Source organism: Sinohyriopsis cumingii, chromosome 5 (assembly GCF_028554795.1).
Source record: "Sinohyriopsis cumingii isolate HCF-2022 chromosome 5, ASM2855479v2, whole genome shotgun sequence".
Classification (NCBI taxonomy): domain Eukaryota; kingdom Metazoa; phylum Mollusca; class Bivalvia; order Unionida; family Unionidae; genus Sinohyriopsis; species Sinohyriopsis cumingii.
In genome coordinates this window covers 33310864-33382952 of record NC_142965.1, presented here as the reverse complement: position 1 = coordinate 33382952, position 72089 = coordinate 33310864, and the positions used below count along the sequence as shown (strand labels likewise).

General features: G+C 35.7%; 1 protein-coding gene across 2 annotated transcripts; it reads right to left on the bottom strand.

Moving 5' to 3' along the window:
• Positions 1–16273: 16273 nt before the first annotated feature.
• On the bottom strand, positions 16274–57860 carry LOC149798905 (5-hydroxytryptamine receptor 2A-like). 2 transcript variants are annotated; one of them, XM_089957820.1, is made up of 2 exons: positions 56789–57860; positions 16274–17582 (listed from the first exon to the last, which is right to left on the bottom strand). In XM_089957820.1, exons 1-2 carry the CDS (start codon positions 57069–57071, stop codon positions 16372–16374), a joined length of 1494 nt encoding a protein of 497 aa, XP_089813946.1. In that variant the 5' UTR covers positions 57072–57860; the 3' UTR covers positions 16274–16371. The 2 variants fall into 2 exon arrangements, with proteins under 2 accessions (XP_089813946.1, XP_089813947.1); XM_089957821.1 differs by lacking the exon at positions 56789–57860 and adding an exon at positions 34616–35885.
• Positions 57861–72089: the final 14229 nt, after the last annotated feature.

Genomic DNA, 72089 nt, shown 5'->3' with positions numbered 1-72089 from the left:
CGACGCATCGAAATGGCAAATAAGAGTTTATGAAGTTGGATCGGACTTACATGCCAGCATAGACGGTATATACTACAGAAAAATATTGGAGGATTTTTTATGTACACATAGTGCTTTGCCTAAACGAACACTGATAAAAGATATCTGGCAGAAGTATTAAATCATACAGACTTGTCTCTTTCATACCTATGTACCTTCCAGGTTTTTAGTACACTACCATTCTTTTCGAGAAAGAAGAAAAGAATGGGACAGAGGCGGAATATAGACGCATGGAATCAACATAAAGATATTGATGATAGCTCCATATATGTTCTAAATGATTTTTAATGTATAACGTTGATTCAAGGGTACAGTGTCATTTTTAGAGAACATACATATTAACAAAGAGAATCATACCTGAAAACGGTTTCTTAACAATCACAACAGCATGAACTCCAAAATTTGCTGTTCTATTTAGCTTCATTTTATCGTTAAGGAGTATCGCTTTCTGTATCAGATCTGGATATAATGCCATTTCTTGAGTTTGTAGACAGTCTTAAATCTTTGGATGGTTGATATTACGAATAGTGCTCCTACGAGGTTGCTTCTGGTTTGTGGGGTATTACGCCTAGTGCTCCTACCAGGCTGTCTTCAGTCCTGTGTGGTATTACACCAAGTGCTCCCATCGCATCTGGTATGATATCTGTCTGAGAGTTTTCCTAATCGTTTTAAGTTGTCTAACCAGGAAACAGTACTTTATCACTTTCCTTTGTTATGTATATTTGATTTAATTTATATTTGATTTAATTTAATTTCATTTGTTAGTTTTAAAATTTGTTTTTATTCCATTACATGTTATAGTAATGTAATTTTGTTAACTGGAATTTGACATTTTCCAGAAATTAATTTGACCTGACTGATTTGTCATAAACACCTAAAAATAGAACTTTGTATCTAAAAGCTGACTTGGTTCCTAGCCTTGACTGAGAATCAAGCAAATAACATTTTTGTTATTCATTCGTAATGTGGGATTGATAAGAGTGAGATCAAGGCTGACTGGGAGTACGTGATTTAAAGCTTTTTTTTTTTGTTTCTGGACAGTGATCACGTGACCCTCATACGGGTATCTATTTTGAGTCTTACTTAGACTGTATAACCTTTATAATAGAGAATTTAGTCAGTTTGGGCATTTTACCGTTAACACTGAAAGGTGTTTTGTTGTAACCAGTTGAGCTGAAATGTTATTTTATGGAATAATTAATTCTTTTTGCCTGGAAATATTTGACTGCTCATACAGAATTCTTGGACAAAGAGATTCGTTAAACTTTTGTTCAGAATTCAGACACCGGAATATTATTGTTTGTGGATAAACGGGTAAGTGTTGACAGTACTACACTGGCTATAGCATACTTCATCGCGTTCCAATTTGGATTTTCGTCGAGACTCGAACTCAAATTCATTAGAACATTACATTACTGGGACTAATAATTTTTAATTCTCCGAATATTCTTGTATTATTTTCGAATTTAATTCTTAAAACGGTCAGTTCTTTATCCCATTTTTACCTTGTTTTCTCGGGAAATGAATCATTTGTTTAATTTTATAAAGCTTGTGGTCTTCACTATTTTCTTGTTACTGTTTATTAGGTAACAAAAGAAAAGTCGGCTGCTCGTCCGTGGATATTTCAATTGTGGCTTAAATATTTCAGAAAACTTTGTGTTTTAAAGTTCTAATTCCCCTAGGTTTTAAAATGTTTTAAAGCAGAAGTATTATTTTACAATTGTGAAATCCTTAGTGAAATCAGCAAGCCTTTTCTACAATGTCATCCAAAGTGGAAATCTTTCTTTCAAGTCCTAACCAGGAACAATTAGACCATTTGAAAAAAGATGTATTGATTCATCTTGCTAGAAAATATGATCTTTCTGAGGCAAAGGGTTTTTTAAAGAAGCTAGAAATAAAAAATATTATGGTCCAGTATTTAGTAGAAATTTTGTTTGGATAAAAGAGCTTTTGTTTCAATCAGTAAGACTGTATCAGACTCTGACATAAAAGTAAAGGAATTAGAATTAAAATGCAAAATGGAATTAGAGTTAAGGAAGCTGGAAGTTCAGAAAGATAAAGAAGAGAAACAAATGCAAATACAATTAGATAAGGAAGAAAAAGAGAAAGAAAGACGAATGCAGTTACAGGAAAAACAAATGCAGTTACAGTATGAGAAAGAGGACAGAGAGAGAGAGATAGGAAAGAGGAAAAGAAAAGCAAATGCAATTAGATAAGGAAGAAAGAGAGAAATATAGACAAATGCGGTTACAATGCATTTACAATCGGAGAAGAATAAAAGTGAATTTCAAATTCGGATAAAAGAAATGGGGCTGGCAAGTGAAAATCACATTCCTACTTCAAATACAAATTTAAGTTTTGATCTTGCAAAGAATATTAAGTTAGAGCCCCCTTTCAGAGAAAGAGAAGTAGACAAATATTTTACTCGTTTTGAAAAAGTTGCTGAAAATTTGAAATGGCCCAGGGAACATTGGACTCAACTATAACAATGTTTACTTATTGGTAAAGCTAGTGATATTTACCATTCACTGGCAGTTCACCAACAAGGTGACTATGATGTGGTTAAGTAATGCATCGTAAGGGGTTATAAGTTAGTCCCTGTAGCTTATCGGCAAAAATTCAGAAACTATAAAAATAAGAAGCTGGACAAACTCATGTCGAATTCGCTAGAGAACAAAATCAGTTATTTAATACGTGGTGCTTAGCCAAGTAAGTTGCGCAAGATTATGAAAATGTCAAACAACTTGTATTACTTGAAGAGTTCAAGCACTGTGTCCATTGTGGCATTAAGACTTACCTTGACGAGCATAAGATCGAAACCTTGGTAAATGCTGCTCGTGCTGCTGATGAGTATTCTTTAACTCATACAGTTCCTTTTGTAAATAAGACTTCCACTCAACAGTCTTCAAGCAGAACAGTATTTCAGCCTAATACAAGCCCTTCTAAATCTCAAACTGTCTCAACATTTGAAAATCAATCTTCAGATAAGCTTGATCAAAGATCATTGTCTCTTGGGCAAGAAAAGCATGTTTATTTGGACTGAAGAATGTCAGTTGGCTTTTGATAAATTAAAAGACATACTTCAAAGTGAGCCAGTTCTTACAGCTTCATATTTCAGCCAATCGTTTAAACTGTCTGTTGATGCAAGTGATGTTGCGGTTGGAGCAGTATTGTTTGAAGAAGACGAAAGTGGTGTTGTTACAGGAATATAATATTGACATCAGGCACATCAATTTAACAGAAGATGCATTTTCCCGTGTATAAAATGGATTATTTCATGTACACTGTGTATAATTCATAAGAATTCTTCTTATGTTTTATTAACCTTGTGTATTTACCCTATTGTAAAAACAAATCTTTATCATATAAATCTTTCTTTTTTATGGGGGAAAGTGTTATGTGTATTTGATTTAATTTATATTTGATTCAATTGTTTGTTTTTAGTTTTAAAATTATATTTTTTTATTCCATTACATGTTATAGTAATATCATATTGTTTTCTGGAATTTAACATTTTCCAGTAATTAATTTGACCTGACAGCTTTGTCATAAACACCTAAAAATAGACATTTGTATCTAAAAGCTGACCTGGGTCCTGGCCTTGATTGATAATCAAGTAAACAACTATTTTTAATTTATTCATAATGTGGGATTGATAAGAGTGAGATCAAGGCTGACTGAAAGTACGTGATTTGAAACTTCTTTTTGCTTCTAGAAAGTGATCGCGTGACCCTCATACGGGTATATATTTTGCGTCTTACTTAGACTGTTTAACCTTTTCAATAGAGAATTTAGTCAGTTGGGCATTTTACCTTTAACACTGAAAAGTGTTTTTGTTACCAGTTGAGTTTAAATGTTATTTTATGGAATTATGAATTCTTTTTCCTGGAAATATTTGAGTGCTCATACAGAATTCTTGGACAAAGAGATTTATTAAAATTTGGTTCAGAAGTCAGACACCGAAATATTATTTTTTGTGGATCAACGGGAACTGTTGACACATCAGTGCTACACTGGTTATAGCATACGTCATCGCGTTCCATTTTGGATTTTCGTCTGGACTCGAACTCAGATTCATTAGAACATTATATTACATTATATTACTATGACTAATAATGTTTAATTCTTGGATTATTCTTGGGTTATTTTTTAATTTGATTCTTAAAACGGTAAGTTCATTTTTCCATTTTTACCTTGTTTTCTCGGAAAATATATTATTTGTTAAATTTTATAAAGCTTGTTGTCTTCACTATTTTCTTGTTCCGTTTATTAAGGGCCTAAACGTAACACCTTATTTCACTGAGTGCGATATGTGTGAGTCCCATATCATACCTATGTTCTTGACGATTAATCGAGTTCTTCTCCTTGTCTAGGAGTAAGAAGTTGTTGCCTCCATTGATACTTTAAACCAATTTCTTTGCCTTATAATTAAATCAATTGATCGTGCACTCAAGTCCATATTTCTTAGTTTCTGGTCTAAGATTAGAGCTAGTCTGTCGTGTTGCCTTTGTGCCCATGCTGGGCAAGCCTGCTGCATTCATTTATCGGGTGATTGACCGTCTCATCATTGTCTCCGTAGTTACTTCACAATGTTTTCATTTTTACTCTTGATTTCAGCTTTTTGGTGATCACAAATGCCTGGTCCTGCTCTGCCATTATCAATCATTTTCGTTTGTGTGGGTTTGATTTTGATTTGAAGTAATATGTAGGTACTCTGCCCGGTTTGTTATTTTTGTGTACTTCATCAACAGCATTACCTTTTTCACACCATTCTGTTCTTCTTTCATGATATGTTCGTTACTAGTTAAGTTATTTTTTGTTGCATTGCTTTCTGTGAGAAGGATATCTACCACGACTAAGACTAGGGGTTACTTCATTCCTTGACATACTTTTCGGATGTTCCTTCTTCTGCTTGAACACAATCTTCAATGTGATTATATATCTTCCTCCAATCTTGCTGAAAAGATGTCGATGCGTACGCCATCTCTTGGTGCAGTGCGTAATTACTGTATATTAGCTTTTTGGTTGTATTGGTCCAATCCATGATACCATCTGCGTTCCTGACGATGGAGTTTACCCTGGTGTTTGTACTTGCGACTATGCCGGCTCCATTTACATTTTACGTTTGTACTTCTGTTACATTTCAAAAAAGCTCTTTTCTGATGTTACTCTTAATTTCATCGTGTCTAAAATTTATGCATACAAAAATCATAAGCATTTACAGTCTTTATTATTCTCTAGTTGTTTCAGTCTTTAACTGTTTGGAAGCTTGATTCCATCTGTTTTATACAATTTGCCACATCAAAACGTGCGCCTCGTTCTTGCCGATCCCAAATCTCATGTAGATGTCAACTGTTCAAGTGCATATTTTCTAGACAAGGGAGTCTATTTCAGGCACATTTTACATACAGAGCGACAAATCGTTCACGAAAAGAAGGTGACTGATCCTCGGGTTCTACTTTAGTTAGTCTTCTGTCTTGTTCTCTCTCTCTCTCTCTCTCTCTCTCTCTCTCTCTCTTAGATGTCTTGTTAGTAGGATGCCACTCATCACACTGATCATGAAAAACAGCGGTGGTCGTGATCCGTTTGGGATGATATTACATTTTGATTGTGACATACCCAGTATATATTTTCATAAACTGTTCATTGCGTTCTCGAAGACAGTGCTCTATATGCGATGACTGCATGTTTATCATTTCAAAAACATGCCACAGAATACTTAATTATATGCCTCCTTGCAATCGATTTGTTCTGTACACGTTATCTTTTTTCTGCAATTTAATGACAGAGTCTTGGTTATTAGCAGCTTGTTAATTGTCTTTATGGACTTAAGTCATTAGCCCTTCTGCTCTTGTGGGAGATGTTCTTTCTTATGTAGGCGCCCATATAACATGCATGTAATCACTCCAGTAAGTAAATCCTATACCATTGCTAGGCTACTCCAGTAAGTAAATCCTATACCATTGCTAGGCTACTCCAGTAAATAAATCCTATACCATTGCTAGGCTACTCCAGTAAGTAAATCCTATACCGATGCTAGACTACTCAAGTAAGTAAATCCTATACCGATGCTAGACTACTCAAGTAAGTAAATCCTATACCGATGCTACTCCAGTAAGTAAATTCTATACCGATGCTAGACTACTCAAGTAAGTAAATCCTATACCGATGCTAGACTACTCAAGTAAGTAAATCCTATACCGATGCTACTCCAGTAAGTAAATTCTATACCGATGCTAGACTACTCAAGTAAGTAAATCCTATACCGATGCTAGACTACTCAAGTAAGTAAATCCTATACCGATGCTACTCCAGTAAGTAAATCCTATACCGATGCTACTCCAGTAAGTAAATCCTATACCGATGCTAGACTACTCAAGTAAGTAAATCCTATACCGATGCTACTCCAGTAAGTAAATCCTATACCGATGCTAGACTACTCTAGTAAGTAAATCCTATACCGATGCTACTCCAGTAAGTAAATCCTATACCGATGCTACTCTAGTAAGTAAATCCTATACCGATGCTAGACTACTCAAGTAAGTAAATCCTATACCGATGCTACTCCAGTAAGTAAATCCTATACCGATGCTAGACTACTCTAGTAAGTAAATCCTATACCGATGCTAGACTACTCAAGTAAGTAAATCCTATACCGATGCTACTCCAGTAAGTAAATCCTATACCGATGCTACTCCAGTAAGTAAATCCTATACCGATGCTAGACTACTCAAGTAAGTAAATTCTATACCGATGCTAGACTACTCAAGTAAGTAAATCCTATACCGATGCTACTCCAGTAAGTAAATTCTATACCGATGCTAGACTACTCAAGTAAGTAAATCCTATACCGATGCTACTCCAGTAAGTAAATCCTATACCGATGCTAGACTACTCAAGTAAGTAAATCCTATACCGATGCTACTCCAGTAAGTAAATCCTATACCGATGCTAGACTACTCTAGTAAGTAAATCCTATACCGATGCTACTCCAGTAAGTAAATCCTATACCGATGCTACTCTAGTAAGTAAATCCTATACCAATGCTAGACTACTCAAGTAAGTAAATCCTATACCGATGCTACTCCAGTAAGTAAATCCTATACCGATGCTAGACTACTCTAGTAAGTAAATCCTATACCGATGCTACTCCAGTAAGTAAATCCTATACCGATGCTACTCCAGTAAGTAAATCCTATACCGATGCTAGACTACTCAAGTAAGTAAATCCTATACCGATGCTACTCCAGTAAGTAAATCCTATACCGATGCTAGACTACTCAAGTAAGTAAATCCTATATCGATGCTACTCCAGTAAGTAAATCCTATACCGATGCTAGACTACTCAAGTAAGTAAATCCTATACCGATGCTACTCCAGTAAGTAAATCCTATACCGATGCTAGACTACTCTAGTAAGTAAATCCTATACCGATGCTACTCCAGTAAGTAAATCCTATACCGATGCTAGACTACTCAAGTAAGTAAATCCTATACCGATGCTACTCCAGTAAGTAAATCCTATATCGATGCTACTCCAGTAAGTAAATCCTATACCGATGCTAGACTACTCTAGTAAGTAAATCCTATACCGATGCTACTCCAGTAAGTAAATCCTATACCGATGCTAGACTACTCAAGTAAGTAAATCCTATACCGATGCTACTCCAGTAAGTAAATCCTATATCGATGCTACTCCAGTAAGTAAATCCTATACCGATGCTAGACTACTCCAGTAAGTAAATCCTATACCGATGCTACTCCATTAAGTAAATCCTATACCGATGCTAGACTACTCAAGTAAGTAAATCCTATACCGATGCTACTCTAGTAAGTAAATCCTATATCGATGCTACTCTAGTAAGTAAATCCTATACCGATGCTAGACTACTCAAGTAAGTAAATCCTATACCGATGCTAGACTACTCAAGTAAGTAAATCCTATACCGATGCTACTGTAGTAAGTAAATCCTATATCGATGCTACTCTAGTAAGTAAATCCTATACCGATGCTAGACTACTCAAGTAAGTAAATCCTATACCGATGCTACTCCAGTAAGTAAATCCTATACCGATGCTAGGCTACTCCAGTAGCCCATAGTAGTTTACTGCTGGATCTTTCTATGTACCATTCATCTTTAGGAAAGTGCTGTCTTTCTTAAGTTACCCATGTTGGAACTCTGCTTGTGTTTGTGCAGACCTGGAATTTAGCTGGTAATGTTTTATGGTTGTTTGTGAATTTCTTTAGCTAGAATCCATCAGCATTCTCTTGTCGAGTAATTATTTTTTTATTTTAGAACATTTTGGTTGCACAGGGATGCTATTAATAGTATTATCATCACATTGATCGACACATCCTTGAATTCATCTCACATTCTTCCAGTCACTCGCAATTACTCGTTTTATTTCCTCAGATCGCTGTATTGCTCTCCATAGTTTTAAAGATGTCTACTTACTGAGCATGGTGCAATGATATTTCTCATCATCATCATCATTATCATCATCATCATCTTCTTCTTCTTCTTCTTCTTCTTCTTCTTCTTCTTCTTCCAACCGCCCCGGTGGCTTAGTGGTCAGAGCGTCCGCCTCAGATTATGGAGGTCGTGGGTTCGATCTCCGGCCAACTCATACCAAAGACTTATAAAAATGGTACTAACAGCTGCCTCGCTTGGCGTTCAGTATTAAGAGGTTAGTGTTAGGACTGGTCGGCATGGTGTCAAGATAATGTGACTGGGTGGGACATCATGCTACGTGTCTGCGACATGATGTCCCAGTGCTAGACATCACTATAAAGTGCCACACTAGCGATATGACTGAAAAATTGTTAAAGCTATGTTAAAAATCCAATTCACACACACAAACACACACACACACACTTCTTCTTCTTCTTCTTCTTCTTCTTCTTCTTATTATTATTATTATTATTATTATTATTATTATTATTATTTAAAATTATTATTATTATTATTATTATTATTATTATTATTATTATTACGATTTTTTTGCTACATAGTGATTGAATAACACTTTATCATTTTGAGGTCAGTTCTCCATCTTTTTTTGTTTCTGATATTTAATGCAAGTGTATCGTGATTGCAAATTACAATGTAGATGGTGAGTTATTTGATATTCTTGTCCTTGTGCTTTTATGAACAACTGATACGCTTCCTGTCCTTGTGCTATGATGAACAACTGATACGCTTTCTGTCCTTGTGCCATGATGAACAACTGATACGCTTCCTGTCCTTGTGCCAAGATGAACAACTGGTACGCTTCCTGTCCTTGTGTCATGATGAACTAATCAACTGATTTGCTTCTAGTGCTTGACAATAACTTGGCCTAAGTCATTTCCGATGATTATGGATTCGAAAGGAACGTGGGAACATAAACAATAATGCGATTTTTTATGTATGAGAACATGAGAGATTGTTCGTCAAAATGTATTTTCTTATAATTTGTTTTATATCTCGAATTTCTTATTTAAGAGGAATACTAAGTTTACAACAACCAGTAAGTACGCTTTAATTTGTATGAATTAAATCAAAGTTGTAATGATCATCTATCCTAGTTAATGAATTAATCCAACAAAGAAAGAAGACAGTGAGTAGACCTTCCTAACAGGTTATATTGATTTTTATTTTACAGAAAATCATCTTCAGATTATATTTGCAACGATTACATTGATTATAACAATTACATTGATTATAACGATTACATTGATTATAACGATTACATTGATTACAACGATTATATTGATTACAACAATTACATTGATTATAACGATTACATTGATCGTTAATGCTTTTATTTCACAAATCTCAATATATTTTAATACCTAACCTTTAATGACAAAAGGACATAATGAAAAATACAGCCTGAGTTGTTATGTGACAGATTACAATCATTAAGCCACGTTATTTATTAATATCTTCTTTATCTGTTTTGTGTCCATGTTGATTAATTTTGTGAGAAGGTCAAAGCGTCTGTCGGTTTGGTTTAACAAAAAAAATTGATGGCCTCTTAATGCCTGTCATTTATCACTTTCTGAATTCTCATTTGTCACTGCTTAGTTACAATCGATCAAACAACGTGTTCCTCTCCTGTCATATTAATGTCTTCAATGACAGGTTGTGCACGATACGAGGAGACCATGTCAAGCACAGTTTGCCTTTTTCTAAACACTGATGAACGATTCTGAAGCAGTACATTTTACTCAACATCATCTTGTCACTCGGTGCAAACTGCATTACAAATATGACATTATCGAATCCCATAACATTTACTTAACCGTTTAGTTACTACCAAAAGATTATGTTACACACACACACACACACACACACACACACACACACACACACATATATATATATATATATATATATATATATATATATATATATATATATATATATATATATATATATATATATATATATATATTCTCACCACTCATACCGGTATTTAAAAAAGTCTTGTATATTTTAAGTACCGTTAAAATATTTTTTAAATTCCTTTATTTCTGTGTATGATTGATGGGTGTAGCTTGGGTTATAGAGTATACAGCTTGAACTTGCTACAGATGTGTACCCTGATAAGAACAACTGACCCACGGGAAGCAACTGGCAGCTTTATCACATACCCACACTAATAGAGCGGATATATATATATATATATATATATATATATATATATATATATATATATATATATATATATATATATATATATATATATATATATATATATATAAAGCATGTCAGATTTGAAAAGCTTTATTATAGATTAGTAGGGCAAGTACGACGCTTCTATTAATTTTCGAAAGTTAAGCTTTTGCTTGACTCATACAGTTTGCCATACGTACTTTAACTCGTATGAAGTTTGAATCAAAGTTCAATGAAATTTAACACTAGCTAGAATAACAAAGTTTAAATTATTTTATATATCAGGCTTGACGGTCCCAGATTCCTTTAACTGAGTACCATTTGTTTAGCAAGCAAAAGGAATTACGTGGCCTAAAATAAAAACAAAAACAAACATTGTTTCCGGTTTCACGACTTACCTAATTTGTTTTACTTGCCGACCCTAAATTTGTTCTTAACATAATTTTTATATTAGAAACTAATACGAAATTTATAATTTTTGGAATGCTTTTGGTGGCGTTCTACAGTTTTATATTTTCCATAGGATTGTAGTTTTAAAAAGAACTGATTTCCCAGATTTTCATCACCGCTCATCCTTGTATTTATAAAAAGATCTTGCTTATTTTAAGTACCGTTAAAATAATTTTTAAATCCCTTTATTTCTTTGTATGATTGATGGTTGCAGCTTGGGTTATAGAGTATACAGCTTGAACTTACTACAGATGTGTATTGGGGCCCCGAGTGGCCGAGTGGTCTAAAGTGCCCACCGTTCCGGATCACTGCCATCTGACCTCTGTCTGCGTGGGTTCGAGTCCAAGGCTCGACTAGCGTGGGTACGTGGGAAAGCCTGCCAGTAGCTTCTCTTGGGTGGGTGGTTCTTCCCTGGGTTTTCCAGGGTTCTTTCTCCACCAGTTATACTGGCCGCCATGTATAGCCTATCTTGTGCTGAAAAATGGCGTTAAACCCTAGAACAACAACAACAGATGTGTACCCTGCTACAGGCAGCATTATCACATAATCACAGTAATAGAGCCGAGATGTAAACCCACGTGGATAGAGAAAATATGGTAACGATCAGTAAAAGCGAGCGCATTAGACCACTCTGCCGCCCGAGGCCCAGATTATAACTGGGTGTGTTTCCCCATATTGAATAGCCATAATCTATCATTGATAGTATATATCCCGAAAAATATAGTTCAAATAACTGTGGAGGTAAAAATTTCGTCACTGATTTTAAGAGATTTAATCACGTGATTACCATTGGACATACGCGATCGATATGTGTATTACAGCTGAGATGTTGAACGATGTAAATACAATGAAGGTTTTGATTTTTTTACGGAATAAACGTCTGAGCCATTATGAGTTACAAATAAATCAGTGTTAATCGATAGCCACTGTCTTGTATCGGTTGTCCTATATCTCGTTTAAGAGACCTTAATATGCATTATGTTTTGTTGATACCAAACTCATGTATTGATGAGGCCAATTTGAAGTTTCTTTTTTTAAAAGGAGTGACGAGATTTACCAGATGAATGGAACAAAAAGATCTGTGTTAAAATGTACTAGATAGAAGGCTAAATCATTGATAAACAGTCGAAAGAGTGGAGGCCCTATTATGGATCCTTGAGGAACACCACTTAAATATGGCTTAATTCGGAAGTATATTTACCAATGCAAACAACATGGGGTCTGTTAGTAAGATACTAAGTGGACCAAGCAATTGAGTTTGACGAAAACTTGGTGGCTGAAAGGTTTTTTAATGATTACCAAGAGTTTAACAAAATCAAATGCCTTTTTTTAAAAAAATATCAATGAAGATTGCGCTAGTTCGTTCGCCTGATTCGATCTCTAGCAGGCACTGGTCTATAAGTAATTTTGTCAATGCAGTTTGGCATACATTTTTCTGTTCAAAAAAAACTTATAGCGATTTATAGAGGAATTGATACTTCTTAAAATATTCGAAAATATGCTTGCTGACATGTTTTCCAATAATTGTGAAAGTACAGATAGAACAGTGTCGCCATAAACTATAATTTGCAAAATCTTTATATTTATGGTATTAGTTTCATTGCCATTTGCTTAGCGATTTCATTATCATACAGTTCTGACTGTTGTAATCGTTAATTCTTTTGAATTGCATAGTAGCGTATTTATATCGGATAGTAAAAAAACTGGTTCCAGATAAACAAGTCATATTCAGGGTCAGTGTTAGAGAAAAGTTAATCTGCTAATTGTTTATGATAGTTTAGAGAAGATGTAATTTTCAGCAATTATTTTAAAGCATCAGAATTGCATGTAAATTGTTTTCTTTGAGCTCTGTTTCGTACGAGCTGTGCATATGGGATAGTATTCTGTGCAAATTTGGTTCTTTTCCCACCCATTATGAGGTTGCATTGCACCTCTGTGGTTTTTCTGTTGCCTATGATGGTATTGCGTGTTTTTGTAGTGCTTACTCACGTTGGTAGATGTTGATTTTTGTATAGAAGTAGCATTATACATAGTTTTCAATAGGTTTGCTGCGCGGGGGTGTCAGGCGGATCAGGTCAGGGAAAAAGAAAGTATATAGTTGCTGGCCCGACGCTAGCGAAAAAGTGTTGTGGATTTGATTAATATAGATTGTACGATCTGCCAATATTTATTAATGTATCAATATACTGTGTCATATCCACGTCAGGTCTTGTCATCAGGCCCGATAATATGACGTTATCTACCTAGACGAACAACTGGTTAACAGGGGGCATGAACTTGATCACACGACGATTTATTTCCATACTTCTGTTAGCTTCATTTTGTATTACTTGGGGAGTAATTGTATGGTATTATTTTTAGGTCAAATTTGCGAATTTCTATTTTGAGACTATCAGTGGTGGCACACCAGGGGATTTTACATGTACTTCAGTTGAAGGTTGTGATTTTACATGTACTTCGGGTGAAAGCAGTCTGGTGTCGATTCCTTTCAGGAGAGATGGTCATGTAATTAGGGTGTTGGTTGGTGGGAGAAAAGCATGACTAATTTGATTTTGTTCTGTCTAAGGCTGATGGAAACTTTCTTTAGTGTGCATTGGTTTCTCAGTACTTGGTTGACAAGGGGTCTGTCTGACTAGGGCCGTTTCGTTATTCGACTCGGGGTATTTTGTATTAGCTTTTATCAATCGATTACATTTTGTATTTATTTTAGTACTACAAGTGTTTTCTTATTCTTTTCAAAATTGGTATCTAATGTTCGCTCTTTGATTCTTCAGGTTGTATTGACGTTGTTTCGTCATAGATCGCCATGCGTTTGGCCATGCTGGATATATGGTCGTTTATGTTTACAATTGTTGATTCTGTATTGTTTGACAGAGTTTGTGTTTGGTTTCTAATGATCGTTGTAGATGCATATAATTAATTTATCGAAACCTGAACCTTTCTATGATCTTCAGGTATTTTTCTATAAGTTCGTTCGTGATGACGTTACCCGCTTAGCGACCTACCTTATTGCTCGATGAAAACAATCTCTTGGTAACAGTACGTTAGCGTTATATATGTTCAATATTGCAAACCGTTTTATTTTACCTTTATTTTCTTTATTATTTCTCTTTTTTAAATTAAGAACTGCTGCAAAGTTTTCTCTGTAAGCATGATAAGGAATCACCAATTTGTGTCTACTTATTATTGGACGTTGACGGGGTGGCATTGCCGGGGTGGTGTGTATGTGTCGCGCACATGTGTACACGAACATCAATATCCGCGAATTTGTGTCAAGACATTTTGAAGGCTGCATTAGTATATTAGATGATATATTGTACAGCGATCGTAAGATCAGTTAATCATTTTTGCAATGTCTTACGGTTAGAAAAAGACGCTTAAGCACGCTTTTAAAGAAACTTAATGTTGTGGAAATTAAAGAATGTCCTTAGAAATTTTTATCAGAGATTTGAATAAATAATCCAACATGATGGCTTAGCATCACGTGGTCTGTGTCTACAAATACATCACAGATACACTTGCCTTGCGATACGACGCACGAATAATATTACTTCCTACAAGGTAACCTACAATGTAGTTAATTAAGTAATCATTCATACCATATGAGTCAATCTACGCTTATTACATTCTAAGTGCAAATTCACGTCCTAACACAAGCATTCCCCACTTAGCTCCACTGAGCGTTAATGTAAATGTCAGACATGTTTCAACAGATTTATTGGACTGTAGGAATAGCCAATGCCTGTCCTTAAGGTTTTTCTTGATCTTCTCTCCAAGTTGGTGTTAGATTTGACTATAAGGGATGATAGTGAAGTTAAAGAGGGATAGGAGATTTACTTTTTTAATAAGTGGATAATAAGGCTTGAGGAAAGCGTTTTACTTGTAAGTGATTTTAATTCTTTTTATACCTGTTCTTTTACATCTTATAATGCGGTAGGGGAATAAATGGGGTTTGGTCACCCAAAAGACTTGTTGAATATTTAACATGGGGTATTGGTCCCTGGTGATGGATGTTAAATATGGATTGTTGGCTAGTAAATGTGTGAGTAATGGATAGTAAATGTATGGTAATGGTTAGTACACGATTGGGTATTGGTCGCTCCAAACTGCGTGTTAGACAGTCGAATTGTATCTTTAAACCAATGGACGTTTTTTCATATGACGTTTACTCTGGTTCCTTTGCTTCATCGGTCCAATAAATGATATTTTTGGATCATCCCCACTTCGAACCTACCGTTACTGTTAATATGATTGAAACTGAGGCGAACTTACTAAAGGTGGTGGGGTAGGGAAGAAGAGGAAAACGTTTGGTATATGATAAAAAGAATTTCTTTTACTGCGTAAATGTTGGATATTTTGTTGTCCAGAAATGGAATCTTTGACTCTATTATTTGCCACTAGTTCAAATGAAATTTATCGTGCATTGAAGTGGAAAGATAAAATATTATTTATACGTATCAAAGGTATCGGCATTTCCTACGCTTTTAGTGGCTTGACAAAATTGAAGGGCTTTCTTTTAAGTTTGACCCGGAATATTTTTTCTATCATTCCGTTGCTTGTGACTTGAAAACTTATTTAATTATTTGGTGACAATAATTTTGAACTATGCGAAGTAATTTATGACTTCATAATTACAAATTAGAATTAAGAGTGTTTTAAAAGAAATTAAATAGGTCGGATGTAACGTAGCACTTTATTCACTAACTTATGATTTCTAAAAAATTGTTAGAGGTAGTAAAAAACAGAGGTTAGCGTATCTTTTAGTACGTGGTAGGAGTGTGCATGTAAACCAGATAGCGTGGCTAAAAAAAATTAATATCTTTGTTCAAACACGCACATCATATGCAACCCGCTAATTTTTAGACCATGATTTGGCATACAAAGCGTATAACATCTGCTTTCACGGTCAGTGTCAGACTCCGACGAACTGAAGCTTCTGTTCAGCCTAGATTGGGACAAATCAAAACCCAAAACAATTTAAGAAATACGATGCGTATAACGATTTGCTGTGCACGAAATGGATCTGAATTTCCAAACCATAGAGCTTATAAAATAATATTGCTTGATAAAGCAAACTAAAGACTTTTATAGAAATGAAATATTTATTGAACTTCGAGAATAATAAACACTGACTAGGCTTTTATTTCACAACGCAAGGTAATACAAATATCACATTCCTTTCGTATTATACCGTCCCTTGATTAGATTAAAACGCATTTCGATTACAATGGCATCTGAAGAACTGATGTAAACATGTTATCTGTGGAAGGACCAATGCACCATGTTTTAAAGGGGATGGGTTTTTGAATCGTTCTATATTGACATTTAAGCAACTTAATGAAGGTAGTACGGAATGTTCTGTTGAAAGTTGTGTAAATAATAGGATTCAAAGTGCTCGAGACATATCCCAACCACACGAATACAGATATCAACATGTGGTCAAAATGACACCGATTACATAATACGGTCATAATGTTTACGATAAAAAATGGCGCCCAACAAACAACAAACAAGGCAAAAACGATTCCAAGTACCTTTGATGCCTTTTGTTCATTTTTTACTCTATTTTTCACTTGCCTTTGTTTTAGTGAATCGCGTTTAATGCCAAGCTGGGACATGCTGGTGTGCTTCTTTACAAGTTCATGCAGACGTAAAGGCACGCTGTTGTTTTGACGTCGTGGGCTCTGACTTGCTGAAGTTAAGGGTGGGAAACCCGAAGATTGGTCCATTTTTTTTGCTGACGATGGTGCTGTATCACCAATTTCCTCTTCGATAATTGTAGAGTCTTCCGAATGAAAACTACTCTGTTTAGAAAACTCCGAACTTTCTCTAGACCTTCGGTCCAAATACGTGTTAAGAGGCAGAGATCGGCTTGTTTTCATTAAAGTACCTTTTGTAAATGACCTTGAATTTGTGAGGCTACTACACTGGTCATCTTGCATTACAGGACAACTGAGCGACCTCCTAGCGTATTTTTTTATATTTCTGGATGGTTTTCTACAGGTGAACCTCCGCATCATTGGTTCACCCTCTTTGTGTGTCGGATCACACAGTTGTGATTGTTTGTGTAGTATATGAATTGTTAAGCCGAGAAATATCACCATGATCGCTAGAGGTATAAAAAATGCACCTACAGAACCGTACACAATGAAATCTGAATTGCTGAGAATACACTGTTTATCATTCAAGATATTTGACTCGTCTACAAGACCTAAAATCATGATAGGGCTAGAGATTGCTATCGCGACCGCCCACACCAAAATAAGTTTTGCAATGACGGTTGTCTTGGATCTTTTCCTAGACTTCAGAGGAGACCGGATAGCAAGATATCTTTCAAAGGATATAGCACATAGGTGTAAAATTGATGACGTACACATTAAAACATCTGACGTCACATAGAGATCACAGAGCATCGAATCGAAGGGCCAATAACCTGAAATAATAATAATAGTAATAATAATAGTTATGGTTATGATGATAATATTTATGATACTACTGCTGCTATTACTAATAACGGTAATAAAATTATTATTAATAGTATTATTATTATTATTATTATTAGTAGTAGTAGTAGTAGTAGTAGTAACATTATTATTATCGACAGTGCAATGGACAACAACAATAAAAGCAAGCGAAACTGCAACGGTTCGCCGTCGCATATAAAGTTTGTTCGGAGAAATTTGAAAATTTGATTGTAATTCAAATGTTTCTACAACTGACCTTTAACTGCCTTCCAGTCACACCACGTGCAGACAGCAATAAGCAGCCCTCCCCCTTCTTTTAGAGAGTCATCACAGAGGCAATACAAAGGCGAATCCAAAGCACTTTCATAGTTCATCATGGCTTATTATTACATGTCTGCCCACCCCCACCCCCATCCCAACCCAAAACCTTCTAGACTTCTAACTGTGGTCCAGTGTCCGTATCCTAGAATCCATTACATATATTACCTGTCTTCTTTGCAGGAATAGGGTATGGTGAAACAAAATATTAAAAATGTCTTTGTAACTGCAATATTTGGACCTAAACGTATGAATGGCTGAAGACCGCCTTTTGCATGTATTTCCTAGACCAATGCATTTTCGTGCTCTCAAGATGAAAGATTAGCAAATATGAACGAGCTAATAAGGCTTGTGTGAGACTCAAATTGCTGTGTATTCAAAGCTAGCCTTTAAGCAAGCGAATACGTTCGGATACGATCATCGGTACGTGCTTGTTCGAATGTGTATAAGTGTTCTGAGAAATGGACCACGTCATTTCGGTCATCATCTATGTGTCATTTTGGAAACATTTAGTGGAGCTGCTGTTTCATATTTTCATCTGATGCATCTCATTAAAATATATCTCCTTTGATCAACTGGATGCATTCTTTTTACCACAGTCAGGTTAATTATATCTCCTTTGATAGGACCTTTTTATAAAAGCAGCTAAATGATGACTCCTTTGATTGACTGGATATGGCCTTTTTACCAAAGGCAGCTAATGTATATCTCCTTTTTTCGACTAGATAGGGCCTTTGTATCAAAGCAGCCAAATTATATCTAATTTGATCGATTTCATAGGCCAGTTTTTCATATACCCAAATGAGATAAAGTATATCTCTTTTGATCGATTGAATAGAGCCGTTTACAACAATTAGCTAAAGTAATTCTCTGTAGATCGACTGAATATTGCCTTTTTATTAGAATCAGCTAAAAAAAAATCTCCTTAGATCGACTGGATAGGGTCTTTTTATCGAAATCAGCTAACGTATGTTTCTTTAGATCGACTGGATACAGCCATTTTATCAGAATCAGCTAAATCACCTTAGATCGACTGGATAGGACCTTTTTATCGGAATCAGCTAAAGATAATCTCCTTAGATCGACTGGACATGACCTTTTTATCAGGATCAGCGAAAGATAATCTCCTTAGATCGAATGGATAGGACCTTTTAATCGGAATCAGCTAACGATAATCTCCTTAGATCGACTGAACATGACCTTTTTATCGGAATCAGCTAAAGATAATCTCCTTAGATCGACTGGATAGGACCTTTTTATCGGAATCAGCTAAAGATAATCTCCTTAGATCGAATGGATAGGACTTTTTTATCGGAATCAGCTGAAGATAATCTCCTTAGATCGAATGGATAGGACCTTTTATCGGAATCAGCTAAAGATAATCTCCTTAGATCGACTGGATAGGACCTTTTTACCGGAATCAGCTAAAGATAATCTCCTTAGATCGACTGGATAGGACCTTTTTATCGGAATCAGCTAAATATAATTTCCTTAGATCGACTGGATAGGACCTTTTTATCGAAATCAGCTAAAGATAATCTCCTTAGATCGACTGGATAGGACCTTTTTATCGAAATCAGCTAAAGATAATCTCCTTAGATCGACTGAATAGGATCTTTTTATCGGAATCAGCTAAAGAGAATCTCCTTAGATCGAATGGATAGGACCTTTTTATCGGAATCAGCTAAAGCAAATCTCCTTTGATTAACTGGCAAGGGCCTTTGCTAAAAGCAGCTAAAGTATAGTTCCTTTGACCGATTGGATATGGCTTTTTCAAACTCTGCTAAAGTAAATATCCTTTTGATCAACTGGATAGGGCCTTTTTTAACAAAATAAGTTAAGATGTATATTCTTTGATCAACTGGATACAGCTATGTTACCAAAATCAGCGAAATTATATATCTTTAGATGAACTGGATATGGGTATGTGAGTCTTACAATGTTTGACAGTTCTAAGAGTCTTACAATATCTGACGGTTCCATGAGTCTTGCAATGTCTGACGGTTCTGAGTCTTACAGCGTCTGACGGTTATATGAGTTTTACAATGTCTGACGATTCCATGAGTCTTACAATGTCTGACGATTCTATGAGTCTTACAATGTCTGATGATTCTATGAGTCTTACAATGTCTGACGGTTCCATGAGTCTTACAATGTCTGATGATTCTATGAGTCTTACAATGTCTGACGGTTCCATGAGTCTTACAATGTCTGATAGTTTCACTCTAATATTACGGTTGCTTCTTTCTTACTTTTACCATTCACTATTAAATGCTCAGAATTTTCCAAACTTACTTGCAACGGAATTTAACAGAATAAATTCTCTTTGAAAGCTTGAAAAGCATCACACTGTTTCAGTCATCAGTCAAAGATCATACAGGAGTACATATCATAACTAGCAAATGTTTGATCATTTAGTACAATTCCAGAATTTCAGTCTGATTCTTCCGGTTATTAAAGCAGTATTTTTAAGAACTACATGCTATCATCCCCATTAATCTTTACTTACTCAAATTATAAAATATGTCTAACTACAAAATACTAATAAATAATAGAAGCACCATGAATTGGAAACCATTGTCCCAGACAAAATGTGATTTTGACTTTAAATAACTTGCAGTAGGTTTTAGCCTGTGTACGACAAATCAAAAGACCCGGGGATACAATGAAAGATGAATTAGTTGCATTTAACAATATCTTATTCGTCAGGGGGTTGAGTGATGTAATGCGCTCGCCATTACCGATCACTGCCAACTCACATCTGTCCGCGTGGGTTCAAGCCTCAGGCTTGGCCAGTATGGGTATGTGAGAAAACTTGCAAGCAGCTTCTCTTGGGTCGGTGTTTCTTCTCTTCCGTGTTTGTTCCTCCACCAGTTATACTGGCCGCCATGTACAGCCAGCCTATCGTGAGCTAAAAATTAGCGTTAAACTAACAACAGCCACAATACTATAGTATGGTGTCCCATAAGTGTCAAAACTACCAGTACCGTTGCAATGATATCCAGTTATCCTTGCAAAATCAATTTAAGTTTTGATGTAATTATACTTGTTTTCCTTTGCAAAGATACGTTACAACAATATCATTAGCACTTGTGTCGTTCACTGTTGCTATAGTATTTCAAGCATTTGTGTCGTTTGCCTTTGTAACATTATTTTTAACACTGATCCAACGATATTCATGTACAGTTGCTACGATATGCATTGCAGCGATACTCGTATGTATACAAAACTGCAACAATAATTGGATACCACTGGTACGGTGCCAGTCGTTTTGACCATTATGTTACACAATACATTTAGAAAGAAGTAGATGTTGTATGATCGTGTGGTTGTTGAAGGAGAATGAGAAATAAGTGCGCCTATCAGCATCCTGGAAATTTGCCAGAACACGCAATAATCCTCTGTTGTGTTCAAAACCCAGATGGAACAATTCTGGATGATAATGGGCTTTAACGTCCACAGCTAATTTGCAAATATAATAATAATAATAATAATAATAATAATAATAATAATAATAATAACAGCAATAACAGCAACAATAACAACAATAACAGTATCAACAACAACAATAACAACAACAACAATAATAATGATAATAATAATTACAGGAAGAAGAAGAGTTTATGGATCAATTACGGTTCGGATAGTTAATGAGGAGCTTAGACTGTAATTATTTAAAGACATGAAATGTTGTTTTGAGAATTTTAAACCCTGGCTTTCATGCTGACGGCATATTTCATAGAAATAGAAACGAAAATTCAATAAAATAACTGGCCGAAATAAAGAAGAGTATTAACTAACATTTTGCAGGTACTTATTACAATTTTTGTCCAATTGAACATTTGTGACAACAACTTGATGTTTTAGATAACCAGGGTGCTAATAGGTTGAACAGTGGAAAATCCATGTAACGTTCTTTTAAATTGTCAGAGGTTTGTTTTGTTCTCAAACAAACGAAACAGTTTGATTTTGTAATTTGTATGTATTGATATGAGAAAGGAAGTTGTAGATATTGACAAAACTATAGAAATGCTCATTCAAATACAATTTATGAAAAGAGTTGAATAATTTTTTTATCTTTTCACAACCTTGAAGTCATTATTATTTTATGATGCTTTACGGCACAAAACACTAATATGTTGCTTACTGCCAATGCAATTATAGTATATTGCCTTGCCCAATGTTACGGCACATAAACACTAGTAGGTTGTTTAGTGCCATGGCAATTCTAGTATAATGCCTTGCCCAAGGACACGGCACATAAACACTAGTAGGTTATTTAGTGCTATGGCAATTCTAGTATAGTGCCTTGCCCAAGGACACGACACAAGAACACTAGTAGATTGTTTAGTGCCAAGGCAATTCTAGTATAGTGCCTTGCCCAAGGACACGGCACATAAACAATAGTAGGTTGCTTAGTGCCATGGCAATTCTAGTATAGTGCCGTGCCCAAGGACACGGCACAAGAACACTAGTAGGTTGTTTAGTGCCATGGCAATTCTAGCATAGTGCCTTGCCGAAGGACACGGCACAATAATACTAGTAGGTTGTTTAATGCCATGGCAATTCTAGTATAGTACCTTGCCCAAGGACACGGCACATAAACAATAGTAGATTGTTAATGCCATGGTAATTCTAGTATAGTGCAGTGCCCAAGGACACGGTACAAGAACACTAGTAGGTTGTTTAGTGCCATGGTAATTCTAGTATAGTGCCTTGCCCAAGGACACGGCACATAAACAATAGTAGCTTGTTTAGTGCCATGGCAATTCTAGTATAGTGCCTTGCCCAAGCACACGGCACAATAATACTAGTAGGTTGTTTAATGCCATGGCAATTCTAATATATAGTGCCTTGCCCAAGGACACAACACATTAGCCAACTAGAGCTGATCCGATGGTATGATTTAAACCCGCACAATTTCGGTTGTGAGTCCTGCGAGTCACGGAAACATCGCAGCTCTTCGATTTAATACAGAATAATCAGAAAGATAAGATACGATTGATTATAGGACGAAAAATAAACAGATTGAAATACATTCGAATGACTCCTTCTTTACATCTTTGGCTTACACAAAGTTATGATGTTAGTTTTAGCACATGAGGTGTTTTCAAAATCAGTCAGAAAGAACATCCTCGTCTCTTTTCGATGAGAGTGGAATAACTTTATCTACAAGCGGCTTGGACGTTATCATACTAAAACTTCCCAAATAGTTCCCATTTAGCGGAAGGAATATCAGGCTATGGATATGCGAAAAATAAAAGGTCTGGGTGTTGAAAATAACACTCGGTGACTTCAATGACATATTTGTATGTTTTACTGATTTTCCTGCATGGCTTTAATAAAAACTAACTGAAGCAATTGTATTACTAAGTAGAATCTTAATTTTGAGAGTAAAACATGAACAGATTAGATTCTTTTTTATCTTTTTTGCACGTTTGAAGTAGTTCCTATCCTTCATGTACAAATTGTACCGACTATGTTGACGTACATTTCGTTTTAAGTGAAGAACGTTTTAGAGGCAAGCAGTTCATGAATTGGTAAGTCCGAGTATTATTTAGTAGGTATAAGGTTGATTGTATATCAGTGTTTGCAGGAATTTCGAAAGCATAAACAGAGACAACATAGAAATAGAGCGCAAATATGTTGCTAGGCAGTAAATGTAGATTTATCTGTCAACAGAAACAATAAAGTCGGAAAGAAACAGACTATGTTCCTGTAGCTGTCAGATACAACATGCTGTTAGGCATGAAACAATTGTCTAAAAATACTGGCTTTTCTTCCATGGCTTTTATATTTGGTACAATAGCTGTCAAGAGAAAGAAGAAAAAAAACAACTTGTCATTATCTACACATTCTTTTTCTAATATATTTTGCTATTGGGAAACGAACTGATTAACGATCCATCTCAAATATATGCATACATGGAGGAAACAATAAAATAAAATAACTGATGCTTCGTGCACCTGTGGATTAGCTACGAATATAGAAATCAAAGAAGAATTACCATTTTGCAAAGTTTGTTGTCTTTTTAACTCTTTTCTGTGACTTATTTTAAGAGTATTAACTCGTAACAAACGACAAGAAAAATACAGGCAAGGTCGCTAAACACATGATTAATTCTATATGAATTTATAGACTTTAATTTTCAAAAAAATTGGATTATATGTGGAAATAGAATATATTCAGAGTTTTATTTCATTTGGTATAAGCGTTTCGTTTATGTTAATAGTGCACTTCTAAGATAGATAGATAGATAGATAGATAGATAGATAGATAGATAGATAGATAGATAGATAGATAGATAGATAGATAGATGGATGGATGGATGGATGGATGGATGGATATTTATGTTGCACATATAGTACGTCCTTTACTAGCTGACGTACTAGTGCTTTGAGCGCCAGATCGTCTTATGTCCATAGGTATGTTTCGTTTAACGGAGGAAAGAAGTTTGTAAAATACGTTGATTCAAACATTTTCTAACTGTAAAATGTAATTGCTTGTGACGAAGAAATGTGTGTAAATTCAAATTGTAAAATGTTCTTGCTTGCAACGAAATGTGTGTAAATGTAATTTATTTTCCCAGACCAGGTTCTGTAATAAATACGATGCAAGCATTTACTTTATTGCACAATTCGAATCTAGATCGGGCTGACCGCCAATAGTTTTTTGATTTGCATGAATCGAGTCATTCGCTGCAAACTTTCTTCATCTCTGTTTGTCCGAGGCTAACGAGCTAGCGATTATCTGAGCAGTTTCAAACAGTTATTATAGTTAAATTTACAACTGAAGCAGTCATGCTGGGACAAACATTATGATTTAAAAGAACAAACATAGACAAATCGCTAACAACATACAAGAAAGAATACGTCACGACATTCCCCAAAGTGAAATACAGAAACAAATTCAAGATAAACTTTTACACGGTTTGTATGATTTCCAAAAATACTATTTCCGTGAAAGACACAATATTTTAAAATATCTAACTGCTACTCGTCCTACTCGATTGAGAAGCAGTTAGAAAGACAAATATATTCTGAATATGAAAGAACAAGAAGCATTCGTCATTCATTGTTTTCCTAAATGTAGATGAAATCAAATGACGGCGCTATTTCGATACAATCAGGATTTGCAAAATGAATAGGAATGCAGAATTGTTTTGGAGTTTGACTGTCAGGCAATCAGTTGCCGAAGGCACGAAGAAACGATTCTAATTAGAGGCCCTCTCTTTTAATACAGTTCCATTTCGGATAAATAAATCATATTAACCTACGTGCTATTTTCATCCATTTATTGCTCAGTTCTTGTTGATAGGTGTGCGGTTGTCTAAATGCTGATCCCGGTATAGCCTAGTTAACACACCTTCTCGATATCTCCACTGAAAGTTTCAGTATCGTGGGTCTTTGTATCGCATGTCCGCGTTTTATTCGCCATGCATGTACGCTAGGAATAAATCGGAATTTAATTAACGGTAGAAATTGATAAAATAATGTACAGTTAATGAATTTCAGAAACTTTATCTCCTTTTTCACAGAGGAAAATTATGAATTTGATAAATGCAACGGTGGTGACATATAATTTATATTTCGCCATTTGTGATAACGTAGATATAATTTTGTTTCTTGAAGAAAGCACTCATCAGAGAACCAAAACCCATTTGTTTGGCAATACATTGAATGAGCGATCTGAATCGCAGAGAAGAACTAGATTTACTCAGTAATTAATTTGTATAGACAAAAATATCACACATGCGAAAGAGCAAATTCTTAACCTGTTCGTCACATTTTTGTCTCGCTCTCTCCTCTTAAAAGTCAAAGACGATGAGTTGAACTAAAATCCAAAATTAGTTAAAGACATTTGATTAACACTTCGGCATCACTTCCAATCACGCAATTCCAACATTTCCTTGCTCTTTAAACGGGGTTCTGACGTATCAAGCACAATCACATGCCTTCTTGGAACCGCTTTCTTGGCAATCCACAAATATATCAGACTTGAATCTATCAATTCTGTCAAATATATTGCGCACTCTTTCAAGCTGTATAGAGGACGGCTTGGTAAAGTATTTCTTGTTTTAATGAAATCTCTCGTATCTCACAGAAATAAAACATTTTATGACTCAGTTTACTGGCATAGGAAACGTTAAGGAAAAAGTTTTGTTTTATTTTACAGCACAGTATCGAGTTAAGACATCTGTCGTTGCGTCTTTCAAAACCATATTTCATACTTGGCGCAAAAATATCTTTTGTCGAGTTTTAAATCTAGCAGAACAAATACTCATATGCTAACTCATCTTTCCTTGTAAAATAGTGAATGTCTTTTAAGTCAATTTTTAAATACCAAAGGCTTTTCTCACAACAATTCCCTTATACACTGTCTTGTACTAATTCAATCAAAGTTCGCACATATTTCAGATACTTTCTCGAATTAAGCTGATATTGTATAATTGTTTGTGGATGAACTAAACAAGCGGTTTCGTCCATTTTAACGGTGCGGATGAGTTCACTGAGTCAAACCAGAAACTTTCAACCAAGAAAAGAAACGAACGTGGCATTTGCAATGTCCACATTAAATTCAAGACACGCAGTATTGGAAATACCATTATGATAATTTAAACAGTTATTTCGGAGATGTGTTCATAATTATTTGCAAATAGAACAATTCAGGCTATGACCAGTGCTCTCTAGGGTCTATCAAAATAGCACAGAATAGCATATTGAGGTCAGGGGATATAACTTCACCTTGTATCAAAGCTACTGCATATTCAAAAAGGCGCAACGTATACCCAAATGTGAAACACGTTATTTAACTTCAATGCATATATAAAGATAATTTAAAGTTTAGCCATTTACTCTTTGTTTAAAAACCCTCAATCATAACTCATTTCTGTAAACACTATCAAATGCCATTTTAAATTCAATAAAAACGAACTTTACTTTAAGTTAAACCATTAATAATCGATACTATAAAACAAAAATATCGTCAGTAGTTCCCACTCCTTTCTTGCAATCAAACCGTGTGTCACTAAAGTTTCACTTATGGATTACGCAAAAAGTGAATAATGAAAACATGCGAGCAGTTTTTGCCAAAACTTAATTATCTCTGAATAAATTTATTATCGACTTGTAACGACATAATTGGGATTTCATAGACTCAGTTATGGAATATTTAGTTCGAATCATATGAGCAATAATAACAGAAATTTTCGATTTGTATTTGGTTGTTCAAAACTGGAAGAGGCATCATCTCTGTTTATCCGATATCTACAACGTGTACCTTTGTCAGAATGTTTGTAAACAAATACCTTTTTGTTTCATTTATTATCTCTTTTCGATCAAAGGCTTCACTTTATTGTCTTAGCCAACCATTATTAAAGGATATTGTCACGTTTGCTCAGCCCCAGTTAGTAAGTTGTGTATAAACAAAGGTGTTATTACAAGCCATGGTTTGATGTCTGAACATAGCCGCAGGTTAGAATTAATCTCTTACGCAAGTTTACAGTGACCAGAGAGAAGATCCGGCATCTGGAATCGGCGCAAGCGTTAGATCGAGCGACGTCCCACCTAGATGTTACAGCTTTGTCCAAAGATCAGAGGAACACGCGTGGAACTGGGTGTGCTCTAAATATATCCCCACGTAGACAGACAGCGAGAAGGACATTGTCCGTTAAATTTGATTGGATCGGGTCAAAGCGACATCCAATCGAAATTGAGACGGAGGGAGTGATAACAATTTCGATCCGAATAATAACTTCTAACTAGTAAGCGAAAATTTAGTTTCGCCTTGGCAGATTGCTGAGCAATAAGGGTTACTCCGATAGTACCACTCGTAATTTGGCGGTAAAACTTAGAGAGAAGATTCTAAGGAAAGACAAAGCTTCGTAAAACGAAGCTTTCTGGGGGACAGAACTTCCAGTTCAGTTAAGACTCGAGTCTCTAAGAGGGTGACGGAAGTAAGACTAGCAGATCAGTCGGAGTCGACACGTCTAATTTAACCTCCAACAAAATATTGAGCCTGGGTGGGACTTCTATAATAATTTAAATACAATATTGGAAGCACCCCACCCAACACCTACCACACTGACGGCATAACAACCCGTCATGTCACAGATATGTTAAATAACAAAACTTGACAATAAGATTTATGAAACGTAGAATACATTTCATCGTTTCCGAATTTACAAAGACCTTAGTTTCGAACAAGCGGGTTAGAGCGCAAATGCATGAGTGCTACGCGATAGGTGGTTTGGGTTTGAGTTATGCCTAGAAAGACGTATGGCTCTAGCCGCTTTAATTATAATTGTGTCACTCGTTATAATGATTATTTCATATAACTGAATCAGACCATATAATGTAGGATCCATGATTAGGCGCTTTCCTATGTATGTTTTTTCTAACCTATACAATTGCATTTGTATGGCAAAATATGAACGCGTCTTTTCAGACAGATATACTGCAGGACCATGGGAGTGACGTATGTCCATCCGTCAAGACTAGTTAATATTTTCCCATACATGTTCAGTAACCTTTTTATTATATGCTCATTTTCGCATTCTACCTAAGGCGTAACTATATAAACAAACATACACTACAAGAAACAAAGTAACTGAATGTATGCTTTATTTTAAATTTAATACACAAGCACAGAATCATCAATGCACAGCAACAATATTAATGCGCATATAGCTCAGCCCAGCCAAATTTGAACTTAGTCGTACGGTCGACATAACTTTCGAAACAAATTGTTGTTGTTGTTGTTGTTGTTGTAGGGTTTAACGCCATTTCTTAACACACGTTAGGCTATACATGGCGGCCAGTATTAATGGTGGAGGAAGAACCCGGGAAAAACCCCAGAAAGAACCACCGATCTACGCAAAGCTTCTGGCAAGCCTTCTCACATACCCACATCAGCCGCATCCGAAACTCGAACCCACGCAGACAGAGGTGAGATGGCAATGATCCGTAACGGAGAGCGCTTTAGACCACACGGCAACTCGGGGCCCCTTTGAAACAAATTGTACTTTTTGGTCTTCTTAAAATTGAAATTGAGAGTCATATTGTGAATGAATGCGCATTGCAACAACTTTTCCATTTGGTCTGGAATGGATAGAATTTTGGTATTTTTTGTCGATTCTACTAAATTAGGTATTTTCGGACTGAATTTATCTGTCAATTCCACATGAAGTAGCATCTGATTTGTGCAGCGAGGGAGAAGCGTCTTGACTCATATGCATGCGTGTTCCTGTTCTGTCATTGAAAGTTTGGAATCATGATGTGGGAAAAATATGAGATCTTTCAATTGTAATTATCAAAAAGACGCAAAGGAATACAATGTTCATTTCATTTTCAGTGCAGTAATGAGGATGTTGTTGCGTTTTCAAATTAGTCGAAAATTACAGTACAATTTCGAAATATGTAATCACGCTCGTGTAATTCGGATTTACAGAACTACGAAAGTACATTTTGAGGAAATTCTGGATGTAAAACTGTAAGTATATATTTTGTCATTCTTATTACCAGCTAACGAAGACACATTTATGCCTTGTCACTCGCATGCTATTCGTAGGGACCCCAGCAATTTTACGACCTGTCTGGCGTCTATGGTTAACTTAATTCCGAAACATTGTATCAGAAATGTTAACGCGGAATACACACACACACACACACACACACACATACACATACACACACACAGACATACATATATATATATATATATATATATATATATATATATATATATATATATATATATATATATATATATATATATATATATATGTGTGTGTGTGTGTGTGTGTGTGTGTGTGTGTGTGTGTGTGTGTTATTTTTCACGTAGAACTAAAGTGATACATTTTATATATACAATAAACTGTAATGTATTAATAGTTTTAGACAGCATCCGTCTCTTAATGTTTTGGACAATCTGTAACATTTGAATGACTCTGTCTTAGGACCATTAATTACAGATAACAAGTTTAATGAAAGGATCCAGACATATCTCCGTGCATCTTGGTATAAATATATGTGTCATAATGTAACATTAGAGTTATATTCCGTAAAATTCCGTCAACGAGTGAGGCAAACCTTCATTTTAGTGTTTGTCCTTCATGTGATTTTAAAGAAACAGAGTAAAATATAGCAATGATAAAAATTATCTCAACCCAATATTTTGAATTTCGGTAAGATTTTCTAAGCATTAATAATCAAAATTGTCAATCTGCAATGATATCTCTCTAGCATTAATGCTCAAACATGTCAAATTACAGTGAGATCTACCTAGCATCAATACTCAAACGTAAATTTTAGTGAGATATCACTGGCATTAATGTTCAAACATGCCAAACTACAGTAAGATCTACCTATGATTAATACTCAAGACGTTCATGTCAGTGAGATATCACTGGCATTAATGCTCAGTGGTTTAAATGTCGGAAGGCTCTCCATAACATTAATACTAAAATTACTAAATTATATTGAGATCTCCCAAACATTAATACTCCAACATGTCAAATTATACTGAGATCTCACAAGCATTAATACTCCAACATGTCAAATTATACTGAGATCTCCCAAGCATTAATACTCCAACATGTCAAATTATACTGAGATCTCCCAAGCATTAATACTCCAACTTATCAAATTGCATTGAAATCTTTTGAACATTATTACTCACGTATGTTAAATTGCCGAAAGTAACTCTGTGTAAAGATGTTTTACAATTTCTACATGGTAGGTAATAAATACTTGCTAACGTTTCGTTGATGCATATGCATACAAATAAAGTTCACGTGTCACGAGATAGTCATACGGGAGGTTAGCATTACTGACAAAGAAGCGTGGTTTAAATAGAGTATATACTTGGACCATTAGCTTTACTGGTAAGAAAAAAAAATCAGATGGCTTAAATAAGGTACATAATTCATTGGTTACCTTTACTGGTAAAGGATCTAATGGTTTATATAGGGTATACGCTTTAGAGGTTAGCTGAACTTGCAAAGAATCACGTGTTTCAGATATGACATATACTTCAGATGGCTGCTAACTGACGATATTCAGATAAGAATGCATTGTTTAGAATAGGAATATTGCATAGTGTATGTCTCCTGACTACAGAGACATAATGAGTCGGATTTGAATGACTAAAATAGATGCAGAACTTATATTAAACGTCAACCTACTAATTGGTGCACTAAGTCGACCCTTGTAAGATAATATTTAATGTCAGTATTACTCTCGTTAGTGCTTGTTACCATTATCGCTATAAACTTATGTCAGCGAGCTAAATGGATATTCTCTTAAAGTTTTACTTGCACATAAAACTATTGTAAATGTCTATAATAGTTTATATATCTCTTTACATATCTCAGCATTGATTGCATTATATCTCAATTGATTTTTATTTACATCTTTACATTGCAAGATTGACATTAGCTAAATTATACATGTTATACTCGCAAAATGGCTGAGTGGAAATTTGTGTTAATGATAACTAAACGGATGTCAGCAATAGATATTTTCAAATAAGACGTATTCATCATTGGATGGATGGGGTAGATAATGAAAAAAAGACTTTAAATAGATGTGGCAGATAACGAGAACATATTAATTAAAGATGTTACATGTGCGTCGTCTCTGAGGCCTGAAATCCGTGTAGATTGGTGGGAGGAGCATGAAGGTGTAGTCAAAAGTTTTAACCGTATGCCTACGCATCGCAAGATCCTTATTTTCGCAAGGCTGTTTTGCAATCTGCGTCGGTTTAGACACGTTCTTCTTTGAAAGGTGTGTTCAAACGTTTGACGATATGATATGAAGGCAGCGTCAGCTCAAAACCGCATACATTCGGTACAACGTGCTGTACGGGCGGAATCAGCAATCTCGACAAGATAACAAGAACAACCACGTCGCGAGGTTGAGAGACAAATGACCAAGGTACGTTTGGCACCGCGGGAACCCTCTCCGCATCTATTATGCAGTAATGCCTGCCATGCGATTCGCAGTGAGCCCACGGTTGAAACGTTAGAAATATGTATTGACTACTTAGCCGACGACCGCGAACCTCCTTCACCCCTTAATTTACCTTCTTCTGACGAGAAACATCGCTTTATACGTTTGCTACTCATGCTAAGGGTATGAAAATGTAGACTTTACATTCCATCGTGAGCAGTCGGCTGGAAAAATGCGCTCTTGTCCTTGCCGCGGCAACGGATGATCATTGTGCAGTGTGGCTGTGAGTTATTAAAGATTGCTCGTCTGAACTGCAGACTAGTAGATGACCAACATAAATTTGCTATTTTATATGTTAAGCTGTGTGACCATGATCTATAAGTACATGATGAACAAAAATATGGCCTCCTTTTCAGTTTTGCAGCGTTATGTCTTCAATACATTTGGCAAGTGCAGAAGGTTTGAGTAAAAGTCTTCAACATCAACTTCATATCCTTATCGCACTAATCGCACAAAAAATCAAACCAGACAACCTTCTTATTAAGACGCTTGTTACTCTTTACAGTGCACTAGTTAACAGCATCATCCCCTAAGGAATGTTCATATGCCACTTAAATTAAAGCAACAATATTGTGAAGTGATTTTAGTGACAAATGTTGAATGACATCTCTACAAACAAACTTAAAACGCCCATTTTAAAAGTACCAGTGGTGGGGGAGAGGGGTGACATCTCTGTTCCTATGACACGTGCGTTTTTCACCATTTATGTTCAGCATTACCTCAATTTTTCGCTTCCCTTCCCTTTTTCCATGCTTTCACAAAGTCTGGGTTTCGCTGTGTCTTCTAAAGATATCTTGCAAAAAATGGATTTTCCACGGAGAAAAAATGCAGTATTGGGACAGCAATATCTTTGATGAATACCATGATTCTCCATGCTTCCCAAACGCAAAATTGAATCTAAAGCCTCGGGGCAAAGCTTGTGAAACGTGAGGATTAAATGCATACATACTAGAGTCTTGTCATAAATTTTGCTACTAATACATTTAAATAAATTAAATAACTTGGACTGACATCTAATTCTTCTGCTAATTACTTTTACTTTGATAGAACTCTGAAACACATGTCAATTGCTTCTAAAAATAACCTAGCCATTTCAATCGTTAATAACAACCTGATCTAAAATCTCTTGCAATTGAAGAAGTTTAATGAATATCAACTATCATCATCGGTCATGCTTTTAATATTTGCGGCAAATGTAAGTTTCCTGGAGTTTGCGATTTCAGGCATTGTGTAGTTAATTTGTTTTTTTACGGTAATTATACCACCAATATTCTTGTACACAGGAACATCACAGGTCTCGGCCTCGTGTTATCACCAATATCCTTATACACGCAAAAATCAGATCCCGACCTAGTTGTATCACCAATATCCTTATTAGACCAAAGATCGTCAACATAACTCATTTGTCTATGTTTTAAACTCGAATTTGTTTAGTAAAACTGGGTTGCGTTTTTAAATTAATTTTTAATTTTGTTTGCCGAATATCTGACATTCGAAATTAGGAGAAGCTAGAAGCTAGTAATAGCCAGTAGTAGTGTAGTTTGAAAGTTATGTGAAGCTAGTAATAACCAGTAGTAGTGTAGTTTGAAAGTTATGTGAAGCTAGTAATAGCCAGTAGTAGTGAAATTTGAAAGTTATTTGAAGCTAGTAATAGCCAGTAGTAGTGTAGTTTGAAAGTTATATGAAGCTAGTAATAGCCAGTAGTAGTATAGTTTGAAAGTTATATGAAACTAGTAATAGCCAGTAGTAGTATAGTTTGAAAGTTATATGAAGCTAGTAATAGCCAGTAGTAGTATAGTTTGAAAGTTATATGAAACTAGTAATAGCCAGTAGTAGTATAGTTTGAAAGTTATGTGAAGGTAGTAATAGCCAGTAGTAGTGTAGTTTGAAAGTTATATGAAGCTAGTAATAGCCAGTAGTAGTGTAGTTTGAAAGTTATGTGAAGCTAGTAATAGCCAGTAGTAGTATAGTTTGAAAGTTATGTGAAGCTAGTAATAGCCAGTAGTAGTATAGTTTGAAAGTTATATGAAGCTAGTAATAGCCAGTAGTAGCATAGTTTGAAAGCAATATGAAGTTGAACTCTGCTCGCTATATATCCTGTTTTTCGATTACTGTACTCCAGTTTCTTCGATTATAAGAGCTGCAGCCTAGCGCATATTGAAAGTCTTTTGCCCATGGCTATTAATATGAATTCTCCTCAACGATGCTAATAATGATGACAAAGATGGTGGTAATGACGGCGATATTACTCCTACTATTACGACGACCACCACCACTACTACTACTAATTTTACAAAGTTATCTTCTGGGTAAAGAGAAAGAATGGTACAAGGCAAAGGCAGCGGCGAAAATAAGAAAAAGACAAAAATATGATCAAAGTAAAGATTCTCGCTGTGGATCTTGCTTTCGATCTCATTCGATAAGATAACGTTGTTACTCTCATGTAAGCCAAGCATTTCCCTCCAAAAAAATTCTGGCATAAATCACAAGCTATAAATGTGTATATTTTAAGAAGACTTGACCAATTAATGACCGAAACCATTATTTACCTATTCATCAAAAGGATAATTGTACCCTGTGACGAGTATGTTATACTTCTGATATGAACAATTCATTAATATTGCTTTGATTTAAAAAATTCCACCGTCAACCATGCAAATGTTAACAAATCTTACCCATAAATCCGTTGATTATGCTGAACGGCATGACGATGATACAAACCAATAAATCCGTTATGGCCAGGGACAAAAGAAAATAGTTTGTGAATGTTTGTAGCCTCTTTTCCATGGATACTGCCATGCATACAAGGCAGTTTCCAGTCATTCCAAACAATACCAGGGGTAACAGTAGCAACATGCCCCAATTATGGAAATCTTCTGCAACTTTCTCAAGTGTACTTCCGGTTTTATTAAAGATCGACATGTTTCGCTGCTTTTAAAACACCTGGGTATGTGGCATAGCCAAAATTATCAATGAATGTTTCCTTGGAATGTGTTTCAAAACTATGTTCTAATACTGGTCAAACTGAATCATTTTACGGCCGTTATCAAAGTGTCAAAGGCGGTAAAATAAAAAATTTACATGTAATCCATTGAGTTGTTCTTTCTAATTCTAATGGACAGCATTACATTATATTGTTATTTAAGCACACATGGAAACAAACACAAAATATCCCATTCTTTTAGTGGATTAAGTGATGGACTAATGAAGAGAACGGTGCGAGTTCATTCCCCAATATTGAATCAGTCCAGATCGGCTTCCGTAGTATGACCTTGAGCGACACCTCATCCTTCTTGCCTCGGCACAATATAACGTTCATGTAATACTGTGCCGTAAAATACCGAACCAAACGAAATAACACGAGCTGCGAGTTGTCACATTAGACAGAAGCGGGGATGCATGGTCGGTCGAAGACGTTTTAATTTGCTACCTATTGCGTTTTATTGTTTATGAATGAATACAGGAAAGCCTTGCCTGATTATGCCTCCGAAATTCAATTTCAAATAAAATATTTGAATTTGTAGCAACTAAATCAAGGACATTTCTCGAATAACAACATGTTTTTATTGACAACGTACCACCACAAACTCTGGGTCGTTATTTGTTTTCTCAACCAGCAGTTATCTCCATTGAAGTTTGCAAGAATCAATAAACATATGTACACTTCCTACTTTCAGATGCTTGTAGAAAGGTTCGGTGCTCGTTTAGGAGTTCTGTTTGCAAACAGATTCTCTTATAATTTCCTGAGACTTTAAAAACAATTTTCCAACCGAATTCACTTTTACCATATATATTTTTAACGAAGAAATTAAAATTTCTGCTAGTTTGTGCTCAGTTTCTGATCCCGTCGTGGTTTTAAGTTGTTTATTACAGAGCTAATCTGACATACAACTGATACGTTACGCAGACAGTACCAGTCCTAGCTGCCGCCAAGTGGCTCGAAATGTATTCACCGGTACTAATCAGGTGAGGCGTTTCATTATCGTTGTACAATCCCTTATATCCCACTATCATTACAAGATTTCACAACAGCCGAGAATGCGTATTCCGGAGTCACTTCAACCATCTCAACAAGTTCTTACAATAACCGATAATGCCTACACCAGCATTACTACATTCCAGTTCAACAAGATTTTCCTTGCGATAATTTTTTTCTTCTTCAGGCTGCCTATTACCAATCGTTCATTCGAAGAATATTTCGGATCTGTATTGATACAGCCGAACAAAATGGCGTGAATTGGTTGCTAGCAATTTTCCAATGATTGTCGATTGCAAAGACAATGCTAACACGGTTATATCACGCTTCTTGAGCATTTCATATGATTTTAAGTTCCTTAACTAAATGTATTTTAATCGTAACAAGTAATGCATTCACGGTTTCTGTGAACACTTGAACAAAGAAAAGGAAGCGGAAAAATCTAAGAAAAAGTTCCTAACATGACTAATGCAAATTGTAGCAATGTTGTACAATGTATGCAACAATAATAAAAACCAACAACAACATCTACAATCACTACTACTACCACCATGATAGCTACTACTATGACTATTTTCAACCAACACTACTATTACCGGTACTAATATTAATGTCGTAGTTGTCGTTCACCATTATTAATGCCACTTATATTACTGTACGACATAACATTTACGAATTAGCTGCACAATAGAATGTAGAGATCGGAAGATATAAACTAATGGAATGTAGCGATCGGAGGATCTAAACCAATAGAATGTAGCGATCGGAGGATCTAAACCAATATAATGTAGAGATCGGAGGATCTAAACCAATAGAATGTAGAGATCGGAGGATCTAAATCCTTGCAATAATTTCAATACCTCGTTGATAGAAAACATATGTCTGTTGTCTAGCAGTCTGAAGGTCGCCAAATTTACAAAGTTTAAAGAAACATTTTGAAAACCACACTCAATAAACCTTTAAACATTAGCTAAACTGTCTGCTTCACAACTCGCCTTAATCTAGAATCATTCTTAAAAAATACGCAAAATCAATGAAATATCATTTGGAACAAATTCTACCCAATATTTAATAGTAGTCAATATAAATATTTCCAAAATCTGTTAAATTCTTTGTAAACTAAAAGAAGACTATCGTTCACAGACTTATGTTCAAAAGTTCTAGGAAGCAGCCACGGATACAACAATACACCACGGTATTCTGTCGTAATCAGAAGGTTCGTATCTAATACAGTTATTCCTCTAAGGACAAGATGATATCATTTTGAACACTTACAAATTTCAAGTCTTCTCCTCGGTCCGTTGGCCTCATTATATCTATCTATCTATCCATTTATCTATATATCTATCTATCTATGTATCGCTATCTATCTATCTATCTATCTATCTATCTGTCTGTCTGTCTGCACTTACATTGATTTTGGCGATATAACCCATGTTTATTATGGATGTAGAAATAATCCCAATGCAGTTTCCAATCTAGCATCGTCGAAATTAATGAAAAGTGTGAAAGGAATTGAGATGTGTTGCCATCCTAAACCATATTATATCCTCTGTAAATTGAATATTGATTCCTATAATTAGTTTTAATGAATCGAATTCACATCTTGCAGATTTAAATTAATATGAATAAATGACGTTTGTTTGTCATATATTCACGGAAATAATGGATTAGGGCTCACTAATGTGTACCAGTGTGTCAGAACAGATTTTTTCAAAAATTGTTAATTGGAAAGACATAAGCCGATTACAAAGTCTAGAATGAGTTATAAGCATTACTTAGATAATCTCCCATTGTACTCGGGGTGGAATGGGGTTTCCACAGCAAAACTTTGTCAACCTCTCAATCAATAGATAGAAAATGACAATACCCGAGAACCCGAAGGCTTAAAATAACATCGTTTGATGGCAGAGTGTTTCTAAAAGAAGTTTCTGCTCAATTTCTTTTTTATTATGATGTACCGCTATCGCCATCTAGTACAGAGTTTTAATGGTAAGGTGTTCCAAATAGAAGTTTCTAGAACATATCGAATTTATTTTGACGTTCCATTAGTGGCTTCTCGTACAGAGGCATGGTTATATTTATGGCGCAGTAGCGATAATGCTAGCACACTCAACCAGATTAAACCAGATTAAATCAGATTTAACATAGAGGTTCCTCCCCTCCTTCCCCATATAAATGAGACGTGATAATTATCCTCCACATAGGGCACTTTAAATAGCGTATATGGGGGGTGGGAGCGCCTTCCTTCATCGTGAATCGTTCTTGCTATTGCTGTTGTTATTATTACTATTAATATTGTTGCTGTCAGATTAGGAAATTATGGATGAAGTTGACTAGTAAAGAGCTAAAAATCCTATGTTAACTATACATTCCCACAAAACGTTGCGCGAGTAATGCTTCTCATTCGGTCTTACTCAGGCTTAACTTTCTTTTTTTCTTCATCTTGCCTTACGAAAATATGCACTCGTCAGTAATACGTTGAAAGGAAATCGATTGCTTTGTTCTTATCATAAATAAATTTAAAATTAACTTGCGAATAGTTACGTAGCTGCAGACCCTTATAAAATTATCAAAACATTTTCAAAGTAATACAAAAATCACAACCACGCATAACTATTCTAATCTGTATGGTGGCTGAAATAATAACATTTATTATATGCTCATTTTTATCTCCGTTAACTTTATACATTGTCAGAATCGTGCAGTATTGTATGATATTGAGCACCTTCGTATTGCACGCACGTGTACGACACGTGTGCATAAAGATATTATATTGTATTAGAAACTGCCTCGTAAACAAACCCGTACACTCGTATAATAGCCGCTTTAGGTTTTGTTTGATTAAGTGTGTTTGTGAATGAACTAAAGGAGCTGTTTCGTCCGTTTGAAAGTAAAGATGATAAAGTTAACGATGCGGAGGAGTTCGCTGAGTCAGAAACGAAACTTTCAAAGAAGCAGACGAATGAACGTGATATTCGCAATGTAAACAACAAACGTGAGAGACGCAGTAATTAAAAATACCGTTCTGATCACTGAAACAGCTATTTAGGAGAATATTCATATCTTTTCACAAATAAAATGGTTACAACTATGATGAGTGCTCTCTAGGGTCTAATAATATAGCATAGAAAAGCATATTGAAGTCAAGAGCTATTGCGTATCTATCAGAGACGTACCATATTAGAAGTCTGTCAAAATACTACATTCGAGAAAAAATGTAATTGAAGGTTTTGGTAGGAAACGAAGAGCATCAGAGCCAATAATCCAAGACGACGAAAAAGTGTTACTTCCGCTGGGTATATGGAGTGTTACACAACAGTTGCTTTCAATTTTCCCCGTGTAACTATTTTGATACAATGTTAGGCTAACGATAGATGACACAGTGTATGAAACACGTCATAGCTGGGGTCCCTCGAACAGCAAGATGCAAGTGACAGGGCATATGTATGTTTTCTTTAGCTGCTAATAATAATGGTAATAAATATACTTACATTTATGCATCTAGAATTTCCTCAAATTGTACTTTCTTAGTTCTTCAAATCTGACCAATATGTCCTGCAAAACCTGATATTCAGAAAGCTCTACTGAAATTTCAAGTAGCCTACATTTACAGCTGAAATCGATTCACCTTATTTAACTGAATTGACCCAAAACTCCAGCTCCTCATAATCAGAAAAGCAGAAATGAGTTGAATCAACATAGAAACAAACTACACACGCTTTCATTCACAACATGACTCTAACTTTATATTTTAAGCAGAACAAAACGACAATATTTTCTGAAAATGATGTAGAGCGCGCGCGCGACTAAGTTAAAAGGTCCCTAGGCGGTGTTATGTGCGCATGAATATTGTTATTGTGTATTGATGAATGTACGGATAGTGAATTTATTTTGAAATAAAGCATAAATTTAATTGCATTGTTTCTTGTAATGTCTTTAATTGTTAAGCCTTAGGTAGTTAAACTCGTTCATATTTTCTCATACAAATGCAGTAATTTGTAAATACTCAGAATGATCGTACATATATTGAAATTTGATAGCATTTAATGAACACTTCCATGCGCTCTTTAAAGACTGGAGTAGTACTGCTAAATGTCAATAGAGATTTCCGATTCTATTTTCAATTTCAAAGAGCAATAAAGTCATTATTGGAATTCAATTATTAACCGACAACTATGGAAACGTATTTGCGAAAAACAAAATTTGTATAGGCCCAGATTCATTACATTAATTATATATCAAGTAATTAGACAATAATCAGCATACGTTTAGAATAAACAAATTTAGCAATATACGGCCATGGCTGCAAAGACAATTCATGTTGTAATAGACAAAATTGGCCAAATCCAGCCATGCCTGCAAAGAAAATTCATATCGGAAAAGACAAAATTGGCAAGATCCGGTCATTGCTGCAAAGAAAATTCATATCGGGAAAGACAAAATTGGCAAGATCCGGTCATGGCTGCAAAGAAAATTCATATCGGGAAAGACAAAATTGGCAAGATCCGGTCATGGCTGCAAAGAAAATTCATATCGGGAAAGACAAAATTGGCAAGATCCGGTCATGGCTGCAAAGACAATTCATCTTGTAATAGACAAATTTAGTCATATCCAGCCATGGCTGTAAAGATGGTTCATTTTGGAATAAGCACAGTTGGCAAACTTTAACCATTGACTGCAAAGAAAATTCATACTGGATTAGACAAATTTGGCTTTATCCAGCGATTGACTGCAAAGACAAATCATACTGGAGCAGACAAATTAGGATTGATCCAGCCATTGACTGCAAAGACAAATCATGCTGGAAAAGATACTCATTTTAATCAAACCTACTCAACTGGGTGTCGAGACGTTGTCCAGTGAGTGCAAAAAATGCAACAAACAGTTCATTTCCAATAAATAAAGACATCCCTTACACACCACCGAGTGGTGTTAATCAGCATTTACCAAGTACATATTGAATTGCATATGCTTTGGGGTACAGGCATTTTGATCAAATCATCATACACATGTTAAAATTATATCGAGCACATTAGCTACTGTTTAATTTTCGAAATGAGCCTTTTTGCAACCGAAGAATGAGAATGTTAATAATCGGAGAGACAATAGCCAATTACGTTAATAAATATTAAAAATTTTATATACTAAACGAAACATACAGCAGTAAACTATAAATAAATATTGCAACAGTACAGAGTTAATTAGCTAAAAAGCCATGTGATAGTTTTATATAACAAACATAAGTAAAAAAGCTATGAAACTGTTCAAAGACGTAACTCCTTTGGATCTGATAATATTGCAAAAGACTTTATTTTAAAAAATCGATATAGAACTAACACCAATTTTGGAAAAAGTATAAGTTAATAGTTTGTAAAGGGAGAAATACCAATTTGATGAGAGAAGGCGTCATAACCATCTTATATAGAGCGAAAGGAGAAATGTGTGTCTGATTAGGACTTTTAACGTAGCTTTAACAATTTTTTAGTCATATCGCTACGATGCTGCAGTGTGGCAGTTTATAGTGATGCCTAGCACTGGGGCATCATGTCGCAGACATGTAGCGTGATGTCCTACCCAGTCACATTATCCTGACACCAGGCCGACCAGTCCTAAAACTAACCTCTTAATGCTGAGCGCCAAGCGATGCATCTGTTAGTATCATTTTTGTAAGTCTTTGGTATGACTCGGCGCGGGTTCGAACACCGGCAGAGTCATACCAAAGACATAAAAATGGCACGATCATTTGCCTCGCTTCCCCTCTTCCAAGACCCCACCACCACCAACTCATTTTGAAATGTGTAATTTCAGTAATTTTAAGTGGAGGGACTCAGATCACCTAAGAAGAAATGAAGAAGAAAGCATCTTCGCTGTGGAGTAGGGTTTGATATATCACTCCCGCTAGGAGATACTGTAAGCGGAGTAGGCTTATCCCCCACAATCATAAGATCGAAATATTCCATCCCACAGAGAGATGTAAACAGGTCTACTCTTAAGAAAATTTACAAAACCAGAAAAATTCGTATTGAGTAACATACTTTTAACCTAATTTTGTAATAGGGAAGACATTTTGATGCAACATACAAATAGTAAGGGATGTTTGCCTTAAGTATGAGGTAAAGATGATGAGAATCTAAATTATCAACGATCTGATCGGGACTGACATATTCGCACAAGATTGTCATAAAACAGGGGCCTAGCAAAAATATATACAGTAAATATATCAAGAAAACGAGGGAAACATATACACATAGTAACAACTCTGAGTCAAAATTATACGTATCAGACAGACACTAGGTTTAATAAATAATCTTGTTTTTATCTCTTCCAAGACAGCAACTATTTCCGCTTCCTCTATTAATCTTTCTGAGCTATGTGCATATATTTTCTAGCATAAGCGCATGCCAAGGTCAGCCAGTGCGTTTAGTCATGGTTAGCTCAAGAAAACGAATGATATATCCTTACCCTGACAAATTTTTATGACTTTTTACATATCAACCTGTGTGTTTTGTCCTGGATATCACTTAGTTAAAAAGAATAACTCTTTTTCCACCAAACTTTCTTTTTTTATAATTTATCCAAACATAAAAGCTCGCTACGTATTTTGATGCTAAAAGAAATCAGTCTTAACAATTATACATAAGAAGGGCTAATGCACATATACAAAAGTATAGAGATATTTGGCATAAACACACACATATATATATGTTTAGACATATATCTATGTCTATATATATATATATATATATATATATATATATATATATATATATATATATATATATATATATATATATATATATATATATATATATATATATATATATATATATATTTGACAAACAACAAAAATATGTCGATACAGTATCACGTAAAATTTCCAAAATAGTTGAGAGAAAAAATCGTATGGTCTAATGCCTGAGGTACGAGCTTGTTTTGAAATGCAATTTAGGCTTGGAGACGGTGTGTGCGTGCGTGCGTGCGTGCGTGCGTGTGTGTGTGTGTGTGTGTGTGTGTGTGTGTGTGATTTGGATTTTTAACGTAGCTTTAACAATTTTTCAGTCATATCGCTACGATGCCTGCAGTGTGACAATTTATAGTGATGTCTAGCACTGGGGCATCATGTCACAAACATGTAGCATGATATCCCACCCAGTCACATAATCCTGACACCAGTCCGACCAGTCCTAACACTAACCTCTTAATGCTGAGCGCCAAGCGAGGCATCTGTTAGTACCATTTTTATAAGTCATTGGTATGACTCGGACGGGCATCGAACCCACGACCTCCCGCATCTGAGGCGGACACTCTAACCAATCGGCCAGCGGAGCGGACTTGGAGACGGAACAAATAAAAAGTGGCAACAGAAATCTAAAGAACATAAAAATGTACGTGCCTATCAAAAATAAAGAGGAACCTCCTTTGAAACTTCGTTTTTGTTATAAAAAAAATTCTGCACATTACGGAAGGCAGTTGGGTGGGGAAGAAAAACGGTTGCGGAAGACAAGCGTGTATATCACATTTAAAGGCTAAGACAAAACAGAAGAGCTCGGTGCCATCGTAAAATGACTGGTGGGAATTACTACTAAGAGGCAATTTTTTCCACCGCAATTTGAAATTTTTACCATCTCGTATAGAAGCAACACAATAACGTGTGTATGTGTGTCTGTGTGTGTGTGTGATTTGGATTTTTAGCGTAACTTTAACAATTGTTCAGTCATATCGCTACGATGTCTGCAGTGAGACAGTTTATAGTGATGCCTAGCACTGGGGCATCATACCGCAGACATGTAGCATGATGTCCCACCCAGTCACATTATCCTGACACTAGGCCGACCAGTCTTAACACTAACCGTTTAATGCTGAGCGCCAAGCGAGGGAGCTGTTAGTACCATTGTTATAAGTCTTTGGTATGACTCGGCCGGGGATCTAACCCACAACCTCTCGCATCCGAGGCGGACAATCTAACCACCAGGCCACCGAAGCGGTGCAACACGATACATTTCTTTTGCACATTAAAAATTTCAAAATAATATGAATACTTGTTTGTATGCGACGTCTTAACTTCGTGTTTTTTTTTCTCCTGTCTGTTTTGTTGTTTGTTTTTGTTTTTTGTTTATGTCTTCACTTCGTTTTCTAACAGCACTTTGTAAAGCTTCATTTAATAGTTCTATAATTGCTCTAGCCCTTCCTTTAATTTGTGTGAAATGATACACTGGAGTCATTCGTAAGTTCTATAATTGCTCTAGCCCTTCCTTTAATTTGTGTGAAATGATACACTGGAATCATTCGTAAGTTCTATAATTACGACAGCTCATCATGAAGTTGAAGACATGACGAATTAAATATCTGCAAGTCGGCTTGAAATATTCACCTACATCTACATGAGAGATTGACACCTTTAAATACGAAAAAAAGGCTGCCACGTTTAAGCCGGTTAAATCCGGTTTCAGTGTGCTGGCACGGTCATATACATATACAGAAAGGAAAGAAAAAATAAAACAAGTACGATAGCAGTGTTGTATACAACACCAGGAAAATCACGTGCTCTAGAAATAGTATCGGACATTTATTTGAACGAGATGGTTAAATGGATACAGAAATATACATTTGAGACAACTGTGTCCTAGAAACCTCCGTTTATAAGCAACCTACTATCAAACTGATGGCACTATGTAAAACCTTCAAACTGTCATTTGCTGTCTTTTTCCATCATTAAAACGTTATTGTCTCATTTTCAATTCATATTCAATCTTACTGACCAATGTTCAAGAGAAGGTAACCGTAAACCGAGTCTAAACCTGAAGAAACTTTACATAAAAGCGGTAATCATTCATTAGACGATTCAGCTATTGATATTCGGTTCGTTGACGTAATATCATTGAATCGTCATTCGGTTCGGTGACGTAAAATCATTGTATTGTTATTCGGTTCGGTGACGTGAAACCACTGAGTTGTTATTCGGCTCTGTGACCGATTTTGTAGCATGCACTTGTGAACTTGAAATTCAAAAGTCGTTGCAGGATGAATAAAGACGATTAAATGCGACTCCAAAACAGTCCCAGAATCAGAGCTCGAAAACAAGTGGTGTCATTTAGTTGCGATTAAAATGACTCACTTGCAGACCGCAATAGTTTTAGCTAGACGAAGTTTATATAAACATTGTATCTAAGAATACTGTCAGGAACACATACACACATACACACAAACAGACATGCATATATATATATATATATATATATATATATATATATATATATATATATATATATATATATATATATATATATATATATATATATATATATATATATATATATATATATATATATATATATATATATATATAAGTGAAGGATGGTCTGTTCATTTATTGTGTCTTAGCGATTTTCCAGCCTCATTACATCACAAATCATCTAAAATATTAAGATAAATTCCTTAAATCAAAAATATTTTGAAATTAATAATAACGAACCTCAAGAAAATAAATGCCAGAAATATCATCGCTTACAAATACATGTAATGGCATATTGTCAAAAAGACCGTCCATAAATGACGTCACGCACCTAGTGGGGGAATATGTGTCCCACATTTGTGACGAAGTGTGATAAGGGGGAGGAAGGTGTTTAAAAAAATGTGTGACGAGGCGGGTAGGGGTCAAAAATCGGCCAAAATTGCGTAATGTCATTTATGGATGGCCCCAAAGGACACAATAAATACATACGATGGACTTTTCGTCTAGTGCTATGATTTAATAACTTCAAGTTTCTGCGTCATTTCATACTATCTTACCAATCGCAAAGTTTGCTTCAAAGATTATGCAAAACACTAACTATATGTGCAAACCAGGATCATAAAAAAGAGTAAAAATTAATGCGTTGAATCTAGGAAAACCGTATAAGTTTGCTCAAATGTTGCAAATAAATGTCACTACAGACGTTTTAAAAACAAAAATACTTTCTGTCAATAATTTAAAACTTGTTGAAAACACGATTGCAGACTATATGTATCATTAGATGATGCATTGATAAAGCTTGTACCCCTGCTCCAGTTTAGGACTGGAATTTTGTCATGAGAGGATTTGTTATAAATGATTAGCCCGGAGATGATATAGAAAAATTATGCATTATTTGGAGTAGAGGATATATATATATATATATATATATATATATATATATATATATATATATATATATATATATATATATATATATCGCAGCTGTGTCACCGCGTGAACTGCAGAGCTGTTTGGACTGCATTGATTTTGCTAGTGGAACTGTTCTAATACCGTAGTTGAGTTATGTTGTATTGTTTCATTTTTACGTTGAAATAGACGTATTTGTCACAGTTAATTGACGTCTTACTGTTTTATTTTGCTGGCGGCATTGTCCTAGATATCGTATTTTAATTAATACTTTACTGTTTTATTTTGCTGGCGGTATTGATCTAGTTTTCGTAGCTAATTTATGTTTTATTATTTCGTTTTTCGATTGGCGTTGCCCTAGTTATTTTTGTTAATTCTTGTTGAACTGCTTCATTTTGCTGGCGGCATTAGTTCTCGCACTTAATTCATTTCGTACTGTTTTTTTTATTACTGTTAATATAATGTGATGCTTATTTTCTTTTCCAACTCTCATCGTTAAAATAAAAAAACTTGTCGACCGCTCCGGTGGCCTAGTGGTTAGAGCGTCCGCCTCGGATACGGGAGGTCGTGGGTTCGATCCCCGGCCGAGTCATACCAAAGACTTACAAAAATGGTACTAACAGCTCCCTCGCTTGGCGCTCAGCATTAAGAGGTTAGTGTTAGGACTGGTCGGCCCGGTGTCAGGATAATGTGACTGGGTGGGACATCATGCTACATGTCTGCGGCATGATGCCCCAGTGCTAGACATCACTATAAACTGCCACATTGCAGACATCGTAGCGATATGACTGAGAAATTGTTAAAGCTACGTTAAAAATCCAAATCACATCACAACCACCACACCACACATAAAATAACTTGTCATACTATTTACATTAAATATGTTAAAATAGGCAAATATAACAAAAATCATATAGGACTGGTGACTTGCTTTTAAGCAAACCAATTAACAAAGTATAAATCTGTTTTTTAAAAAAGAAGACAAATCGTGATATTATGGTTTGCTTGTTTTCTTTTCTATGTTTCAAAGCTAAAAATTTTAAATTGGAAAAAAATACTACTTTTGGCAATTAGTTTGTCAGACCCTACCGCACTGAGGCAGTAAACTGTGGTTTTTAGGCCGAAATCTTGGGTGATCAATTAGAGTCGTAGAAGAGGTAAAAACATTTAAGCCTAATTTCTAACTTACCATCTTAATTCAGTTCCATCATAATGCCATCCGAATTAGGAAAGTGTAGCACTTACTCTTGGTTATCAGAGTAATGATTTTTTTTTCTCTATATATCTGGAAGATCGGTTATCAGGATTCTTCCTCCCCTCCAAAAAAATAAATAAATAATAATATAACATGAAATAAATAATAAATAAATAAACAAACAAATAAACAAATAAACAAAATAAATAAATAAACAAACTAATTAATTAATTAATCTATTAGTTAAAAAATCAATAAATCAATAAACAAATTAACTAATTAATTAATTGATCGATTGATTAATTAATACATTAATTAATTATTCAATTAATTAAAAATACAATATTAACCGATACTAATAATAATAATAATAATAATAATAATACAAATAATAATAATAATAATCTTAATCATAATAATAACAACAACAACAATAATGATAATAATAATAATAATAATGATAATAATAATAATGATAATAATAATAATAATAATAATAATAATAATAATAATAATACAAAATGAAATATAGTGACAATTATATTTAGTGATTGTCGAAATTACTTGTTGCTGTGAGTGTCATTGTGATTGAGTTTACCAGCCTCTTTCACAAAACTTCAAAGATGTTGACAAACGTAAATGGCTATGAGTAGTATATTTTTTAATAGGTAATTGTTTATACAAAGGTAATCTTTGTTCCTTATCCTCATGTCTCCTTCCATCATCTTACTTTTTATTATTTAATGCCGTCGTTTAAATTCACAAAATGCATATTTAACAAGGAGAGGAAACATTTTTCAGACAGAAGAGGCAATCCGTTTACTTCTGGTATGCTGCAACATGAAATGCTCTTATATGCATGTAACCCATAACTGAAAGAGAGATTGGCTCTTATAAGCAAAACTCTATAACTGAAAGATTAGTACTTATAAGCAAAAGTCTATAGCTGAAAGAGAGATTAGCACTTATAAGCATGAAGCCCATAGCTGGCTGGGAGATTAGTTCCATGTTTTGTGATGCAAGGTACAATTTAAACCAATTGATGTCTCTAGTTATACATACAAATTTCAGCAGACTTGGGGCAGTGAATATTGAAAATAACAGTACGTTTTATTTATTCCATGCTTATTATTATAGATCTCTATGTATGTATGTATGTATGTATGTATGTATGTATGTATGTATGTATGTATGTATGTATGTATGTATGTATGTATGTTTGTGTGTGTGTGTGTGTGTGTGTGTGTGTGTACTTTCGTACGTACGTATGTATGCATGAATGTATGAGAGAGAGAGAGAGAGAGAGAGAGAGACTCTGCAATGGAGGGATGGTTTGGGTCTCAAGATATATATCGTAGTCAAGAATTTAGTCAGCACAAAATTCACATAAAACAGAAATATCGCTTCATTAAAAAGACTTAAAACGCCGCCAGTTGGTTGGTCATTTACTTATCTGGTTGTTGATCCAAAACTTGTTGTTTTTCACTCTTTTCTGTTACTTAGTTCAAGACCCATAGAGTTGTAACAGAATGTCAAAGTATAAGTGGAACTTAATAATTGTCTTCTTCTGTGAGAATTTGCAAGAAAAGGATTGGAATTATTAGAAAGGAGTTTTATAGCTTTCATTGAAGATGAAGACGTATTTAATTTTCTTTGTCATCATATGACAAAATTACCTCTTTAATTCAATACAACCTCATATTGGCGAAAAGACATTACGTACTTGCATGGTATGCCTTTGCCCTTCCTGAAGTTATGTTTTATTATTTTACGTCATGACTCCATTGTTTTTACGCAACACAGAGAAAATTCAAACATCTGGGTCTATTAAATGCATCACTGAAGAAATCATATAATAAAACTGACATATGTTTTTAAAATAAAACCCAGAGCAAAAGAAGAAAATAAAGAACAGGCCGGATGTCCATATAACTCTTCAACTTGAGATTGCAGTAAAATTGAATTATCATGCTAGATAATAAAGACACGCGCTCCTACATGAAAGCTAAACGCTACAATGTAATTAGTTGAAAAATGTTGTTGAATATATATATATATATATATATATATATATATATATATATATATATATATATATATATATGTTCTTAATTGAACATTGAAAAATACTGGACTTGACGTCATATTATGCAGAACACGCGAGCCTGCGAAGTTATTCGACGCTACTTGAACGAGGGCCCAATTCCTTTTAATACTTATTCAATAATAATTTTCTTTTATGCACTTAAAAAATAAGTGTTAATCACTCTTTTATGTTTTTGCAATAACACGTATGAAACATTCAAAAAAAGATGCAACATTTCATTTGAACATTTTACACGTAGTTCAATTTATGAATGAAACCGAAACACCTCGAAGTGATAAGCATTACTTTACTGCTATGGGGCGCGCGCACGTGGGGTGATTCTGGTTCAACAGTGAACAAGACTAATGGATAAAGAGTAAGGCGTGTAGTTTGCTAAAGAAATACATCTAAAGTATTAATATTAGTAAACAGTGACCCGATACATGGATGAAAATTGAAGATACCATTATGAAAAGATGAGCCAGAAAAATCCAGATTGGGATTGTCTCATTGGTACAGTCATGATGGCGGGTAAATTTATAAAGGCAACGTGCGTTATTGTTGTTTCCAGGTATTGTGGGCCATTGGCGTTGGATAATAACGTCTAAAAAGTAAAGAGATAGAATTTTGAGCCTCTTGAGATTAATTCAGTTTCGTGTGAATCATAAAACGATGCCATCGAGAGTGGATAAAAAAAGTACACCGTTTACGCCAATTCAGATTTTCTTTCTTGAATTTGTATCATAGATAGCACTTTTTGTGTGATAGATCTACTTATCTTTCAGCAGTTTTGTCATGTAGAAAGGGTTATAGTTTATCACGACATTTGGTGGCATGAGATATATGACGTTGTCACCACTCCACGCTTCTGCAGTCAGAATTATTTAGCCGTTCAAGAAAACATTTCGTTGAATGCGGGCACATGTTTACTATATAAGGAAGAGGTGAACAGTAATAGTCCCTATGAGTCGTAACACAATTAGTTTACACTGTCAATATCCAAAGGGAATGTGATACTTTGACAATATTAAAATGGAATGTGAAACTTTGTCAATATTCAAATGGAATGAGAAACTATGTCAATATTTAAAATGACATGTGAAATTTTGTCAATATCCAAACGGAATGTAAAACTTTGACAATATGAAAATGGAATGTAAAACTTTGACAATATGAAAATGGAATGTAAAACTTTGACAATATTAAAATAAAACGTGAAACTTTGTCAATATTAAAATGGAATGTGGAACTATGTCAATATTTAAAATGATCTGGGAAACTTTGTCTCTATTTAAAAGGAATGTGACATTACGTCATTATATAAAAGAGACTCGAAACTTTCATTAATCAGACCTTTCCGTCTTGGATTTTAGAGAATCTTATTTCTTCTCATGACACTAACGTATCAGCCTGATCAAAACGCATTACAATAAGTTTGGTTCTTTAAATATTACAACATTTTTACGTACATGTTCAAGTAGTTAAAGCAAACCTTGATAAAGTGTACCATCTGGATAACTTCGATCACTTCATTGATGTTAATGCCTAAAGAAAGCTGCAACAAAACAAGTTTTTATGTGTTCCTTCGTCATAGAGTCCCTATAAGACTGAGTGCCGACAAATGTTCGAAGAAACATCAAAGATACTGATGGAAGCAGTAAGTATCGTGTTGTGTTCTCACGTTTCATGGGATCATAAACTCATTCTTGACTATTCGTTAAACTCAGAAAATGCAACAGGTGAATGTGAACAAGTATGAAATTATAAGAAACGGTGTTTGTTGGTATAAACAAAAAACCATTCAATAGCTTATTTCGAAAGAACATCGGAAAAGAAAACCTTTTAGATTTGGGTCTGCAGTACATTTTCAGTGCATATCTAAGAAATATTTTCGAGGTGACTCTTTTCATAAGAGCTTTCGTATTTTTTTCGAGGTCTCTTATCCTTTCATTGCATGTGCTCAAGAATATCAATGCATAGGCAAATATTTCACATTCAAAAAATTAACATCATCATTGGATTCCAATTTGCCGATGCCGGAAGGTATATCCTATAGACGTTTGATGTTATACGTACGTCGCATGAACTGATTAAAACCATGGACGCAAAGAAAATTATAAACTTCCTACTAGAATGTAAATTTACTTTTAGCACAAAAAATGATTTTAGTGACCAAATTAATTTGTGATTAAATGGTTTGTGATATTACATTGTTAACATGAACACGAATTTTACAAGCAATTTTACAACCAAAATGTGAACAATTTATGCTGAACGTTTGGATGATTTTCAGCCGCTTTAAATAAATCGAAAATAATGACAGATTTTTATTTCACTTTTAGTGACTATTGAAATTAGAAATTTGAAAAATTTGGAAAATAACCTTTAGGAATATAAACATATAGAAAGCTACAAACGTTTGCATATAAAGTAAACTTAAATGAAATGCCACTAAACTGAATAGCTAGTTTTAAGGTATATTTTATTTGATTTATTTTTCATCTTTCATATGATAAACGCATTTCTGGTGACACGAGAACACAGATCTTTGATAGAAATGTCAAGTCAAGACAAATATGAAACCTGTTTGTACAATCAATGTCAAATATGGAAATTATTGGTAGGAAACTGAAGTGTAAACTGCTTAAGATTGAATAAACGGTTGCGTTTGCTGTTTATCCATTTCATGTCTGCAACGGTAAATATAACGAAATGTTTATCTTTTGCATGGGCGCCCGCACCACATAGAGTGAAAGAATGAAACTTGCCTCCACCTCCACCCCCATCCCAATTTCACATATGAACATGTTTTGGCCAAATATGTAAAACTTATTGGCAGACAACTACATGTTTGCCACCAACCCCCCAACCCCCCGGAAAATAATTTTGAGGACGACCCTCCGCTTGTTTCATTTATATACTTTCACATCAAACATTTTATAGTCCAAGATCTTTGACATGAACGACATCATAAGAGAGATGGTAATATCTATAAAAAAATTGAATAATAAATTCATTTCTCATCAACTCAATGCTACGAAGATTTTAACCACGACAATGCCTTTGTGTCAGGCTTATTGCTAAGAATGCTACGAAGATTTTAACCACGACAATGCCTTTGTGTCAGGCTTATTGCTAAGAATGCTACGAAGATTTTAACCACGACAATGCCTTTGTGTCAGGCTTATTGCTAAGAATGCTACGAAGATTTTAACCACGACAATGCCTTTGTGTCAGGCTTATTGCTAAGAATGCTACGAAGATTTTAACCACGACAATGCCTTTGTGTCAGGCTTATTGCTAAGAATGCTACGAAGATTTTAACCACGACAATGCCTTTGTGTCAGGCTTATTGCTAAGAATGAATACAAAGATTTTAACCACGACAATGCCTTTGTGTCAGGCTTATTGCTAAGAACGAATACAAAGATTTTAACCACGACATTGCCTTTGTGTCAGGCTTATTGCTAAGAATGCTACGAAGATTTTAACCACGAAAATGCCTTTGTGTCAGGCTTATTGCTAAGAATGCTACGAAGATTTTAACCACGACAATGCCTTTGTGTCAGGCTTATTGCTAAGAACGAATACAAAGATTTTAACCACGACATTGCCTTTGCGTCAAGTTAATTGCTAAGAATGACACCAAAGATTGTTGAAGAAAGTAATAATTATTAGCCGCACAAAATGACTAGTTTTCCCCCTTTTTTAAGGGGTGTGTGAGTTTGAGTGGGGTTGGTTGGAGCTCACTAATTTTATCTCTAACGATCGTATACCAGAAGAACATTTTCAATGACACATCTGTCTGGTAGCAAACATGTGTTATCGCTACTCCGCCATAATTACCGGAAAATTGGCATACAACTTTACATGCACATTCATCTGTGGCTAAAACGTTTCTTATCGCTACTATTCCTGAATTCCTGAATAGACATTCGGTTGACATGGGGTTTCCACAAAGGTAATTCTTATTATGTCTAGCTAGATTAAAACAATCATGCCGATCTGATTTCAAATATGGCCCGCAGAGCTACGATTTTGAAACTCTAGTTATCGCCACGGTTTTCTAAACCGATGGTCGTTTTGACATGGGGTTTTCAATAATCGACTTCTGCAATCCGAATTGAAAATCATATTTTCTCCACTTCTCCAAAATGGATGGACCTAGCGATAGTGAGTTTTTTCACTAAAAGACTCCTTAATGAAGTTTAGATGGACCAAAATGAAAATGGTTCCAATCGGATATCTAGTATGGTCGCTCTGGTGTCCATCCTGAAAATCGTGTTATTGCTCTTCTTCTGAACGAATGTCACATTGACATGTAGTTTTCTCTTAAAGACAACACTTCACAACCTCTGTTGTTTGTCTAAACCGATAATTTAAACTGAGGTTGGGATTCTTTATAACATGCAAGAACTATTTGCGAAAATGAAGTAGCTGAGAGCAGACGTGCTCTCAGGAGTATTAACAGTCTGATCGGCGTATGGATAATATGCACAACTGAGACACGCTTTACTTAGCCGTGATGGTGCAGAGTGTGGCCAGATAGAAGAAACGTTTTACTTAGCCGTTATGATGCAGAGTGTGGCCAGATAGTAGAAACGCTTTACTTAGCCGTGATGGTGCAGAGTGTGGCCAGATAGAAGAAACGTTTTACTTAGCCGTTATGATGCAGAGTGTGGCCAGATAGTAGAAACGCTTTACTTAGCCGTGATGGTGCAGAGTGTGGCCAGATAGTAGAAACGCTTTACTTAGCCGTGATGGTGCAGAGTGTGGCCAGATAGAAGAAACGTTTTACTTAGCCGTTATGATGCAGAGTGTGGCCAGATAGTAGAAACGCTTTACTTAGCCGTGATGGTGCAGAGTGTGGCCAGATAGTAGAAACGCTTTACTTAGCCGTGATGGTGCAGAGTGTGGCCAGATAGAAGAAACGTTTTACTTAGCCGTTATGATGCAGAGTGTGGCCAGATAGTAGAAACGCTTTACTTAGCCGTGATGGTGCAGACTGTGGCCAGATAGTAGAAACGCTTTACTTAGCCGTGATGGTGCAGAGTGTGGCCAGATAGTAGAAACGCTTTACTTAGCCGTGATGGTGCAGAGTGTGGCCAGATAGTAGAAACGCTTTACTTAGCCGTGATGGTGCAGAGTGTGGCCAGATAGAAGAAACGCTTTCCTTAGCCGTGATGATGCAGAGTGTGGTCAGATAGTAGAAACGCTTTACTTAGCCGTGATGGTGCAGAGTGTGGCCAGATAGTAGAAACGCTTTACTTAGCCGTGATGGTGCAGAGTGTGGCCAGATAGAAGAAACGCTTTCCTTAGCCGTGATGATGCAGAGTGTGGTCAGATAGTAGAAACGCTTTCCTTGGTCGTGATGATGCAGAGTGTGGCCAGATAGTAGAAACGCTTTACTTAGCCGTGATGGTGCAGAGTGTGGCCAGATAGTAGAAACGCTTTACTTAGCCGTGATGGTGCAGAGTGTGGCCAGATAGAAGAAACGCTTTCCTTAGCCGTGATGATGCAGAGTGTGGTCAGATAGTAGAAACGCTTTACTTAGCCGTGATGGTGCAGAGTGTGGCCAGATAGTAGAAACGCTTTACTTAGCCGTGATGGTGCAGAGTGTGGCCAGATAGAAGAAACGCTTTCCTTAGCCGTGATGATGCAGAGTGTGGTCAGATAGTAGAAACGCTTTCCTTGGTCGTGATGATGCAGAGTGTGGCCAGATAGTAGAAACGCTTTACTTAGCCGTGATGGTGCAGAGTGTGGCCAGATAGTAGAAACGCTTTACTTAGCCGTGATGGTGCAGAGTGTGGCCAGATAGAAGAAACGCTTTACTTAGCCGTGATGATGCAGAGTGTGCTCAGATAGTAGAAACGCTTTACTTAGCCGTGATGGTGCAGAGTGCTTAAAGACTTCTTCTGTGCAATTAATCCTAGGTTAAAATGCAGCTGATAAAACAGACCTTCAATATGACAGCCATATCGGTCATCTATGAAATATTTTTATCTTTTATTCCTTATTAGATGGTCCTATCGACAAATAATATTCAATAAAGAGCATCAAACTACCTTCCCTCCCCAACCCCCCAACCCCCAAACAACTATCGGCTCGTTTTGTTCTTACAATTTTTACCTTTGAAATTCAGGAAGTGACAACGACAAAAGCGCATCAAAAGCAATTGTTTTCTTATAGATGCACCCCTGAATAAGGCCAAGCTAAAACTATATGACCCAAATTACACCAATGAATCATGAACCAAAATAAAAAGAAAATGAAAGTTCATTTACTGATATCTAAGGTATACAATATCTTTTGTTTAATAGCCATGAAAACCAGGGAAATTCTTTTTCCTTAAAAATTAAACTCAATGAAAAGTACCAAACTGTAGAGGGCCACCTAAGATAAGTGAAAATTCAGCATGATTGTCATGCCGACTATTTTGAGACTCTTATCGCGACTGCACCTGAACTGAAAGTGGTAGCAGCATGGGAGGTTTACTAGAAGTCTTATTCTGATTATGTGGTTGCTCCTTTTCAAGGGAAGGACGTATCGACAAAATGTCAAAATACTTCCCACGATAAGCGAATTGGTCCTAATTAAAAATTATAACCAAAATGTGAAAAATCTTGCAACGGCAACGTCTCCCAAACGGACGGTGATACCAACATTTTTTAAAAGAAATACTATTGCTTGGATGAAGATATTATTTTAGGTCATTTGCAATTAATTCTTTTATGAGCTATGGAACCAGGTTATGTGTGATGGTATATTAAATAATGTATGCAAAAGAATGAAGGTCGCTGATTAACTGAACATTATAGCCAGAAGGACAAAAATTAACGTAATTTGACAGAACAAGTCTGCGTATGGGTAAGCTGCACGCTTGGGTAGGCTTGAACATAAGGCAGTTTTATTTTATCGCTGTTGCCACACGTGTGCTACTGAATATTAGAGCGGAGATGTTACCTTGTTGGATTTTTATAATGGGCACATACAAGTGACATACATTGGTTTTAGAAAAACGAATTGCACAGCAAATTGTTTTTATCGCATTTTTGATTTGCAGATCCTGCCACTTTGTGCCCAATAATAATAATAATAATAATAATAACAATACATTATTTACTGAATATCTGTAAATGTCAGAGATTGGATTGCAGAATCATTATTGAAATTACAAAACAATATGATTATTACATAATACTGGCTTGTCTGATAAGCAAACGACTATCGTAACTTGCAATCTTGTTGTTAGTTGTTGATGTTATTGTTTGGTTTTTTTATACTCTTTTTGAGCATAAATTACGTCTGGAAAACTAATTTATTCTTTCTTATCTTAAATATAGAGATTAGTTCAAGACGTATGTCGGACTTGCAGTGTTTAGTCAGAGAGAGAGAGAGAGAGAGAGAGAGAGAGAGGCAATTACAATTGATGTCGACAATATCTTACCCATGAATTCATTGATTATGCTGAATGGCATGACGATGATACAAACCAATAAATCCGTTATGGCCAGGGACAAAAGAAAATAGTTTGTGAATGTTTGTAGCCTCTTTTCCATGGATACCGCCATGCACACAAGAGAGTTTCCCGCCATTCCGAACAAAACGAGGGGCAGCAGCAACAACACACCCCAATTGTACGATTCTTCGGCAACTTTCTCATAGGCACTTACTGTTGCATTTATGGCTGTCATAGTATTATTTAAAACATTTGTAAAAACCCTCGACATGTGCAATTGCTACGGTTACCAGCTGCTATGTTCCTTGAACGGAAACGTATCCGGCACGCTTTGCAGTGGAATTTTAAGACTCACACATGTGGCAAATGTCCTTAATGTATTATGGTCTTTGGAAAATTCATGTATGACGTTCCTATTTGTCATTTCTTCCGTATCCTAATTAAACTCGTTTCTTTCGTTTCTTTAGAGAGGTATACTCACACCACATTAATGTAAAAGCACGCATACAAAGTAACTCCTTCGTTTTATCAGAATCGATATTGATTAATAGCTCCGAATGATCACCGTTGAAGTACTTAGTTTAAGTATTCCATTTGCTTCCTGTTCCCTTTAATTTACCACCATTTTGACTAGAAATAACATGGAATAATTGCTTCCCTGATAATTTTCTTCCATGTTAAAGCGGCACTGAAATGATTAATTGCGCTTGAGTAACACGATTCAAATGAATGGCAATGTAATTCAGACTAAGAAATACCACTTATATCAAATGAATAGTGTAACATAAACTTAGAGCTATTGAACTGGTTCAGAAGTTTTAAAATCACAAACTTTCTCCATCGAATCCTTTAAGACTGAAATTAACAGAAACATTTTACTCCTCACCTTCATTTGGTGTTCTCTAATCCTTTTTCTTGTTCTTATACAGTGCTTTTTTATAAAAAGCAATAGGTTAAATTCCTTTATGTTATAATACAAATATACTCCCACTCAATTCTCTGTAACCTGATGTATCCATCCAATAAATTATGCTTACGTTTGGTAAACTCGTTTTGCAGTAGTGAGGGGTTAACTATTTTAGATTCAATCTGACAGGTGCCGAGCAGACACGCGGGAATCACTATTCCTAGCTGCCGCTGAGTGGTCGGAAATTTATACAGAGAGCTAATAAGGCGAGGCGTTAGACCGTATACTTTTGCCATCCCCTAATACCACTGTCATCACGGGATATCAAAAACCGAGAATGTGAATAGCAGAATCCCTGTAAGCAGGCTTAATATACGGTCTTTTCCTAAGAATCTATTATTCTATTGCTCTCAACATTGACTAATGGGATTGGGCTTCAAATTCTCACAATTAGAATAAGTTCATCCCTAGAATCGATAATATATTTACATGGATAGCGGCAAACAAGTAATATGATTTCATTCAATTATATGTATATATTCAATATTCATGCAAGCAGAGAGAGAGAGAGAGAGAGAGAGAGAGAGAGAGAGAGAAGGGGGAGGGAATAATTTACTACGCGATTGAAATTATAAATAAATAAATTCATCATCGTGTCAGTTATTGTACAGATTAATACACCAAATAGTAAACACAATACAATCAATAGCTACGAAAGAATAACATATGTCTTGAGTCGAGAAATGAAATGTTGAATATTCCTTAGTTGCACGAAATGTTTCTGTCTTCAACACAATTACAGAATAATTACTCCAACGGAGCATTAACGTTCGCAGTAAAATCCGATGATCCAATTACAAAATATTCGTGTTTACTGGTATATAGAATTTATTTAGACTCTGAGCCAATTGTTCCGTAGGGTATAATGAGTCATTGCAATTAAATATGCAATGATATACATTTTCTATATCGTCACGTGCATCACACAATGGATTATGTCTCAAATGATACAAATATATAATCTTAATGTAAATCACAATGATTATTTCTAATTATAGTATCAGAAAAATAATTTTCCTATCACCAGCTAAGAAATAGAAAAGCACATTTGTTGTCTTAAACTGTATCTTTCTTCTGAATATAGATAATTACTTTCAACGTTTATTGAATCAATGAGTATGTTCCAGACATATATTTAACAGAATAAACATGAATTCCCCCTTTTGTCTGTCTAGCATTAACTGCGAGAAATTCTTCGTATTTATTTTTAATTATATATGTTTATCTCACTAGCCAATGGCAGTGGAAGGTCAAGAAGATAAGAACGAGCGACATCACATACAACTCTATGTAAGAAATGTAGCTTACAAAATTATTGTTTATCTTCCAAGGTGGGCTAACAAGTTTCTTCAAGATTTCTTCTACTCAAAATACCAGTTTTACAACAAGAGACGTTACTCAAATGGCCAGCCTCAAGACAAAAAGCTACTCAAACACTACACCATATAGCACTATATGTAAGATATGTGGCTTACGAAATTATTGTTTATCTTCCAAGGTAGGCAAACATGTTACTTCAAGATTTCGGCAAGATACACTTCTAGGAAGACCAGTCTTGCAGCAAGAGACGCCACTCAAAAGACCAGCCTTACAACAAGAGCCCTAGCAAAAAATAAAACAGCCTTAAAACAAGAGATGCAACCCAAACTACCAGCCTTGCAAAAAATACGCTACTCAAAAAAATAAATAAAAAAAAAAACAGTAGCTCAACAAGTTGTTTCTCTTGTAAGACCAGTCAAAATTTTACCTGCATGTTTTTTTTTTTTGGTTTTTTTGGGGGGGTTTTTTGGGGGTTTTTTTAATGTATGAGTCTTCATCAGAACAGTAAGCCACAGTAACATCAGTATGGTTATATGTATGTTAAATAGATCCTTTCTGACATTTTACGGCCAAATATATAATTAATGTTTAAGTATTTTCAATGCACTTGGCATTTTTGATGTCGATTGAAACATGTTATCAATATCATTCGTCCATATTCCTTGAATTCTAAAAGTTAGACCAAGATGTTTTTATCATTCAATTCAAGAACACATTTGTGTATTTTTTTAAATTTCAGTTCAGGAAAATCTGATTTTCACTTATTTGAGAATAGCATTGTCTCAGTTTTGATTGGATGTCAATTATACACTGCCTGGAGCATTTGTGACATGCTTGTAAATCTGTTGTCAGCACAGATTTTCAATTTCGTAAGTATCATTGGATGAAATGGTGATATTTCCTATCTCCAGCGATCTATCATCAACAAAGAATTTGTCAACGATGCCATTATACTACAAAATAAATACATGTGGTACGCTAACTGCAATTTGTTAGCTAGTGGATTCGGTAATATTTACAAAACTGTTTCTATTCTGCTAGAGAGATTGTCAGTAAACAAAAATAGAGATAGAACACTTTAATTTATGCATTTTACCACTATGTCAAAGACGATCAACTATTGTACAGATATCACAAAGGACTATTGTACAGATATAACAAAAGGACTATTGTACAGATATCACAAAGGACTATTGTACAGATATCACAAAGGACTATTGTACAGATATCACAAAGAACAATTGTACAGATATCACAAAGGACTATCCATGTCATCATTGCTATGAAGCACAGTACAAGCGCAGTTATTAGATTATTTATAAGAACTGAAACATTGTAGAATTCCTCAGTAGGACACCGGATTGATATTTAAAATAAGATCAAATGAAAGTAGGTGGTTGGGAGATGTTTTAAATGGATTCTTTTTATACCATTTCCAACACAACTCAGTAGTGAAATAAACCTGTGATTTGAAGGAGCAAAGCCACTTCTGTCATTGTCTCTGCTGTTCTCCATAACGGTGGACTATTTTTTAACAAGAAACATCTTGAACGTAATGCTGAGCACTGTGAATAAGACCGTTTATTTGAGCCTTTGGTGAGTTATTTTATCCACACTACGAACTTTAATGATCGACAAAGTATTGTTTTCATCAATATCGTCAGGTTATCTTATAGCTTTTTATGTAAGGCCTGGTGTTTTATTCACTAGATCGAAATTTGTGTCTTCATGAGGACATTTTGCTTGTTCGACAAAGGATTATGCTGCATATCACGAACCGACGACAATAGTGCTCTTGCGTGATAGAATGGTTGAATACATTAATTTGACAAGATGATTCTTTTTGTTCGACAACGGATTGAGATACTCTTTAAGGAACCGACGACATTAATTCATCTGCATGATAGAATGGTTGAAAACATTTCCTTGATAAGATGACACACACTTTTGAAAAAGTCATTCTAGTTTGCATCATTGGAATCAAAATTCTCTGAGTTGCAATTACATTTCTCCTTGGGCTTTTTTTCCCTTTCTTTTCATTACTGACCTAGTTGACTGCTTTTAATGCAAATTGTCTTCCCAATGACTTTGATTATTAATGGTATTGGCTATATTTCCATGCAGTCGTGATTGTTCTCTGCATTGATATCATACCAGCATTCGTCTCTCAACCGAAGGGTTGCTGTGCAAAATGCTATACCATCTTTAGTAAATTGAATACACGGTATCATCAGCATCACCGCAGGCCTGTTAGTTTTCCACTCAATAGCTCCAGCGAGAGTATTCCATTTTGAAAAATCCGGTTTATTATTGCGCTAGACGTCTCTCTTATAACAGGTATATAATTCTTAATGTAGCTGTGACTTACATAGTAGGCTCGATTAACACACTTTTTGCCTTAACAGATGTTCTCCGAGAATGGAGAACACATTTGGTTGAAGATATGGCAATGCGGTCTATCAGTCTTTATTGTATTGTGTATATCATTAACAATCATTACCTCTGAGAGTTTTTAATTCAACTTTGAGGAAGTCTTTTTCCGAATTACATATAATTATAATAGTATCACAGAGAATGAAGCTCCGCTCAGTGATGCTATTCAGTTGTTGCTGTTGTTATTATTTTAGCGCCGTTCTTCGGAACATTATAAAATATACATGACGGCCATTATGTAGGCGCCGGAAGAAGCCCGGGAATAAACCACAGACCCACGGTAAGCCACTGACAAGCTGGACAGAATCCCAGAAATGTGATCATACAGAATGTTGGTGGTAAATTACAGGCAACATATATTCATATATTTCGTACCGTTTACCCATTTTTACGCACGCAAACACACCTATCTATCTATCTATCTATCTACCTACCTATCTATCTATCTTTTTATCTATCTATCTATCTATCTATCTATCTATCTATCTATCTATCTATCTATCACAGAAAAGACTATCCCTGAATTCTATGGGAGAATGATTGTGATAAAAGTAGGCATAATGAATATTCAATATAAATAATACTATCATGCAGGTTAGAGAACTTTAACTTTCGTACTATACGGAGACTGGAACCCAGGTCCGCGAGTAAATGGCATTGTTGCCTGCACACAACAGTCAATATACCATAACGACCATGTAAACATCGGCAAAACGTGATGCTTTACAAAGGTTACGGTTATTTCTAATATGATTGTGAACAGCAACGCAAGTGAAACAAACAGAATAACGATAATATACCAAGTTAAGCCAATTAAAAATAAGATAAGGGAAAGCCAAGAAACTAAAGAAACTAAACTTAAATAAACTATTAATATATGGCCTATTCGATTTAAATTATTTTAAAATAATTAACACAAATAAATCACAATTCGCTCGTAGACATATAGATTTAAGTAGATTTAAAACTTGGTTTACGTTTCTCAGTTTAATCCTACTCCGTGTTTATTTAGTATATCATAAGTGATTGACAACATCATCAGGTGGATTGGTATCCACTCATGTTGCTAATTAGTGAAGGTTATTATTGGTCATTAATTTCACTTGATATACCTGCCTATTCGATACCTCTCTGTATTACTTCATTTAGAATTTCTTTTGGTTAATGCCACTAAAACACTTGTGTAATCCTAAGTACTTTCAAGACTAGACAATTGTAATTCATTTTCATCTGGTTCGCCTCAGTGTCTACTAAAGAAATTTCAAAATGTTCTAAACAATGCTGTTTTGATCATCCTTAGAGTACGTAGAACAGAGTACACAACCCGCTGCTCTGTAACCTTCACTGGTTACACATTCGATCCAGAATCGAACACAGATTCTCTTCACTATTCTACATTTCGTTGACTGGCTCCAGTCCAATATACTTATCTGACTTCATCCATGTGTAGACCCCATCTAGAAACTTACGCTCCTCTACGGACACTCGCATTCCCATTGTTCCCACTAATAAAACGCAGTATACGGACAACGTTATTTTGGTTATCACTGCCCAGCTACGTGGAACGAATTGCCGATGGACGTTAGACACATGGACACTGTGATCTCATTCTAGAGGGCTCTTAAAACTCACCTATTTTGACTACAAGAACAGACTTAAAGACTTAAGAAAGTGTATTTCCTTAATTATTGTCAGCATGTATTTTTGATTTGTAAATTCAAGGTGTTTCTTTTTGCAATCTTGCCGTTGTATCTTTGTATGTGTTATCTAATACTGTAAAGCGATTAGAGCTTCTAAAGACTGAGTGCTGTACTAAGTCCATATTATTATTAATATTATAATTATTATTATTATTATTATTATTATTATTACTGCTACTACTACTACTACTATTACTACTACTACTACTACTACAACTACTATTAATAATAATAATAATACAAGTTAGATAACATCCTTGGGACGTCACATTGATATATATTACATGTTTCCTGTCTACCTGCCAGAAAATCGTGATTATGACCAAGTTAAAGAATCATTTTAGATATACATTGTATGGTCAGATTAGATACACTTCCGACCCCGACAGCGGTCCGGGTTACTGAGTGGTCTAAGGCGCTAGAACGTATGGTGCACTCACACATCTCACCTCAGTTCGCGTTAATTCGACCACGTGGGTATGTGAGAAAGCTTGTGTCAAGCGTCGAATTTTGAGTTACAGAAAATTTTAAGGTAGAATGCATTGAGCATTAAAATTCTCTCGCATTTAAGCCAGAAAAGTCTTTGTGAAGTGTCACTTCGACCTTTCTTCGTTCATCTCTCCCCATGTCAGTGTAAACTTCAAAGGGACAGCATTCCGGCTCAGTAAAATTGACCGGGGTTTCTTAACACGGTCCTTAGAAAGTAAACATTTGAACTACCAGCTCTAACCGCTTGGTAGGAACCTATGTCCATTTATCATTTTTTTTCAAAGGAAGATTGTCACGCACTGTCATTCATCGATTCTGAGCTGTCTTAACCTTATGAAAGGAATTATTTCTTTGGGAAAATTAGGAACCGCTGCCTACGATTGGGCAAAATAAATTAGGGTGTACACTTTAGAGCAATCAGTCTTTAAAGTGACAACCCTAGTCGAAATTCTTTAGTCGGAAAATTTCATAGAAGAGGAAACTTAGTCTTGACTCCGTGGAGGCATAAAGAGATTAGTGCTTTCCTCGTGAAACGAGGAAGTGACCAGGTCGTCGTCGTGTAAAAAGAGAGACATGTTTAGTGCTAGGACGTACAAGTCCTGAAAGAAAACAGCGATACGGCACGCAATTTTAGTTTCGCATAATATTCTATTATTTGATTGTTTGTTTTATGCAAATATGTTTGCTATGACTAGGTTTCCATATTGTGTATCGTGTATTCAATTCATGGAAAGTGTTGATGCTAGAGTTATTATGCAATTTATCTTATTCAGTTTCATGGAAAGTGTTGATGCTAGAACTGTTATGCAATTTACCCTTTGAATTATAAAATTATTAGTTCATTGGTAGAATTGATTGCATGCGATCCAAATGTTCATATGTGTAGGATTTCATAGGGTTATATAAAATAAATTCCTTTGTTTGTTAGGAAGATACAGATATCATGAGTTAACGATACTTACCTAATTATATCTGATTTTGTAGTGCTTGGATGATCTTGTAGGTAAGGGTTGTCGTGAGTTACACTTCGTGAATTTCATGCAATAGTAATCGAACATGTAGTAGCATATGTAAAATAATACGGTAATATCTGGTAGACGTTCACGTGGTAATTTAAGACTTATCGCTGAAAAGCGAGGTCAATATCCTACCGTACTAAGTCATAATTTACGCGGTGTGTTAATAGCAACATGCTCTGAATAACGTAAGTGAATTTTATGTGCCTCTAAAGAGTGGGGTTTACAGAATTATGGGGTGATTTTGTCCTTTAAGGAACAGCTTTCTGAGAGAAAGACGAGACAGTCTGGAGACAGAAGTACGGAGAATGAAAGAAGGACGAAGTCAGAATAAAATGAACCAGGAAGTCCACGAAGGGGAAAGCATAGAACTTAGAAGGATGAACTAGGAGACGTTGATATACGGTCAGACAGGAAGGTGATGCAGATCGGTTGTGGACATTGCGTTCTTTTCACCTCTCGTTATGATGATGAAATAAATCAGAATTAGACACACCTGTTAAATTCTACTGATATAATCTAAATTGAATTGGGATTGCCATTATTAATTTGTTCTTATTAAAATTGTTATTTTCTTGTCAAAAGGTGGCTCGTATTGTTTTATTTCTTCCCAGTATTCTCGCTCAGTTCTCTGTTGAAATTCCATTCTTCTTTCACTCCCTCCTGGCTAGAATATCAAGGGAGGTCATCCTCTGGATAACGCCAGCCATACCCAATTAACCACCCCTCTTACTAAGAGGGCGACGTTACAGCTTGCCAGTAGTTTCCCGCTGGGTGATGTTTCTTCGCTGGTTATTCCTCTGCCGAATATACTGGCCATTATGTATAATGCTATAATGTGTTGAAGAATGAAGTTAAACCCATCAAAACCAAACCAAATCGCCTCAGACGATTTTACAATTCTTTTGCAAACGTATAATATTTGCTTAGTCAAATAATTAATGTAAAGAATTATGTACAAAATGGCTGCTAAATGTATTACGGTACTAACGATGCTTGTATTTTTTCTTAAATACAAACTCTGATAGTCTCAACGTTTTCTACTGCTATTAGCATTACTCTGTTAGCTTATTCCAAAGCTGTGTATGAAGGGGCGATTTGAATGTTCTAGGCTCCCGGATGCAATGCTCTTTAGTGAGCCCCTATTATGCCGCAGAGAACAATTTTTATATCAGTTGTAAATGTACCTCCTCCGCCCCTCCTAAATGTACGTTTTGTCAAGAACTTCACTCGCTACTCTAGAGTAACGAGTGAAATTCCTGACAAAACGTTGGAGACTATTAAAATTTGTATTTAAGACTAAATTAAAGCATCTATAATATTGTAACACATTTGGTAGCCGTTGTTTGTGCATAATTCTTTACATATTAACTTGGCAGTTTAGACAAGGTCCCAGCAAAGAATCATGGGTCGATAACAGGAACCAACGGAAAATAACATATACACAGTGGGGACACTCACGAGAGGGAGGGGATAAATTGTCCCTGTATGACAGGCAAAACGGTGGGGGGGGGGGGGGCGCCATCGATACATTTTTTAGGTGAAATTTTCATAGTTTCACCTCACCTGGTCTAAACTGCCAAGTTAATATCCCATACTAGTAGCTAGTAAATCTGTGTCTCCCATTTGATTAGTCAGTGGCGTCATTCGCACAACAATAATGTCATTCCAATAACAGCCAGTTTAGACGCTCCCCCCCCCCCCAAAGATGTCAATGATTGGTCGGTAGCTTCACATCCAAAGACTGCATCGTGAGATAAATTATGGTGATCCGTACTTCAACACACTGAGGATAGTTTTCTGCTATCTCATCCAGAGTGTGATGGACTTGTCATCAAACCCGTGTTTCTTTACTATACGTGAGGCAGGGCACACACATCTTGCAACACTCTTAGACCTGGCCAGGATTCATATATAGAGAATCTCAAATGAGTAATGAATTATTACCAAGTTCATTAAACGAGCTGAATAATGCCTTGGTTCGCAAAAGGTGGGCACTGTTCAGCGAGTTTCATTTAATATTAAATCATTACCAATTTGCGATTCTTTTCATTACACACTTTTTATTTCAGTGCAAATTATTTAGATAGAAAGAGGAATAAATAATTTCATTCATTCTAACTGAGACGATGCAAATTTCATTTTTGATGTACGTCAAAATAGTCCCAAACGTTGAATAAGTATTAACGTTGAAAAGTTGATACTACTTTATTTTACAAATTATAAATCAAAGAGCATTTTACACAGAAAATAATAATTTTGCAACACAGAATGTCAAATTCACGTGATGTCACGGTTTTTGATACAGTACCTATTAGAGTGAAGTAGACGATCAATGTTTACTCTAACGTGTCACTTTCACAACTAACATTGCATTGTTGCGATGTTCATGTGAAAGGAGATTATTGGATGAAGAAATTCCCATATTTGCAATAGTGTATTTGAGATCAGATATTTGCATTATTTGATATGGAACAGTAGACTACAAAAGAGATAAAGAAATTTCATTTTGAGTCGGAATTGCATCACATATTTACCACATAAATAAGTTGTGGTTAGGTGAAGTTATGTCAGTTGGGATACCGACTTGTGTCCTCATTCTTCAATGAACAGAATCAGTTTATTTACTTCAATAAGTGAATATTTAAACCATGCTTGTAATGAGGGTTGTCTCCATTTTACATGTATACAACTAACCACTTCCTCCATACCGCTATCAACTGAGCAATACCATTTGTTTTACTTGTTGTTGTTCTTTTCTTTGGGTTTTACGCCATTTTTCATAGCATTATATGATATACATGGCGTAAGGAGCCCCTGTGGGGTTAAATTCTCCATATTCAGAAAAGACGTGACCATTTTATACTAATTCCCTTTCGATAGTAAATTCGAAAAAATGGCCGCAAAAATTACAAACTTTCTATAAGGCGGGGTAAAGAGTATGTTCCCACGATCGCAACCGATCAGTAAGGAGAACACTGCGCAAAGAATTTCATGGCAAAAGTTGGACCAATCAGAATCACATACAGTGTATGTTAACGTGTGGTGATATTAAAAATATTAAACTGCATACACTATATGTAAAGTGTACAAACTATGTAATACATGTTATTTCAAAACGCGGGAGTGTAAAAAAACGTCTAATGATATACAATTTAGGTAGATGTATTAATTTCGAGTTAAATGATTTAAGGAATGCGGTAGATTTGATAATTATACATCAAATACATTTCAGTCTTTTAACTTGTCGAAAACGTGTATTACAGCAAATTTCGTGGAATTAAGTCGAGATGAAAAAGTGTGAAATAACAGATGTGAACGCATTTATGTAAAGTAGAAAGTAATGATTCCGTCAGGGAAAATTGCAGAATGCATAAATTTGCACAAGCTTGGAATCTTTAACCCTTTCAACACTAAGTAACTTCTACAGAATAACTATCATTCAGCACTAAGTAACTTTCAAGATGTTTATTAAATGCAGGCATCACATTTTCAGAGGCTTACAGTTCAAACAACTTTATGTTGGGCTCGTCTCTTGCTTCATGTTCGTAAATATTGTTATTTCATAAATTACATAGTCACTAAAAAATTATCTGAGAAGATTTAAAAGGTACTCAGGATCAACCAAATACTCGTGCTGTGCTTAGAAAATAGGAAAATATGAGAATATGACAATCCGATTGAAATTTAGTCCCTTTACAAAATTCAAGTGTTGTACACGTTGGCGAATTCAAGACCTTCAAATTGCCAATAATCATCATTATTGTTAACAATATCCATCAATTCTTCTTGTAAACGTTCCCTTTCTTCTTCCTGTATATTTACAAGGACGGAACTCCTATATTTTCAATTATTTCGTCCCCAGACAATTCAGACGCATCAACCAATGTCACGTTATAAGTAAGGAACAATAGCCATATTGCAACATGTATATGCTAGACCCTGAGGCTAATTATTCGCTTCATAAATGTTGCGAGTGTCAACCTTGCCAACAATGAGTGTCAAAGCGATGTGTACACAGCTGGCCGGCCGGCTTATGTTACGATTGTGTAAGCGGACATCAAAAGGACGGGTGGGAAGCCAGTTGTATATAACATGGCCATAGGAACTTGTTACTGGCGCCTTATTTGGCTGCGTGCGATTCACAGGTAAGTGGCATGAATAGCCGGTGTTGGGCTCAAAGGAACGTCAAGTGGGGGTCGTAACTCCACCCTTGACAGACTGCCGGGGAGGGGGCAATGTCTGTTAATTATGTAGACCATGGGTGAATCGACATCCACTCGGAACTGAGCAAGGCGTGGCCACCATTGGAATCGCAAGTTTAAATCTAGTGTCTTGAAACTAAACGTCAGTAGTCGCTAAACCATCTTGCGGGAATTACATAAGGAAGTTGTAAGCTACTCCGACGTCATTCGAAATTGGCGGGAAACATTGTTATTCTGGGAATTACAAAGTAGCTTCGGAAAGGTCAGTGACTTATTTGCTCGATTGTCGCAATCTATTACGGCAAGATAATTGTACTTTAATTATGTGCAGTATGTATACTTCATTACTAGAATCGTTAGTACGTAGAATTACCATTTGTAGGGTTTGATTCATTTGTAGTGTTTGATCTACATGCATATTTTGAGATATGAGCAATGTTTATGTAAAGAATTAATATTGTAATTCGCTTTTTGGCTAATTCGTAGTAACCTCGTGCATTTATTCATGTGATATTCTAGATTTGCAAATGTTGAATTGAATTATAACTTTGTATAATGGTTGCAGTGTGCAACATTAGTTAATAGGGGTATTTGACTATTTGTGTATACTTTGTAGGAGTATAACGTGTAAGGATATATCAGCGCATGGATATGTGGATATCTGTGTACACTTTGTAGAAGTGTAATGTACAGAAATGCGTCTGATTATGTGATATTGTTCTGTATAATAAGATTTAGAATCTATATATACCGATGTGATGAAATCTATTGATATATGCATGATAAGCAGTTGATACCGTGTATACCATACCAGAAAGTATGGGTATTTCGATGTGCACGAATGCGTGACCAAAGAAGGTAATGGCTTATCTGATGATAGATTGTTGTTTAGTGTGAGACTAGATAGCTAGAGGAATATACTAATGTCCTTGTGTGTGTTCAGACAGGAAGCTTTTAGGGACCGGAGGAGCTGTAGGAGACAGAGAAGGGAAATACCCTGGTACAGTTGGTCCCGAGTCTCTGGGAGGCAAGAAAAGGAGAGAACGGAAGTGGAGGAAGTGGAAGGGTAAAGGACGTGGTTGTTGGACTGAAGGGGTGCTGGGTACCAGTCAAGAAATACTATAGATGAGTAGAAACATAGGACAGGAGGAAAATCTACCACACTAAGTCAGATGATGAAATAGGCCGTCACTTGGTGAGCGAAAGACGAGTGATAGGGTTTTGAATATTGAATTTCATTTGAGGAAGGACTATCTGTAATTGAATGGCATTAAATTTGTTGTTCATTTGAATTTCACCTTTTGTGTATTCATTAATGTAACTGTCGGCATCGCTGACTGGAGGCTTGGAGCTTTGCATCTCTATCACTACTTCAATTTCTAACAAAAACAAGCCAGGGTGGGTCGTCTGTAATAATTAAAGATAATACTGGGAGCACCCCACCCCAATCTAAGGTAGTCTACGAGACCTTTACATCCAACAATTCTGACATTTTGGATTGTATTTAGGTGATTTCCAAGATTTACATTTATTGATCCCCACCCCTTCTTGTTAACAAATTATCCCATTATGAGTTGATTAGTCCTATAGACACGTATATATGATTGGCCCATTACGAGTTGAGCATTCATGTAGACATCTTTATCTGTTTGACCGATTACGAGTTGAGAATTACTATGGACATGTCTATTAGTTTGGCCAATTACGAGCTGAGCAGTACTAAAGACACTGGGGCCCCGAGTGGCCGAGTGGTCTAAAGCGTTCACCGTTACGGATCACTGCCATCTCACCTCTGTCCGCGTCGGTTCGAGTCTCGGATTCGGCTAATGTGTTTATGTGAGAAAGCTTGCCAGTAGCTTCTCGTGGGCCGGTGGTTCTTTCCGGGGTTTTTCCGGGTTCTTCTTCCACCATTAATACTGGCCGCCATGTATGGCCTATCTTGTGCTGAAAAGTGGCGTTAAACCCTACAACAACAACAACAACAACAACAACTAAAGACACTCCTGTCTGACTTATTACGAGATGATTAGTCCTATAGACATGTCTATATGTTTGACCCATTACGAATTGAGTAGTCCTATAGACATGTCTATCAGTTTGATCCATTATAAGCTGATCAGTCATATAGACATGTCTACCTGTTTGACCCAGTACAAATTGCTCAGTCCTACAGACATATTGGATTGACCCATTACGAGTTGATCAGCCCTATTAGCATGTCTATCAGTTTGACCCATTACGAGTTGAACAGTCCTAAAGATATGTCTCTCAGTTTGACCCATTACAAGTTGATCAATCCTATAGGCATGTCTATCTGTTTGGCCCATTACGAACTGATCAGCCCTATTAGCATGTCTATCAGTTTGACCCATTGCGAGTTGAACAGCCCTAAAGATATGTCTATCAGTTTGACCCATTACGAATTGAGTAGTCCTATAGACATGTCTACCAGTTTGATCCATTATAAGCTGATCAGTCCTATAGACATGTCTATCTGTTTGACCCATTACAAGTTGCTCAGTCCTACAGACATATCGGGTTGACCCATTACGAGTTGATCAGACCTATTAGCATGTCTATCAGTTTGACCCATTGCGAGTTGAACAGTCCTAAAGATATGTCTATCAGTTTGACCCAAAACAAGTTGATCAATCCTAAAGGCATGTCTCTCTGTTTGGCCCATTACGAGCTGATCAGCCCTATTAGCATGTCTATCAGTTTGACCCATTGCGAGTTGAACAGTCCTAAAGATATGTCTATCAGTTTGACCCATTACGAATTGAGTAGTTCTATAGACATGTCTATCAGTTTGATCCATTATAAGCTGATCAGTCCTATAGACATGTCTGTTTGACCCGGTACAAGTTGCTCTTTCCTACAGACATATCGGGTTGACCCATTACGAGTTGATCAGCCCTATTAGCATGTCTATCAGTTTGACCCATTACAAGTTGATCAATCCCATAGGCATGTCTATCTGTTACGAGCTGATCGGTCCGATATACATGTTTATAAATCGTTGGCGGTCTATATTATTGATGAGTTCTTGCTTGCTTCTCTTTTCCAGAGATCATAAAACTCGCCCATCAAACGCTCGCCTAAAAGTCGCCAAGCAGCAGCAAGCAACAAAATTTAAGGCTATTTTTGATGTTTCTTAAT

Excerpts from the sequence above, each read along its gene's own strand:
- LOC149798905 (XM_089957820.1), bottom strand. The coding sequence starts at position 57,071 with ATGTCGAGGGTTTTTACAAATGTTTTAAATAATACTATGACAGCCATA. Across the intron at positions 17,583-56,788 it reads CATAATCAATGAATTCATGG|GTTATTGGCCCTTCGATTCG; the intron begins GTAAGATATTGT and ends TTATTATTTCAG.